This window comes from Engystomops pustulosus, unplaced genomic scaffold, assembly GCF_040894005.1.
Source record: "Engystomops pustulosus unplaced genomic scaffold, aEngPut4.maternal MAT_SCAFFOLD_71, whole genome shotgun sequence".
Taxonomy (NCBI): Eukaryota; Metazoa; Chordata; class Amphibia; order Anura; family Leptodactylidae; genus Engystomops; species Engystomops pustulosus.
Genome location: NW_027284968.1, coordinates 1 through 72,089, shown reverse-complemented (window position 1 = coordinate 72,089; position 72,089 = coordinate 1). Strand labels below are relative to the sequence as shown.

Below are 72,089 nucleotides of genomic sequence, written 5' to 3'. Positions count from 1 at the left end.
GGTGTCTGTGTATGAGATGCCTGGGTGTCAGCATGTATCAGCGTCTGTGTATGAGTTGTCTGGGTGTCAGTGTCTATGTATGAGATGTCTGGGTGTCAGCATGTATCGGTGTCTGTGTATGAGATGTCTGGGTGTCAGCATGTATCAGTGTCTGTGTATGAGATGTCTGGGTGTCAGCATGTATCAGTGTCTGTGTATGAGATGTCTGGGTGTCAGTGTCTGTGTATGAGATGTCTGGGTGTCAGCATGTATCGGTGTCTGTGTATGAGATGTATGGGTGTCAGCATGTATCAGTGTCTGTGTATGAGATGTCTGGGTGTCAGTGTCTGTGTATGAGATGTCTGGGTGTCAGCATGTATCGGTGTCTGTGTATGAGATGTCTGGGTGTCAGCATGTATCAGTGTCTGTGTATGAGTTGTCTGGGTTTCAGCATGTATCGGTGTCTGTGTATGAGATGTCTGGGTGTCAGCATGTATCAGTGTCTGTGTATGAGATGTCTGGGTGTCAGCATGTATCGGTGTCTGTGTATGAGATGTCTGGGTGTCAGTGTCTGTGTATGAGATGTCTGGGTGTCAGCATGTATCGGTGTCTGTGTATGAGATGTCTGGGTGTCAGTGTCTGTGTATGAGATGTCTGGGTGTCAGTGTCTATGTATGAGATGTCTGGGTGTCAGCATGTATCAGTGTCTGTGTATGAGATGTCTGGGTGTCAGCATGTATCAGTGTCTGTGTATGAGATGTCTGGGTGTCAGCATGTTTCGGTGTCTGTGTATGAAATGTCTGGGTGTCAGCATGTATCAGTGTCTGTGTATGAGATGTCTGGGTGTCAGCATGTATCAGTGTCTCTGTATGAGATGTCTGGGTGTCAGCATGTATCAGTGTCTGTGTATGAGATGTCTGGGTGTCAGCATGTATCAGTGTCTGTGTATGAGATGTCTGGGTGTCAGCATGTATCGGTGTCTGTGTATGAGATGTCTGGGTGTCAGCATGTATCAGTGTCTGTGTATGAGATGTCTGGGTGTCAGCGTGTATCATTGTCTGTGTATGAGATGTCTGGGTGTCAGCATGTATCAGTGTCTGTATGAGATGTCTGGGTGTCAGCATGTATCAGTGTCTGTGTATGAAATGTCTGGGTGTCAGCATGTATCAGTGTCTGTGTATGAGATGTCTGGGTGTCAGCATGTCTGGGTGTCAGCATGTATCAGTGTCTGTGTATGAGATGTCTGGGTGTCAGCATGTATCAGTGTCTGTGTATGAGATGTCTGGGTGTCAGCATGTATCGGTGTCTATGTATGAGATGTCTGGGTGTCAGCATGTATCGGTGTCTGTTTATGAGATGTCTGGGTGTCAGCATGTATCAGTGTCTGTGTATGAGATGTCTGGGTGTCAGCATGTATCAGCGTCTGTGTATGAGATGTAGTGTGTCAGCATGTATCAGTGTCTGTGTATGAAATGTCTGGGTGTCAGCATGTATCAGTGTCTGTGTATGAGATGTCTGGGTGTCAGCATGTATCGGTGTCTGTGTATGAGATGTCTGGGTGTCAGTGTCTGTGTATGAGATGTCTGGGTGTCAGCATGTATCAGTGTCTGTGTATGAGATGTCTGGATGTATCGGTGTCTGTGTATGAGATGTCTGGGTGTCAGTGTCTGTGTATGAGATGTCTGGGTGTCAGTGTCTATGTATGAGATGTCTGGGTGTCAGCGTCTATGTATGAGATGTCTGGGTGTCAGCATGTATCAGTGTCTGTGTATGAGATGTCTGGGTGTCAGTGTCTGTGTATGAGATGTCTGGGTGTCAGCATGTATCGGTGTCTGTGTATGAGATGTCTGGGTGTCAGCATGTATCAGTGTCTGTGTATGAGATGTCTGGGTGTCAGCATGTATCAGTGTCTGTGTATGAGATGTCTGGGTGTCAGCATGTATCAGTGTCTGTGTATGAGATGTCTGGGTGTCAGTGTCTGTGTATGAGATGTCTGGGTGTCAGTGTCTGTGTATGAGATGTCTGGGTGTCAGTGTCTGTGTATGAGATGTCTGGGTGTCAGCATGTATCAGTGTCTGTGTATGAGATGTCTGGGTGTCAGCATGTATCAGTGTCTGTGTATGAGATGTCTGGGTGTCAGTGTCTGTGTATGAGATGTCTGGGTGTCAGCATGTATCAGTGTCTGTGTATGAGATGTCTGGGTGTCAGTGTCTGTGTATGAGATGTCTGGGTGTCAGCATGTATCAGTGTCTGTGTATGAGATGTCTGGGTGTCAGCATGTATCGGTGTCTGTGTATGAGATGTATGGGTGTCAGCATGTATCAGTGTCTGTGTATGAGATGTCTGGGTGTCAGTGTCTGTGTATGAGATGTCTGGGTGTCAGCATGTATCGGTGTCTGTGTATGAGATGTCTGGGTGTCAGCATGTATCAGTGTCTGTGTATGAGATGTCTGGGTGTCAGCATGTATCAGTGTCTGTGTATGAGATGTCTGGGTGTCAGCATGTATCAGTGTCTATGTATGAGATGTCTGGGTGTCAGCATGTATCAGTGTCTATGTATGAGATGTCTGGGTGTCAGCATATATCAGTGTCTGTGTATGAGATGTCTGGGTGTCAGTGTCTGTGTATGAGACGTCTGGGTGTCAGTGTCTATGTATGAGATGTCTGGGTGTCAGCATGTATCAGTGTCTGTGTATAAGATGTCTGGGTGTCAGCATGTATCAGTGTCTGTGTATGAGATGTCTGGGTGTCAGCATGTATCGGTGTCTGTGTATGAGATGTCTGGGTGTCAGCATGTATCAGGGTCTGTGTATGAGTTGTCAGGGTGTCAGCATGTATCAGTGTCTGTGTATGAGATGTCTGGGTGTCAGCATGTATCAGTGTCTGTGTATGAGATGTCTGGGTGTCAGCATGTATCAGTGTCTGTGTATGAGATGTCTGGGTGTCAGCATGTATTAGTGTCTGTGTATGAGATGTCTGGGTGTCAGCATGTATCAGTGTCTATGTATGAGATGTCTGGGTGTCAGCATGTATCAGTGTCTGTGTATGAGATGTCTGGGTGTCAGTGTCTGTGTATGAGATGTCTGGGTGTCAGTGTCTGTGTATGAGATGTCTGGGTGTCAGCATGTATCGGTGTCTGTGTATGAGATGTCTGGGTGTCAGCATGTATCAGTGTCTGTGTATGAGATGTCTGGGTGTCAGCATGTATCAGTGTCTATGTATGAGATGTCTGGGTGTTAGCATGTATCGGTGTCTGTGTATGAGATGTCTGGGTGTCAGCATGTATCAGTGTCTGTGTATGAGATGTCTGGGTGTCAGCATGTATCGGTGTCTGTGTATGAGATGTCTGGGTGTCAGTGTCTGTGTATGAGATGTCTGGGTGTCAGCATGTATCAGTGTCTGTGTATGAGATGTCTGGGTGTCAGCATGTATCAGTGTCTGTGTATGAGATGTCTGGGTGTCAGCATGTATCAGTGTCTGTGTATGAGATGTATGGGTGTCAGCATGTATCGGTGTCTGTGTATGAGATGTCTGGGTGTCAGCATGTATCAGTGTCTGTGTATGAGATGTCTGGGTGTCAGCATGTATCAGTGTCTGTGTATGAGATGTCTGGGTGTCAGCATGTATCAGTGTCTGTGTATGAGATGTCTGGGTGTCAGCATGTATCAGTGTCTGTGTATGAGATGTCTGGGTGTCAGCATGTATCAGTGTCTGTGTATGAGATGTCTGGGTGTCAGCATGTATTAGTGTCTGTGTATGAGATGTCTGGGTGTCAGCATGTATCGGTGTCTGTGTATGAGATGTCTGGGTGTCAGCATGTATCAGTGTCTGTGTATGAAATGTCTGGGTGTCAGCATGTATCAGTGTCTGTGTATGAGATGTCTGGGTGTCAGCATGTATCAGTGTCTGTGTATGAGATGTCTGGGTGTCAGCATGTATCAGTGTCTGTGTATGAGATGTCTGGGTGTCAGCATGTATCAGTGTCTGTGTATGAGATGTCTGGGTGTCAGCATGTATCGGTGTCTGTGTATGAGATGTCTGGGTGTCAGTGTCTGTGTATGAGATGTCTGGGTGTCAGCATGTATCAGTGTCTGTGTATGAGATGTCTGGGTGTCAGCATGTATCAGTGTCTGTGTATGAGATGTCTGGGTGTCAGCATGTATCGGTGTCTGTGTATGAGATGTCTGGGTGTCAGCATGTATCGGTGTCTGTGTATGAGATGTCTGGGTGTCAGTGTCTATGTATGAGATGTCTGGGTGTCAGCATGTATCAGTGTCTGTGTATGAGATGTCTGGGTGTCAGTGTCTGTGTATGAGATGTCTGGGTGTCAGCGTGTATCAGTGTCTGTGTATGAGATGTCTGGGTGTCAGCATGTATCAGTGTCTGTGTATGAGATGTCTGGGTGTCAGCATGTATCGGTGTCTGTGTATGAGATGTCTGGGTGTCAGTGTCTATGTATGAGATGTCTGGGTGTCAGCATGTATCAGTGTCTGTGTATGAGATGTCTGGGTGTCAGTGTCTGTGTATGAGATGTCTGGGTGTCAGCGTGTATCAGTGTCTGTGTATGAGATGTCTGGGTGTCAGCATGTATCAGTGTCTGTGTATGAGATGTCTGGGTGTCAGCATGTATCAGTGTCTGTGTATGAGATGTCTGGGTGTCAGCATGTATCAGTGTCTGTGTATGAGATGTCTGGGTGTCAGCATGTATCGGTGTCTGTGTATGAGATGTCTGGGTGTCAGCATGTATCAGTGTCTGTGTATGAGATGCCTGGGTGTCAGCATGTATCAGTGTCTGTGTATGAGATGTCTGGGTGTCAGCATGTATCAGTGTCTGTGTATGAGATGTCTGGGTGTCAGCATGTATCAGTGTCTGTGTATGAGATGTCTGGGTGTCAGCATGTATCGGTGTCTGTGTATGAGATGTCTGGGTATCAGCATGTATCAGTGTCTGTGTATGAGATGCCTGGGTGTCAGCATGTATCAGCGTCTCTGTATGAGTTGTCTGGGTGTCAGTGTCTATGTATGAGATGTCTGGGTGTCAGCATGTATCAGCGTCTCTGTATGAGTTGTCTGGGTGTCAGTGTCTATGTATGAGATGCCTGGGTGTCTGCATGTATCAGCGTCTCTGTATGAGTTGTCTGGGTGTCAGTGTCTGTGTATGAGATGTCTGGGTGTCAGCATGTATCGGTGTCTGTGTATGAGATGTCTGGGTGTCAGCATGTATCGGTGTCTGTGTATGAGATGTCTGGGTGTCAGCATGTATCAGTGTCTGTGTATGAGATGTCTGGGTGTCAGCATGTATCGGTGTCTGTGTATGAGTTGTCTGGGTGTCAGCATGTATCAGTGTCTGTGTATGAGATGTCTGGGTGTCAGCATGTATCGGTGTCTGTGTATGAGATGTCTGGGTGTCAGCATGTATCAGTGTCTGTGTATGAGATGTCTGGGTGTCAGCATGTATCAGTGTCTGTGTATAAGATGTCTGGGTGTCAGCATGTATCAGTGTCTATGTATGAGATGTCTGGGTGTCAGCATGTATCAGTGTCTGTGTATGAGATGTCTGGGTGTCAGTGTCTATGTATGAGATGTCTGGGTGTCAGCATGTATCGGTGTCTGTGTATGAGATGTCTGGGTGTCAGCATGTATCAGTGTCTGTGTATGAGATGTCTGGGTGTCAGCATGTATCGGTGTCTGTGTATGAGATGTCTGGGTGTCAGTGTCTGTGTATGAGATGTCTGGGTGTCAGCATGTATCAGTGTCTGTGTATGAGATGTCTGGGTGTCAGCATGTATCAGTGTCTGTGTATGAGATGTCTGGGTGTCAGCATGTATCAGTGTCTGTGTATGAGATGTCTGGGTGTCAGCATGTATCAGTGTCTGTGTATGAGATGTCTGGGTGTCAGCATGTATCAGTGTCTGTGTATGAGATGTCTGGGTGTCAGCATGTATCAGTGTCTGTGTATGAGATGTCTGGGTGTCAGCATGTATCGGTTTCTGTGTATGAGATGTCTGGGTGTCAGTGTCTGTGTATGAGATGTCTGGGTGTCAGCATGTATCAGTGTCTGTGTATGAGATGTCTGGGTGTCAGCATGTATCGGTGTCTGTGTATGAGATGTCTGGGTGTCAGTGTCTGTGTATGAGATGTCTGGGTGTCAGCATGTATCAGTGTCTGTGTATGAGATGTCTGGGTGTCAGCATGTATCAGTGTCTGTGTATGAGATGTCTGGGTGTCAGCATGTATCAGTGTCTGTGTATGAGATGTCTGGGTGTCAGCATGTATCGGTGTCTGTGTATGAGATGTCTGGGTGTCAGCATGTATCAGTGTCTGTGTATGAGATGTCTGGGTGTCAGCATGTATCAGTGTCTGTGTATGAGATGTCTGGGTGTCAGCATGTATCGGTTTCTGTGTATGAGATGTCTGGGTGTCAGTGTCTGTGTATGAGATGTCTGGGTGTCAGCATGTATCAGTGTCTGTGTATGAGATGTCTGGGTGTCAGCATGTATCGGTGTCTGTGTATGAGATGTCTGGGTGTCAGTGTCTGTGTATGAGATGTCTGGGTGTCAGCATGTATCAGTGTCTGTGTATGAGATGTCTGGGTGTCAGCATGTATCGGTGTCTGTGTATGAGATGTCTGGGTGTCAGTGTCTGTGTATGAGATGTCTGGGTGTCAGCATGTATCAGTGTCTGTGTATGAGATGTCTGGGTGTCAGCATGTATCGGTGTCTGTGTATGAGATGTCTGGGTGTCAGTGTCTGTGTATGAGATGTCTGGGTGTCAGCATGTATCAGTGTCTGTGTATGAGATGTCTGGGTGTCAGCATGTATCGGTGTCTGTGTATGAGATGTCTGGGTGTCAGCATGTATCAGTGTCTGTGTATGAGATGTCTGGGTGTCAGCATGTATCAGTGTCTGTGTATGAGATGTCTGGGTGTCAGCATGTATCGGTGTCTGTGTATGAGATGTCTGGGTGTCAGCATGTATCGGCGTCTGTGTATGAGATGCCTGGGTGTCAGCATGTATCAGCGTCTGTGTATGAGTTGTCTGGGTGTCAGTGTCTATGTATGAGATGTCTGGGTGTCAGCATGTATCAGCGTCTGTGTATGAGTTGTCTGGGTGTCAGTGTCTGTGTATGAGATGTCTGGGTGTCAGCATGTATCAGTGTCTGTGTATGAGATGTCTGGGTGTCAGCATGTATCAGTGTCTGTGTATGAGATGTCTGGGTGTCAGTGTCTGTGTATGAGATGTCTGGGTGTCAGTGTCTGTATGAGATGTCTGGGTGTCAGCGTCTATGTATGAGATGTCTGGGTGTCAGCATGTATCAGTGTCTGTGTATGAGATGTCTGGGTGTCAGCATGTATCGGTGTCTGTGTATGAGATGTCTGGGTGTCAGCATGTATCAGTGTCTGTGTATGAGATGTCTGGGTGTCAGCATGTATCGGTGTCTGTATGAGATGTCTGGGTGTCAGTGTCTATGTATGTGATGTCTGGGTGTCAGCATGTATCGGTGTCTGTGTATGAGATGTCTGGGTGTCAGCATGTATCGGTGTCTGTGTATGAGATGTCTTGGTGTCAGCATGTATCGGTGTCTGTGTATGAGATGTCTGGGTGTCAGCATGTATAGTGTCTGTGTATGAGATGTCTGGGTGTCAGCATGTATCAGTGTCTGTGTATGAGATGTCTGGGTGTCAGCATGTATCAGTGTCTGTGTATGAGATGTCTGGGTGTCAGCATGTATCAGTGTCTATGTATGAGATGTCTGGGTGTCAGCATGTATCGGTGTCTGTGTATGAGATGTCTGGGTGTCAGCATGTATCAGTGTCTGTGTATGAGATGTCTGGGTGTCAGCATGTATCAGTGTCTGTGTATGAGATGTCTGGGTGTCAGTGTCTGTGTATGAGATGTCTGGGTGTCAGCATGTATCAGTGTCTGTGTATGAGATGTCTGGGTGTCAGCATGTATCAGTGTCTGTGTATGAGATGTCTGGGTGTCAGCATGTATCAGTGTCTGTGTATGAGATGTCTGGGTGTCAGCATGTATCAGTGTCTGTGTATGAGATGTCTGGGTGTCAGCATGTATCAGTGTCTGTGTATGAGATGTCTGGGTGTCAGTGTCTGTGTATGAGATGTCTGGGTGTCAGTGTCTGTGTATGAGATGTCTGGGTGTCAGTGTCTGTGTATGAGATGTCTGGGTGTCAGCATGTATCGTTGTCTGTGTATGAGATGTCTGGGTGTCAGCATGTATCAGTGTCTGTGTATGAGATGTCTGGGTGTCAGCATGTATCGGTGTCTGTGTATGAGATGTCTGGGTGTCAGTGTCTGTGTATGAGATGTCTGGGTGTCAGCATGTATCGGTGTCTGTGTATGAGATGTCTGGGTGTCAGTGTCTGTGTATGAGATGTCTGGGTGTCAGCATGTATCGGTGTCTGTGTATGAGATGTCTGGGTGTCAGCATGTATCGGTGTCTGTGTATGAGATGTCTGGGTGTCAGCATGTATCGGTGTCTGTGTATGAGATGTCTGGGTGTCAGAATGTATCGGTGTCTGTGTATGAGATGTCTGGGTGTCAGCATGTATCGGTGTCTGTGTATGAGATGTCTGGGTGTCAGCATGTATCGGTGTCTGTGTATGAGATGTCTGGGTGTCAGCATGTATCGGTGTCTGTGTATGAGATGTCTGGGTGTCAGCATGTATCAGTGTCTGTGTATGAGATGTCTGGGTGTCAGCATGTATCAGTGTCTGTGTATGAGATGTCTGGGTGTCAGCATGTATCGGTGTCTGTGTATGAGATGTCTGGGTGTCAGCATGTATCGGTGTCTGTGTATGAGATGCCTGGGTGTCAGCATGTATCAGCGTCTGTGTATGAGTTGTCTGGGTGTCAGTGTCTATGTATGAGATGTCTGGGTGTCAGCATGTATCGGTGTCTGTGTATGAGATGTCTGGGTGTCAGCATGTATCAGTGTCTGTGTATGAGATGTCTGGGTGTCAGCATGTATCAGTGTCTGTGTATGAGATGTCTGGGTGTCAGTGTCTGTGTATGAGATGTCTGGGTGTCAGCATGTATCGGTGTCTGTGTATGAGATGTCTGGGTGTCAGCATGTATCAGTGTCTGTGTATGAGATGTCTGGGTGTCAGTGTCTGTGTATGAGATGTCTGGGTGTCAGCATGTATCGGTGTCTGTGTATGAGATGTCTGGGTGTCAGCATATATCGGTGTCTGTGTATGAGATGTCTGGGTGTCAGTGTCTGTGTATGAGATGTCTGGGTGTCAGCATGTATCAGTGTCTGTGTATGAGATGTCTGGGTGTCAGCATGTATCAGTGTCTGTGTATGAGATGTCTGGGTGTCAGCATGTATCAGTGTCTGTGTATGAGATGTCTGGGTGTCAGCATGTATCAGTGTCTGTGTATGAGATGTCTGGGTGTCAGTGTCTGTGTATGAGATGTCTGGGTGTCAGCATGTATCAGTGTCTGTGTATGAGATGTCTGGGTGTCAGCATGTATAGGTGTCTGTGTATGAGATGTCTGGGTGTCCGCATGTATAGGTGTCTATGTATGAGATGTCTGGGTGTCAGTGTCTATGTATGAGATGTCTGGGTGTCAGCATGTATCGGTGTCTGTGTATGAGATGTCTGGGTGTCAGCATGTATCAGTGTCTGTGTATGAGATGTCTGGGTGTCAGCATGTATTAGTGTCTGTGTATGAGATGTCTGGGTGTCAGCATGTATAGGTGTCTGTGTATGAGATGTCTGGGTGTCCGCATGTATAGGTGTCTGTGTATGAGATGTCTGGGTGTCAGCATGTATCGGTGTCTGTGTATGAGATGTCTGGGTGTCAGCATGTATCAGTGTCTGTGTATGAGATGTCTGGGTGTCAGCATGTATCAGTGTCTGTGTATGAGATGTCTGGGTGTCAGCATGTATCAGTGTCTGTGTATGAGATGTCTGGGTGTCAGCATGTATCAGTGTCTATGTATGAGATGTCTGGGTGTCAGCATGTATCAGTGTCTGTGTATGAGATGTCTGGGTGTCAGCATGTATCAGTGTCTGTGTATGAGATGTCTGGGTGTCAGCATGTATCAGTGTCTATGTATGAGATGTCTGGGTGTCAGCATGTATCAGTGTCTGTGTATGAGATGTCTGGGTGTCAGTGTCTATGTATGAGATGTCTGGGTGTCAGTGTCTGTGTATGAGATGTCTGGGTGTCGGTGTCTGTGTATGAGATGTCTGGGTGTCAGCATGTATCGGTGTCTGTGTATGAGATGTCTGGGTGTCAGCATGTATCAGTGTCTGTGTATGAGATGTCTGGGTGTCAGCATGTATCAGTGTCTGTGTATGAGATGTCTGGGTGTCAGCATGTATCAGTGTCTGTGTATGAGATGTCTGGGTGTCAGCATGTATCAGTGTCTATGTATGAGATGTCTGGGTGTCAGCATGTATCAGTGTCTGTGTATGAGATGTCTGGGTGTCAGCATGTATCAGTGTCTGTGTATGAGATGTCTGGGTGTCAGCATGTATCAGTGTCTATGTATGAGATGTCTGGGTGTCCGCATGTATAGGTGTCTATGTATGAGAAGTCTTGAGGTTTCTGCTTGGGTCTCTGTCGCTCCCGTCTGGACGGTCTGTAAAGCCCCTTTCACACTTGCGTTTTTGACACACAGAACTTGCGCTGCTCTCTGACTCATTGTAATGAATGGTTTTTTTTAGACTTGCATTTTATATCATGCGAACATGTACGTTTTTTTAATGCACGCTTAGATCTGCCTAATTAAAAGGCTGTTAATGAATGCATTAACACTTTTGTTTACATAATACAACCATTAACAGCTGTTTAATTAGGCAAATCGCTGGCATCATAAAGGAGGAGATAATGACGACAGAGACTTTTCATTAGGTGCCTGCGCGCTTCAGCGGGAGATGCCTCTACAATGTAGACATGAGGGGCCGGGCGTTCCCTAATGCTTGAAATTGTAATAATTAGTATGATCTCCTTCTAGTCATGTAATGGACGTGCAGAGGAGAAATGATTCACTGGAGGACGTGTCACGTGGACACAAAGCGGTGGCACACGTACATTCTCCACGTCCAGTGTGTAGCTTGTACATGTTCTCCTTGTATCGCTGCCTGGATGGAGAGAAGAGAACTTCAGGGTCCTGTTACTGGAATATGAAGGGGATGAAGGTCACTCGTGTCCACGCCACAGGCAATGATCTCCACAACATGACATCTCCGATCTGCAAGGGCTGGGGAACAACAAGAACCATTAGTGCCCCACCTGGAGGACGACTCCTTGACCTCTGTAGGGACAGGAAGCCCCTCCCCCGTGTCCACGCAGGGATACAACCAGATTTATTAAGCACCTTTTAAGAACAATTATTATTTAACATGGGGCGTCATGGGGGACTATTTATGAATTAATAGGGAGTAAAAATTTCTCGTTTTCCGTTGCATCCCCCATGACTGCTCCACCTGGAGAGATACCGGGACTCCTCTACCCAAAGAGAGTTCTTTATCACCACGAGTCCAATCTGTAGTGTTTTACAAATGTTACTGTGGCCAATAGACGCGCCGCTCCCTTCTGCCCGTGCTGGACTGAGCTCTAGCAGATTCTGACACCTTCCGCTCCGCTCCATAGGCATTGGATATTATGGTTTTGATCCATCTGGCAATGGTCATTTTTGGAGCTTTTCTCCCTTTGTTTAGACCCTGAAATTGTAGGAACAGGTTGGTGTCCTTTCTCCAGCCTTTGTTTGGTCCAAATATTCAAAGAACGTTCTCAAACTAAAAATGCCCAGCGGTCTCTGCTGCAGATCTTGGGTCCTGGTAATAGGATCTTTTGGTTCTGATGGAATTCAGAGACGATTTTAGAAACTAAATTTGGATTTAAGGTTGACACAAAGTTATCTTGAAAGAGTCTGAAGCAGGGCCTGTATTTCTGTAATAGATTCTAGAGGCTCACATGGACTGTCGGTAAGGAATACTCGGGCCAGGCCCCATGGCATCTCGCACTGCTAAGCCTATTTATCCATTTGTGCTCTGTCAGAGAAACATTAAAGAACAAACTGAGTGCAGATCTCTGGCCTTTGCGGGCGTTGGTCTTAGATACTGGCCTTTGCGGGCGTCGGTCTTAGATACTGGGCTTTGCGGGCGTTGGTCTTAGATACTGGCCTTTGCGGGCGTTGGTCTTAGATACTGGGCTTTGCGGGCGTCGGTCTTAGATACTGGCCTTTGCGGGCGTCGGTCTTAGATACTGGGCTTTGCGGGCGTCGGTCTTAGATACTGGGCTTTGCGGGCGTCGGTCTTAGATACTGGGCTTTGCGGGCGTCGGTCTTAGATACTGGGCTTTGCGGGCGTCGGTCTTAGATACTGGGCTTTGCGGGCGTCGGTCTTAGATACTGGGCTTTGCGGGCGTCGGTCTTAGATACTGGGCTTTGCGGGCGTCGGTCTTAGATACTGGCCTTTGCGGGCGTCGGTCTTAGATACTGGCCTTTGCGGGCGTCGGTCTTAGATACTGGCCTTTGCGGGCGTCGGTCTTAGATACTGGGCTTTGCGGGCGTCGGTCTTAGATACTGGGCTTTGCGGGCGTCGGTCTTAGATACTGGGCTTTGCGGGCGTCGGTCTTAGATACTGGGCTTTGCGGGCGTCGGTCTTAGATACTGGCCTTTGCGGGCGTCGGTCTTAGATACTGGGCTTTGCGGGCGTCGGTCTTAGATACTGGCCTTTGCGGGCGTCGGTCTTAGATACTGGGCTTTGCGGGCGTCGGTCTTAGATACTGGGCTTTGCGGGCGTCGGTCTTAGATACTGGGCTTTGCGGGCGTCGGTCTTAGATACTGGGCTTTGCGGGCGTCGGTCTTAGATACTGGGCTTTGCGGGCGTCGGTCTTAGATACTGGGCTTTGCGGGCGTCGGTCTTAGATACTGGGCTTTGCGGGCGTCGGTCTTAGATACTGGGCTTTGCGGGCGTCGGTCTTAGATACTGGGCTTTGCGGGCGTCGGTCTTAGATACTGGGCTTTGCGGGCGTCGGTCTTAGATACTGGGCTTTGCGGGCGTCGGTCTTAGATACTGGGCTTTGCGGGCGTCGGTCTTAGATACTGGGCTTTGCGGGCGTCGGTCTTAGATACTGGGCTTTGCGGGCGTCGGTCTTAGATACTGGGCTTTGCGGGCGTCGGTCTTAGATACTGGGCTTTGCGGGCGTCGGTCTTAGATACTGGGCTTTGCGGGCGTCGGTCTTAGATACTGGGCTTTGCGGGCGTCGGTCTTAGATACTGGGCTTTGCGGGCGTCGGTCTTAGATACTGGGCTTTGCGGGCGTCGGTCTTAGATACTGGGCTTTGCGGGCGTCGGTCTTAGATACTGGGCTTTGCGGGCGTCGGTCTTAGATACTGGGCTTTGCGGGCGTCGGTCTTAGATACTGGGCTTTGCGGGCGTCGGTCTTAGATACTGGGCTTTGCGGGCGTCGGTCTTAGATACTGGGCTTTGCGGGCGTCGGTCTTAGATACTGGGCTTTGCGGGCGTCGGTCTTAGATACTGGGCTTTGCGGGCGTCGGTCTTAGATACTGGGCTTTGCGGGCGTCGGTCTTAGATACTGGGCTTTGCGGGCGTCGGTCTTAGATACTGGGCTTTGCGGGCGTCGGTCTTAGATACTGGGCTTTGCGGGCGTCGGTCTTAGATACTGGGCTTTGCGGGCGTCGGTCTTAGATACTGGGCTTTGCGGGCGTCGGTCTTAGATACTGGGCTTTGCGGGCGTCGGTCTTAGATACTGGGCTTTGCGGGCGTCGGTCTTAGATACTGGGCTTTGCGGGCGTCGGTCTTAGATACTGGGCTTTGCGGGCGTCGGTCTTAGATACTGGGCTTTGCGGGCGTCGGTCTTAGATACTGGGCTTTGCGGGCGTCGGTCTTAGATACTGGGCTTTGCGGGCGTCGGTCTTAGATACTGGGCTTTGCGGGCGTCGGTCTTAGATACTGGGCTTTGCGGGCGTCGGTCTTAGATACTGGGCTTTGCGGGCGTCGGTCTTAGATACTGGGCTTTGCGGGCGTCGGTCTTAGATACTGGGCTTTGCGGGCGTCGGTCTTAGATACTGGGCTTTGCGGGCGTCGGTCTTAGATACTGGGCTTTGCGGGCGTCGGTCTTAGATACTGGGCTTTGCGGGCGTCGGTCTTAGATACTGGGCTTTGCGGGCGTTGGTCTTAGATACTGGGCTTTGCGGGCGTTGGTCTTAGATACTGGGCTTTGCGGGCGTTGGTCTTAGATCCTGGGCGGAGATACTAAATGGCTTTTTTAGCTCCATTTATAAGATGGAGAGAAAGAACTTGTGACGTGGTGGTGCCAGTGCGGGTCATGCATCCTGTAATATACTAGACATGATCCAATCTAAGCTCAATAGCATCAATGTGTACAAGGCTCCTGCTCCAGAGGGTTACACCCCAGAGGTCTTAACCTGTTAACGCTCAGCGGCTGATATATCGGACACTGAGCTGATGCCGGTTCAGCTCAAGATCTGAGCCGAACCGGCATCGGGAAACACGGGTGCCGGCTGTAACATATAGCCAGCACCCCTGTGCAACACACATGATCGGATTGGGCTCCGATCGCGGGTGTTTAACCAGTTAAGTGCCACTGTCAGCGCAACTGCGGCATCTGACATGCCTTCCGGGGGTCTTTCCCCCACGATCACCCCCCACCCCCCAAACCGTTTTTGGGGGGGCGCCGATCATTGCTATGGCATCTCTGGGGTCCGATCAGTACCCCCAGAGATCCAGAGATGCCTGCAGGCCTTACCGGTAAGATGGCGTCTGTGACGTGTGCATGTGCATAGGCTGACACTGCTAATACCCTGCCCCATGGTGGAAGTAGTCAAAAAGTAAAAAAAAAAGTTTTTTAATAAAAAAAATAAAGTAATAAATCACTAAGAAAGCCCATAAGCCCCATAACATATAAAGAGACATAGACCTTTTTTAGCGTTATAAATCATAACACAAACCCCACATATATAGTATCACCGCGTCCGTAACAATCCGTAGAATAAAACTAAATAATTATTGAACCCGCCCGATCAACGCCGCTAAAAAAAACTGTTAAAAACCCACCCAAAATTATGATTTTTACCTATTGAATCCCACAAAACATGCAATAAAAAGTGTTTAAAAAAAAAAACATATGTACTCCAGAATGATGTTGGTGCAAAGTACAACATGCCCCGCAAAAAAAAACAAGCTATCAACCAGCTCCGTAGCCAAAAAAATAAAAACGTTCTGCCACTTGGAAGACGACGATGCAAAAATGATAAGATTTTTTCCCACATTAGGGTTTTATTTGGCAAATTTAGTAAAACGTAAGAAAAAATATTCATGTCTGGTATCCCCGTAATCGTATCGACCCATAGAATAAAGATAACAGGATTATTAGGCTAAACGCTGAACACGAAGGAAAAAATCCAGTACAGAATTCATTATTTTTTACTCCTGACCTCAAAAAAAAATTCTAAATTTTCAACAGTAGGAGATACCATCCCCAAAATGGTAACACTGGAAAAAGCTTCTCATCCCGCAAAAGAAATGTCGTCACATGGCCCAAATAACAAAAAAGCGAAAATTTTATAGTCTACAAAAGGGGCCAATGAGGAAACTAAAATCCTGGCAGCTGCAGATCTCTCCTTCCATCCTGAGCCTCACTGTGCCCCCATAACACAAGTCACGGCCACATGTGGGGGGGTCTCTGCACTCGGGAGAAGTAACGGCCACATGTGGGGGGGGGGGGGGTCTCTGCACTCGGGAGAAGTAACGGCCACATGTGGGGTGGTCTCTGTACTCGGGAGAAGTAACGGCCACATGTGGGGGGGGGGGGTCTCTGCACTCGGGAGAAGTAACGGCCACATGTGGGGTGGTCTCTGTACTCGGGAGAAGTAACGTCCACATGTGGGGGGGTCTCTGCACTCGGGAGAAGTAACGGCCACATGTGGGGGGGTCTCTGCACTCGGGAGAAGTAACGGCCACATGTGGGGGGTCTCTGCACTCGGGAGAAGTAACGGCCACATGTGGGGGGGTCTCTGCACTCGGGAGAAGTAACGGCCACATGTGGGGGGGTCTCTGTACTCGGGAGAAGTAACGGCCACATGTGGGGGGGGGGGGGTCTCTGCACTCGGGAGAAGTAACGGCCACATGTGGGGTGGTCTCTGTACTCGGGAGAAGTAACGTCCACATGTGGGGGGTCTCTGCACTCGGGAGAAGTAACGGGCACATGTGGGGGGTCTCTGCACTCGGGAGAAGTAACGGCCACATGTGGGGGTCTCTGCACTCGGGAGAAGTAACGGCCACATGTGGGGGGGTCTCTGCACTCGGGAGAAGTAACGGCCACATGTGGGGGGTCTCTGCACTCGGGAGAAGTAACGGCCACATGTGGGGGGTGGTCTCTGTACTCGGGAGAAGTTACGGCCACATGTGGGGGGGGGGGGGGTCTCTGCACTCGGGAGAAGTAACGGCCACATGTGGGGGGTGGTCTCTGTACTCGGGAGAAGTTACGTCCACATGTGGGGGGGGGTGTCTCTGCACTCGGGAGAAGTAACGGCCACATTTTTTTTTAAAAAAAACAAAACATCATTTTTTATTTTTTTTGTAAATAAACGCAAAACTTATCAGCTGACATTTACCACTAAAATGAAGTACAACATGTCAGGAGAAAACAAACAAACAGTCTCAGAATCGTTTTGATAAGTAACAGAGTTCAAAAGTTCATAACCTTATAAAGCGGCGCAAGTCAGAATCCAAAAAATGGGGCTGAGCCTTAAGCTACAAAATGGCCGCGTCCTATAGGGGTTAAAGAACTCGGTTCTGTTATTGCTGTACCGCTGTCTAAAATCTTCAGGGATTCTCTAATGTCTGGTGTGGTGCCAAGTGACTGGCGCAAGGCAAATGTGCTGCCAATATATAAAAAGGGCTCTAGAACTTCGCCAGGCAATTACAGACCTGTAAGCTTAACTTCCATTGTGGGGAAAATACTGAAAATACTGGGGTTACCAAGAGACTACACACAGGAGGATGTGACATCACATGGTATAACAAGTGACAGCCATCGAGGGGTTACTAGGGATAGATGTTGTCAGACTAACCTGATCTGCTTTTATGAGGAGGTGAGCAGATGCCTAGATGGAGGAGCAGTTGTGGATATTGGGGATCATTTACCAAGGGCCCGAATCGAGTTTTCCCAACGTGTTACCCGAAGGTTTCCGTTTTTCCGTAGATTTTCCCTGAATTGCCCCGGGTTTTTGGTGCACGTGATCGGATTGTTGCGCATCGGTGCTGGCGTGCACGCGACGGAAATCGGGGGTGTTGCCGTACGAACTCAGACGAACTTCAGCGCAGCAGCGACACTTGGACATCGGGGAAACTGGAAGTGGACATCGGGGGAACTGCCTTAGTGAATCGCCGGAAGACCCGAATCCTCCACAGAGAACGCACCGCTGGTAAAATCAGAGCACAGCGGGGACAGCAGAGAGCTCTGGAGCAGGGGACAGCAGAGAGCTCAGGAGCAGGGGACAGCAGAGAGCTCAGGAGCAGGGGACAGCGGGGACAGCAGAGAGCTCAGGAGCAGGGGACAGCGGGGACAGCAGAGAGCTCAGGAGCAGAGCACAGCAGAGAGCTCAGGAGCAGAGCACAGCAGAGAGCTCAGGAGCAGAGCACAGCAGAGAGCTCAGGAGCAGAGCACAGCAGAGAGCTCAGGAGCAGAGCACAGCAGAGAGCTCAGGAGCAGAGCACAGCAGAGAGCTCAGGAGCAGAGCACAGCAGAGAGCTCAGGAGCAGAGCACAGCAGAGAGCTCAGGAGCAGAGCACAGCAGAGCGCTCAGGAGCAGAGCACAGCAGAGAGCTCAGGAGCAGAGCACAGCAGAGAGCTCAGGAGCAGAGCACAGCAGAGAGCTCAGGAGCAGAGCACAGCAGAGAGCTCAGGAGCAGAGCACAGCAGAGAGCTCAGGAGCAGAGCACAGCAGAGAGCTTCAAGAAGGGTCTAGATGCCTTTTTACACCTACACAACATTGATGGTTATGTTATATAGAATTGTTTCCCCTAAATCCCTTCCTCATCCGATCCCTTCCCTTCCTTGGTTGAACTTGATGGACAAGTGTCTTTTTTTCAACTGTTTAAACTATGAGGATTTCTTAAATCCTACCCTAACAGTGGCGCTAATGAATGCTGGAGTATGGTGCATGCTTCCCCCTCCCTCGCTATGCTACATCTATGTCAGGTGTGATGTCTGCATCATTGTATACAGACCTTCTGCCACTATTCGTTCAGGAGAGCTCGGCGCAGCCTCTGGGTTTTTAGAATATTAAAATAAATAATGTTTTCAGAACCACCGGCCAACCCCAGCTGACCGCACTAGAGCTCGGTGTACTGCCGTCATAGGGGAACCAAGACCTACCCAAAAAATAAAATGTAGACACAAGTGAAGCAATCAGTTCAAAGTTTATTCTACACCCAATATGGGTGACACCAGTAACTGATGACACCCCACAGCACGAGGAGGACATCAGAGGAAAGAGAGGAAAAGGGAAGACTGCCCAAGGCACCGCGTGCACAGAGAACTTCTCAGGAAGAAGAACGGCACAAACATCAGAAAATCCGCCTGGTTCGTTCTGCGATTTCTGTCGCGCAGGGGGTGGAGCTTTGTCAATGCCAAAACCATGACCCGCAGCAGATCTTTTACTGTCATGAGAGAAATGAGGGCCTAGTTTCCATATTGAACAAGGTCTTCAAGAAGCTTGGAAAGCCGCTGCTTATCCTGAGCTCTGCCACACAACTGCAGAAGAGTGTGCGCCCTCTTGTGAGGTGGGTGAGGACCCCCCAGGAGGTACAAGCAACAGTCCCTTCTGAGCTGGACACACTCATGCATCTCCGCAAAGCTATAGACCCAAGGAAGACTCTCCAGGTCCAACAGACAATCTCGCACCGTACTTTCCAGCAAACTCTGTAAACCAGGCAACAGAAACCTTCCAGCAGCAGCCAGTGTCAGTGCCAAGGGAGACTGGGCCAGCTCTTCCCCCGACACAGTCCTTAGGCCCCGCAAAGTGGGACACAGGGACTCCTGGGAGCAGCCATGAAGGTAGTGGAGCAGCGGCAGGAAGGCACAGGCCGGAACCTCCCGCACATGGACCTCATGTTGCTGGGACTCGGCATAAGCACCTAGCAGCATGGCCCGAAACACATCACATCTCCCAGTAATCATATCTTTGTTACCCGTTACACGATCTCCTCCATCCAAAACAAAGACCAGATCGCCCCGACCCTGAGAAAGGAGATCTACATAAAAACACTTGGAGGAGGTCAATGCAGGGGATGTGTTTGGGACAGAGTAATCCTTAGGGGCTAATAAAGAGGATAGACATTCGGCAGTATGGAAGACATAATCCGGATCCATAGACTGGATCAACGTTTCCAAAACCAACTGAAGAGCCGATCCCAGCATCTGCTTCCAGTGAGGAGAGGGTTTCCTACAAGAGGAGAGAGAAGGGTTAGAGGGAAACCATCAAGTGATCATTTTATCTTCTATCCTCTATAAAAGTGCCAGGCAACCCAGCGCCAAGCTCAGCAGTATCCAAAGGATGGAGCAGGACACAGGCTCATCTCACCCGAGGAGAGGAGGACAATAATACTTAGTACTTGGTCTCATGGTATCTTAGTACTTGGTATACTTAGTACTTGGTCTCATGGTAACATATCTGTACAACATCAGCTGTAGACATTGGGCGTCCTGGTGCGTCCCCTACTGGTCATTGACTGTAATGATACCAAGCATTGGGACTTCAACTCTAACCTTAAAAGGAAATTACCATTTGATTCTATGCATTAAGAACCAAACCTTGAGAATGCTGTAGCTACACTGATGCAGAAAAGGTGAATTAGGACTCACTGGTAATTCTGTATCCATCAAGTCCACCATGACAGCCCACTTGGAGGATGCCCCTTGTCCTCTGTAGGGACAGGAAGAAGAGGTTAAAGGCCTTCCAGGAGCGACTACCAAATAACTACACCAGAGGAAGATGCAACACATTTATTAAGGATGTTCAAATTCACATACATAACTTATATATACATATATACACTTTACGGTGGACTAGATGGAAACAGAATTAACTGTGAGTCCTAATTCACTATACCCAGGACATCCCCCATGACGGCCCACTTGGATATCTACAAAATGAGTAGAATATTAGGGTGGGACCACAGCTTGGAGGATTTTCCTTTCACAGGTCTTATTTGCTAGGCAGTAGTGTTTAACGAAGGTAGATGGTGAGGTCCATGTAGCTGCCTTGCAGCGCCTCTTTACACGAGCCACGTCTGCCTCTTGGGCTGAGAAGAGTGCGCCTTTAAATTAGGAGGAACTTGTTTCCCCTGCTTCATACAAAAAGTGGCAATAGCTGTTCTTAGCCACCTCGCTATGGGTCTTGGATGCCTTCTTCCCTTTATTCTTCTCCTGGAATTGAATAAACAAGTAATGGTCTATACGCATGTAAGTAAGCCATAACTGTACGTCTTATATCCAGCATATGCCAACTTGATGGTCTGCTCGAAGAAGGATTTTCACAAAAGAACGCGAGGGCGATTTCCAGGTCCTTGTGGAACTTGGATACCACTTTAGGGGTGAAGCTTGGATCTAGGGTGAGAATGCTCCCCTCGGCAAGAATCCGCATGTAGGGTTCTCTAATAGATAAAGCCTGAAGTTCCCCCAACCTTCTAGCTGAAGTAACCGATTGTCGCTGGTGCTCCTGTAACCCACATCCCGGGTTGAAGGCGCACCCGTGCCCTTCTGTTGCCCCAGACCTCCTCCCCCTTCCCCAGATCACTCACCGCGCCTTGATCCAGAGCTAACTCCACGGTACGGCGCAAGTGGTCTCGCATCCTAGGACGCGCATGTTGGCTTCCTAAAATCTAAAGGGCCAGCGTGCCAATAATTGGCTCTGGCTGACCGCCCGTACTTCTTAAATTCTAGCCCCTTCCTGTGTCCCCTGCCAGATCTTTGTGCCTCACAGCCCTAGAGAAAGCTTGTCTATGCCCTGTGTTGGTATTCCGAATTCCCGCGGTGACCCCGATTTCGTTATAGACTCTGATCCCATGCTGCCTGTCCTGACCTACTGCTACATCCCCGACTCCGATCCTGTGCTGCCTGTCTCGACCTCCTGCCTGTCCCTGACCACGAGTTGGCTTACGTTTCTGTCCTTCGCATTGGCAGCCGCCACCACAGGTGAAGCGGCGCCTGTGGAACGACCTGGTGGTACCATGCCGCAGCAAGGCCATCCTGCTATGCAACAGGCTCTGGTGAAAACCAAGTTCCACTTAGACTCCGGTCCTAGGTGTCGGCTTACGTCATCGTCCACAGTGGTACAGAGGATCCACTACCAGATGAGCGCTTTTTACAGTTAAGATTTAATACTAAGGATTCAAATGGAGACCTGTAAAGAGCGTCTAGTACTAGTGTGAGATCCCAGGTTGGTAGCCACTCGAGGATCTGGAGGTCTGATCCTGCAGGCGGCTGAGATTAACCCTTTGAACCACCTGTGATTCGCTAGGGGGAAGGTCAAAAAAGGCTCCAAGAGCCTGTACTTACAGGGTGCTTGTGGATAACCCGAGTTCTAGACCCGCCTCCAGGGGAAGTCTAAAATCTGAAAAATATTTGGGTTAGACTCAGAGGGGGTATGGTCTTTGCAAAAAAAATAAAAATAATAAAACCTTTTCCATATCTTATGGTATATGTCAGAGGTAACTATTTTCCTGCTTTAGGTGAGTGGCTGATATGGAAAGGATGTTTTCCTCTGGCCAGGAGATTATTGTGCGAGTTAGAGCGGAGAGGACTGTTAACCTTGCTCCCCGGTCTTCTCAGGTAGGATACAGCCATAGGGTTGTCCGATAGAACGTGGAGGTGATGGTTTACCAGGAGATGGGCATTTGATCTGAGCTCTTCCTATACTGCCCTCAGTTCTTGGTAATTTGATGGTTTCTTTGACTGGGATGGCGTCCAGGATCCTTTGGTGAAGTCAGTAGGGAAGACTGCTCCCTATCCCACACAGCTTGCATCGGTTGGGATTGTGATATAAGTGAAGCAGTGACAAGGAACTCCTCTCTTTAGGTTCTCCGAGCTGAGCCACCATTGAAGGTCCCTTACTGAGGACGGAGATCCAAATATCTATGGTGCACATATAGAAAGCTGTGTGAATAAGTTGAGCAGTGGATTTCATGCGAAACTTCCTGTAGGCGATATAGTTGTTTAGAAGCTTCAAGTTTATGATTAGGCGATTGGAGCCATTGGGCTTGTTAAAAACCTAGACAGGAGAGCATCTAAATCTTCAATCTGAAACAGGTGACAAGAATCTGATCTGACCCGAATCCTGGCAATGATCCTGTGTCTGCTACGGAGCCGGAGGGAGATTCTGAATCACAGAGAAGAATTTATGACCACTTTTTCCTCAATAAAGGAGTTGAATTCGCCCATGAGAGACGTCTTTTCTTCACATACAATTTTCAGCACATGGTTTACAAATCGGTTTCTTATACGAGTCCGGCACGTTAGACCTTCTAGCAGGAGTTTTACTCTTCTCTGGTTTATCAGACTTGCTGGCTTTCTCAGGATTTTCCCTTTTATCTTCTTCACCTTGCCCCTTTGATCTTTTTCCAGGGGGGGGTAAAGAAGATGCCAGATTAGAACCCCAATGAAAATCAAGCTGCTCAGAGCTGCTCACCTCAATTATGCCCTGCTGGAGCATAAGCCGAGAATAAGTCATCACTGTGTTGTCCCCGACAGGCTGAAGTAATCAATAATTGCACCATCCCCCAGCTGCCGTGTAGGAGTCATCCAGCTCAGGTTGATTAGTCCTGTCTGGATATTTCAGGAAGATCCGTGTGTAATGTGTTTATGTATGGCAGCCAGGGCAAAACCACTCAGTTCAGGGATTAAACAAGATATGTTTCTGCATCAGTGTCGCTACAGCATTCTCGAGGTATGTTTGCTTCACAATGCATAAAAACAAAATGGTAGATTTTCTTTTAGAAGCCTTTAAATGGATTATCACCTAAAACAATGCCTTAAACTGCTTCGTGTAAAGGAGCAAGCTCCTGGCTTTTTCCATTTCATTGGAATAGTTGATCCCAATCGCATGACCCCAAAAATGTAATTAACATAATGGACAAGACCAAAAAATAGAAAATTGTGGAGCAATACTTTGTAAATGCAGAGTTGGTGGAGCTCATTAATATGAGACTTTTAGAAGGCTTAATAAAACCAGAAACACCCCAATACAAAATGTCGGAACTTTACCTGTAAATAAAGGGCAAGCAGAGGGCACACTGCCGTCTCTCATTTTGGGATCCAGAAATCAACATGTGGGTTATTATACCAACACCATATGGCGACTCGGCCTGAATACGCAGGTTCCGGAGGAGCGCATGGCCTGCAAAGACAGAAACCGTGAGCTGTAAGGCACCCCAAGGCGCCTGCTACCTGTGTGTCACCTAAAGGGTTACAACCATAGACGCGGGAGAGGGTGGACATGCTCACCAATGTCTGGGTTTTTCCCTTTATAATTACAGAAGGGATTTGTCTAATAAAGCTCCAATATTTTACCCAAGTGGAGCCCGCGTTCACCCTCTTTCTAGTCTTACCCAGTTCCTTCGCCCTCTCCGGGTGCTGGATCCGGCGGCCTGCGTCTCCATCACTTAGAAGCAGTCGCATTCTCAGGGTGCAGATACCTCCTGTTTTTATGAAGGCTTCCAAACAAGAGGGGTCACAGGTCAGTCGCTGTAGAAGTCTGGCAGCTCGACTTGAAGGTTGTGGATGGCAAGCAACATAAGTCAAAAGACCCCCCAAAACCGGGGAACAGACCAAACAAGAGCTAGAATCAGGTAACTGCGAAAAACGAGACAAGAGAAACAGAACTGGAAACTCTGGACGCAAAACTTCAGATAGAGGAGTCCTGGGCCCCAGTGGCCGCTTTACTTGCACTGGGGACTGACATAACACAGGAGATAAAGGTGGGGGGTGACGCCGATCCACCAACTCCTTCTCTGGTCCAGGGAGTTTAAGAGGTTTCTCCTTGGAAGAGGTGCTGGGAGCATTAGACAAAGTCCTAGAGTCTCCATTCTCTCTCTCTAGAAACCAATCAGGCAGAAGCTCATCGAAACTGCTGATGTAACCCTCAGACAGAAGCCAAGACCTGCAAGAGACAAGAACCTCATGTAAGCAAAGGGATTAAGATACACAGGGTCACTGCAAGCCCACATTCACAACCAGTTTTTGGATACATTTCTGTATTGTGAGAAGCTTCACACTTTATTGATGAACATTTTCAAATACAAAAAAAAAAAAAAATAACCTAATATCCAAATATGCAGCGTGTGTACACGGCCACAAGGAATCATTGAAGGCTTACTGAGGATTAAACCACACACATTTACAAGTTCTATGGAGACAGCGTCACCTCCTGGGCGTTTTCTATGAAAGAGCAGCTAAGCCAATGTCAGATGTCATTTATAGGTCAGGAGACACAGAAGTTTACCAGTTACACCGCTTCCACACACAAAACACAGCCCTTACTTCAGACTCTCCTCCGATGTCCCTTCTTGTTCTTTCTTCTTCTTGGTCTCTGGTGGAAAATCAAAAGAAGCAGATCCCCGATCCTCCTCTTCATCCTCCAGCTCTCGAGCAGAGCAGGATTCTCGGTGTTCCCCTGCAGCCCACACTCCATCCTCTAATCTTCTGGCCAGAAGAGGAGCAAGTCCACCAGAGCCAAGCACGCCGAGGGCAGTGGTGTCATGGCAGAAGTGTAGAAACGCTGTGGTTATCTTGTGGTGGACAGAGCGATAGCAGGAGTTACGCAGCAGATCTAGTAGTAGCTCCAATCCACCCATTTCTCTTACTCTACGACGATTAAGGGCTTCCCGGCAGCACAGACAAAGTGATCTCACCAGAGGAACGCAGCGAGAAGGGGCCTCCATTAGCAACTTGACTTCTGCTACAAGGAGTTCAATGGCACCAGCATTGCCCAGCATGGGCCGCAAGGCGCCCTGATTACATAGATTAGAGAGGGTTCCTAGAGCAGCCTGGCGCACGGTGCTCTTCACTTCCCCATTGGTGAGTGTTACCAGGGTGGGCACAGCAAGGCTCAGCTGCTCTGCACAATCCAGAGAACAGCCTCGGCTCAGCTCACATACGGCACGGACCGCCGCACAAACCAAGTCAGGGTCAGCAGATGTCAGCATGGCGATGCAGGGTGCCAGACCCCCCTGGTGACAAATAGATGCCCTGTGTGCCGGAGAATCCCCCAGGATACGGAGAGCACGTAGACAGCTCTGCAGACAGCTGCCATCTTCTGTACTTTGTAAAATGTGCACCAAAGTAGAGACGGCACCTATAGAAAAGCAAACGAGAAATATGAAGAGGCGGCAAAAACTGGGAAGACAACAGACAAGACAATACTCGGTCCTATCAGTAATGACTGTAGGGGGCGCACCGGCGAGTCCCCGCTATATACTAACCCTGCACAATTCCCGGCAGTGACTGTAGGGGGCGCACCGGCGAGTCCCAGCTATATACTAACCCTGCACAATTCCCGGCAGTGACTGTAGGGGGCGCACCGGCGAGTCCCAGCTATATACTAACCCTGCACAATTCCCGGCAGTGACTGTAGGGGGCGCACCGGCGAGTCCCCGCTATATACTAACCCTGCACAATTCCCGGCAGTGACTGTAGGGGGCGCACCGGCGAGTCCCAGCTATATACTAACCCTGCACAATTCCCGGCAGTGACTGTAGGGGGCGCACCGGCGAGTCCCCTCTATATACTAACCCTGCACAATTCCCGGCAGTGACTGTAGGGGGCGCACCGGCGAGTCCCCGCTATATACTAACCCTGCACAATTCCCGGCAGTGACTGTAGGGGGCGCACCGGCGAGTCCCCGCTATATACTAACCCTGCACAATTCCCGGCAGTGACTGTAGGGGGCGCACCGGCGAGTCCCAGCTATATACTAACCCTGCACAATTCCCGGCAGTGACTGTAGGGGGCGCACCGGCGAGTCCCAGCTATATACTAACCCTGCACAATTCCCGGCAGTGACTGTAGGGGGCGCACCGGCGAGTCCCAGCTATATACTAACCCTGCACAATTCCCGGCAGTGACTGTAGGGGGCGCACCGGCGAGTCCCCGCTATATACTAACCCTGCACAATTCCCGGCAGTGACTGTAGGGGGCGCACCGGCGAGTCCCAGCTATATACTAACCCTGCACAATTCCCGGCAGTGACTGTAGGGGGCGCACCGGCGAGTCCCCGCTATATACTAACCCTGCACAATTCCCGGCAGTGACTGTAGGGGGCGCACCGGCGAGTCCCCGCTATATACTAACCCTGCACAATTCCCGGCAGTGACTGTAGGGGGCGCACCGGCGAGTCCCCGCTATATACTAACCCTGCACAATTCCCAGCAGTGACTGTAGGGGGCGCACCGGCGAGTCCCCTCTATATACTAACCCTGCACAATTCCCGGCAGTGACTGTAGGGGGCGCACCGGCGAGTCCCAGCTATATACTAACCCTGCACAATTCCCGGCAGCGTCTGTAAGGGGCGCACCGGCGAGTCCCAGCTATATACTAACCCTGCACAATTCCCGGCAGCGTCTGTAAGGGGCGCACCGGCGAGTCCCCTCTATATACTAACCCTGCACAATTCCCGGCAGTGACTGTAGGGGGCGCACCGGCGAGTCCCAGCTATATACTAACCCTGCACAATTCCCCGCAGTGACTGTGGGGGGCGCACCGGCGAGTCCCAGCTATATACTAACCCTGCACAATTCCCGGCAGTGACTGTAGGGGGCGCACAGGCGAGTCCCAGCTATATACTAACCCTGCACAATTCCCGGCAGTGACTGTAGGGGGCGCACCGGCGAGTCCCCTCTATATACTAACCCTGCACAATTCCCGGCAGTGACTGTAGGGGGCGCACCGGCGAGTCCCAGCTATATACTAACCCTGCACAATTCCCGGCAGTGACTGTAGGGGGCGCACTTCAAGGATGCTGTAACCATAATCAAAGGATTCCAGAAAGCTCAATATAAGGAGAGAGACAAGAAGAAAAAAGGAAGTGATGCTGATGACCACCACTTCAATGGACAGTGATTCAGATGAAGAACCGGTCCCTGCTCCTATTATGGTACAGCAAGCCCCTACAGGACCACCTATGCCTGTCAACTACTACCCTCAGCCACCAGTACCCCATGCATCTCATCCGTGGCAGACACCACAACAGCAAGGACCCTTTGGATTCAACAACCAGAGACCTCTCCCTACCTGCTGGATTTGTGGAAGACAAGGCCATGTCAAAAGAGACTGCAGGTCCAGACCCAGAGATGACTACAGACCGCGCCAAAGTGGACCTAGATCTGATGACTATAGAGGGTCCCAGAATAGACCCAGACCTGATGACTATAGAGGATCACATGATGAACCCAGGTACCAGGACCAAAGATATCAAGAACCAAGACCACAGGATTGTATTGGCATTACTGGCACCACTGCCGAGTCTCCCCTCACTGTTCCTGTCCCCATTGGACCTTTCCCTGATGTCATGGCTCGCTTCCTGGTGTCAGATACCTGCCCGGTCAACCTCTTGGGGGCAGACCTTCTCCAATGTCTCAGAGCTTCTATCAATTATACCCCCCAAGGTCTTCAACTTGAATTACATGACCCCAGGTCAGAAGAGGGAACTATGGACAGATGTGTATTTAAAGCTCTCCCTCTGATGCTTCAGCAAATTCATCAACCTGATCCCCTCTATGGAGTCCCGGACCGGGTCTCAGCCCAACTCCCTTCCTCACTCTGGTCAACTGGACCTGATGACGTAGGACTTCTACCAGTCCCTCCAGTGATGGTATATCTAAAAGAGGGGGCTCAGCCCCCAAGGATACCTCAGTATCCTCTGAAGATGGCTCAAGAACAAGGCCTCTCCACCCAAATTCAGGCCCTTGTCAAGCAAGGTGTTTTGATCTACTGTACCTCTTCCTGCAACACCCCATTATTTCCTGTCCAGAAGACGACCCCCAAGGGATCACCACCCAAGTACAGGTTAGTCCAGGACCTCAGAGCAATCAATGCAGCTACTGTATTGGAAACTCCGGTGGTACCCAACCCCAACACTTTGCTGGCCAGCATTCCACCCTCTGCAAAGGTTTTCACGGTCATCGATCTTGCTAATGCCTTCTTCAGTGTACCCTTACACCTGAAGTGCCGTTATCTGTTTGCCTTTACCTCCTGTGGAAGCCAACTCACTTGGACAAGGTGCCCACGGGGTGCCCAGAACAGCCCTAACCAATTTACTCAGGCTATAAAGACTGTCTTGTCTCCCTGGATTGCTGAGCATTCTCAAGTTACTCTCCTACAGTATGTGGATGATCTTCTCCTCTGTGCTGACTCCAAACCACTGCTGGAGCAAGAGTCATTGTCTCTCCTACTGTACCTCTCTACAGCCAACTGCAAAGTTTCCAAGGATAAAGTTCAATGGTGTCACGCAAAGGTCATTTTCCTTGGACATTGTGTCTCTCAAGGGGCCAGACACCTCACAGAAGACAGGAAATCGGCCATTGCCAAATTACCATTTCCTTCCACCATTAACCAACTCCAGTCTCTCTTGGGACTCATCACCTACTGCAGACAATGGATTCCGGATGCATCCAGGCTTATGCAACCCTTGTATGACTGTTTAAAGTCAGGAGGACCACAAGGTGCTTCACCTCTGGTCCTCCCACATCTACAAGACTGTCACCACCAACTGAAGATGGCCATTTCCAGAGTGCCTGCTCTGGAACTTCCAGACTATACCCATCCCTTCAACCTGTTTGTTTCTGAAAGTGAAGGACATGCAACTGGTGTCCTGGCGCAACAGCATGCTGGGAGACAACGTCCTATTGGTTACTACTCTTGCCGTCTGGACCCTGTGGCCAGAACATCTCCTACTTTTTTTTTTTTAAAGCAGTTCATGCCGCCCATGCACTCCTAGACAAGACTGCTGACATCGTCCTGGGACATGACCTCATCATTCAAGCCTCACATGATCTGGCGGCAGTCCTTTCTCAGACCCAACCCAGACATCTGGCCCACCAGAGACACCTCAGACTTCAGTGTTCTTTACTTCTGCCTTCCCATATCACCTTCAAACGTTGTTCAGTCATCAATCCAGCCACTCTCCTTCCACATTCCAGGGGGGAAGAAGCTGACCCAGGAGTTGCTCCAGAAGTTGAAGATCCTCATGACTGTTTACAAGTTCTTCTTGATGATACCTCAACGCCTCCAGGGGTAACTACCCAGGAATTACCCCATCCTGACCTTGAACTTTGGACAGACGGCTCCAGGTTTGCAGACCAGTCTGGAAGGTACCATACAGATTATGTGGTAACCACTGAAACACAGGTGGTGAAAGCGGAAGCCATACCAGCCTCCATGTCAGCTCAAGAAGCCGAACTGATAGCCCTCAAGGAAGCCTGTACTTTGGCCAAAGGGAAGACTGAACATCAGGACTGACTCAAGGTATGCCCATGGCATTGCCCATGATTTTGGAATAATCTGGAAGAACAGAGGCTTCATCACAGCCGCAGGTACCCCAGTGAAGCATGCAGACCTCATCAAGAGCCTGATGGAAGCTCTACAACTGCCTACCAAGGTGGCAGTGATCAAGGTAAAAGCTCACGGAAAAGTGAACTCTAAAGCAGCCAGAGGAAACTACCTGGCTGACTGCACAGCCAAAGAAGCTGCCATGGGGAATGTGTCATCCGAGTGGCTGGAAAGGATCCCGAAGGAAAAACAAGAGATGACCTACCCTTGTATGGTGGCCACTAGAGCCCAGAAGAAGAAAGAAGAAGAAGAGAAGATTATTTCTCCTACCCTTGCTCAGCTACAAGAGGAACAAAAGATGGCCCCAGAAGAAGAGCATAAAGCATGGAAAACATGGGGTGCTGCTTATAAGAATGGACTCTGGACAATGCAAGGACTTGTCTGTCTCCCTAGAAAGCTGTACCCCGCCATTGCTGCCTGGGCTCATGGGGTAACGCACAGAGGAAAGAACCAAGAAGGCTATGGCTATGCCAAGAAGATGTATTTTGCTCCAGGATTATCTACAGCTGTGAATGCCTACATTAAGGCCTGTTCCATTTGTGCTACCTGCAACCCAGCTCCCACGACCAAAGTGCCCTACCAGCACCTGGCCAAGCCAGACTACCCTTTCCAAAGGATCCAAGTTGACCACATTCAGCTTCCCAAGTCAGGAAGATATGAATATGCCTTAGTAGCTGTGGACATGTTCTCAGGATGGCCAGAAGCCTACCCAGTTGTCAACATGACTGCCAAGCTCACAGCCAAGAAACTGATTACTGAAATTGCCTGTAGATTTGGAGTACCTCAGGTAATAGAAAGTGACCAAGGACCAGCCTTCACCGGACAAATCTACACAGAACTATAGCAGATGCTAGGAGCTAACATCGGACTCCACACGCCGTATCATCCTCAAAGCTCCGGGAAAGTTGAAAGGATGAATGGGACTTTGAAGAACAAACTGCTCAAGATGACACAAGAAAACCCTAAGGAATGGCCAGAACTCTTGCCCATTGCTCTGTACCATGTCAGACACACCCCTCAAGCCAAACACGGTCTTACTCCCTATGAGATTCTGTTTGGGACACCACCTAAGTTGTCAGAAGTTAGGGAGCAGCAGTTAGCTGAGGGGATGGATAAAGTTGTTAAGTTTGTTGTCCGTCTGTCTAAAAGAACTGTCTAACACACATTCTGCAGTCTCTGCTTCTATCCCTGAATCCACAGGTGACACGGTCCACGACTTCCAACCGGGTGACAAGGTATATGTAAAGAAGTACATCCGGAAGAACTGTCTAGACCCAAGTTTTGACGGTCCATACACTGTGATTCTTGTCACCCCCACTGCAGTTAAACTTGAAGGGAAAACCACCTGGACGCACGCCTCCCACTGCAGAAGAGACCCGGCCTCACCATGAGGAAACATATCCTTTCTGTATACATGATGTTCTTTAGCTCGTGCCACATTGGTTCAGGATTAACCACATTATGGGTTAATATGCCCCAAAATAAACCACGATCGCCCAATCCCCCATCCATGGAGCTAATTTAGGGTAAGATGGGAGGGCTCCATGAGTGTAAGTTAGTGTAGTGCAAGCGGGAGGTGAGGTCTTGCTGAAAGGGCAGGCCTTGCCCGAAGTTTGTGAAGAATCCCCACCCCGAACTATCCCCACTCATGGACAACCTCGAAGGTACGTTAGAGGAAAAATTTAGTATTTAGGGAGGATTGTGAAGGGGAATATTTGTATATGAGCCTATAGTTTTATATTTTTTATACTTTTATATAGCTGGCAAATACTAAAGTTTTTCCTCCTCAGCAATATGCTCAGATATGTTACTTAAGATGGCGCCGGCATCCACACAGCCAACACCCTATATCCAGGAAAAGAACAACATTCCTGATTCCAAGAAGGCTTCATCCCTCATATCGAAACTCAATGCCCAGGACATTATCTGCCCAGATACTGGAACTGACCAACCAGGGCACATCGGATGCTAGACACATATGCTTAACCCTTCCCCATTATGATGCTGCATGACACATAACCACACCTTTCTCTCTTTTGTATAAAAGCTACAAACACGGAAATAAAATCAATCTTGCTGTCATGAAAGCTAGAGTGAAGAGCTTGCTTAAGATTAAAACCTGAATAATCTTATCTCAGGTTTTAATCTTGAAATCGTGCACACTTGCTCTATCTAATTTGGAGGTGACTGACTGGACCGGTTAATTGTCGATTACGACCCTGACACTAACCCTGCACAATTCCCCGCAGTGACTGTGGGGGGCGCACCGGCGAGTCCCAGCTATATACTAACCCTGCACAATTCCCGGCAGTGACTGTAGGGGGCGCACCGGCGAGTCCCCTCTATATACTAACCCTGCACAATTCCCGGCAGTGACTGTAGGGGGCGCACCGGCGAGTCCCAGCTATATACTAACCCTGCACAATTCCCGGCAGTGACTGTAGGGGGCGCACCGGCGAGTCCCAGCTATATACTAACCCTGCACAATTCCCGGCAGTGACTGTAGGGGGCGCACCGGCGAGTCCCCGCTATATACTAACCCTGCACAATTCCCGGCAGTGACTGTAGGGGGCGCACCGGCGAGTCCCAGCTATATACTAACCCTGCACAATTCCCGGCAGTGACTGTAGGGGGCGCACCGGCGAGTCCCCTCTATATACTAACCCTGCACAATTCCCGGCAGTGACTGTAGGGGGCGCACCAGCGAGTCCCAGCTATATACTAACCCTGCACAATTCCCGGCAGTGACTGTAGGGGGCGCACCGGCGAGTCCCCGCTATATACTAACCCTGCACAATTCCCGGCAGTGACTGTAGGGGGCGCACCGGCGAGTCCCAGCTATATACTAACCCTGCACAATTCCCGGCAGTGACTGTAGGGGGCGCACCGGCGAGTCCCCTCTATATACTAACCCTGCACAATTCCCGGCAGTGACTGTAGGGGGCGCACCAGCGAGTCCCAGCTATATACTAACCCTGCACAATTCCCGGCAGTGACTGTAGGGGGCGCACCGGCGAGTCCCCGCTATATACTAACCCTGCACAATTCCCGGCAGTGACTGTAGGGGGCGCACCGGCGAGTCCCCTCTATATACTAACCCTGCACAATTCCCGGCAGTGACTGTAGGGGGCGCACCAGCGAGTCCCAGCTATATACTAACCCTGCACAATTCCCGGCAGTGACTGTAGGGGGCGCACCGGCGAGTCCCCGCTATATACTAACCCTGCACAATTCCCGGCAGTGACTGTAGGGGGCGCCCCGGCGAGTCCCAGCTATATACTAACCCTGCACAATTCCCGGCAGTGACTGTAGGGGGCGCACCGGCGAGTCCCCTCTATATACTAACCCTGCACAATTCCCGGCAGTGACTGTAGGGGGCGCACCGGCGAGTCCCCGCTATACACTAACCCTGCACAATTCCCGGCAGTGACTGTAGGGGGCGCACCGTCGAGTCCCAGCTATATACTAACCCTGCACAATTCCCAGCAGTGACTGTAGGGGGCCCACCGGCGAGTCCCCGCTATATACTAACCCTGCACAATTCCCGGCAGTGACTGTAGGGGGCGCACCGGCGAGTCCCCGCTATATACTAACCCTGCACAATTCCCGGCAGTGACTGTAGGGGGCGCACAGGCGAGTCCCCGCTATATACTAACCCTGCACAATTCCCGGCAGTGACTGTAGGGGGCGCACCGGCGCATGATGAGGCGCCATTACCCCCCCAAAATAACTGCCATGTGTTAAGATACGCTTGGCAATTATTCCGTGTAGTGTGCAGGCTGAGCGGCCCGGCGCGCACTGCATAGGAGGGGAATGGCAGCACGTGATCGCATCGTGCACGGGACCGCTCAGCAGGATGCAGCGATCTCTGGGATCTATAAGCGCCGGCCCCGGGGGAGACATGTGAGCTGCGAAGCCTCTGCTCCTTGTCCTCCTGCTACAATTCTCTCTGCCCGCAGCAACGGCCAGCAGTTATGTGATCCCGGGTGAGCCGCGGCCGGGGTACACTGGACTCTATGTGTATTTGAGTGTGTGCTGTGCCAGTGTGTCCGTGTGGGCCGTACCAGTGTGGGCCGTGCTTTGCGTGCTCTGCGAGTGTGTGCTTTGCGTTAGTGCGACCTCTGTCTGCAGTAATGCCGGGGTATCTCATACAGCCTCTGGATAGGACACTGAGCACTGACCCCTCACCCCGGACCCCTCTGCAGCAATGCCGGGGGCTCTCATGCAACCTCTGGATAGGACACTGAGCACCGACCCCTCACCCCTGACCCCTCTGCAGCAATGCCGGGGGCTCTCATACAGCCTCTGGATAGGACACTGAGCACTGACAGGCTGACCCCTCACCCCAGTATAGCTGCAGTTCAGTGTCAGGGGGTTGGAATAGCCTGTAAATCCTCACAGAATTCTATGCCACGAGGAGCCGTGTTGTAACTGAACTGCCCCCATTCACACAAGACCATGTAACCCCCAACCAGTCACATGACAGCAGGGGGAAGTAGTCACTTTACTAGCCAGTGGTTTAGACATAAAAGGGAACCTGACCTCATTCTCACTGAAGCCACATTGTAGAAGCCCATGACACCTGCAGCGCACATCTGCCGCTCTGCTTTCTCCAAGCATTTGCATTGCACAAACAACATGTGACTTGTCTGTGCTGCAGACTCCTCAGCCCCCACCTTTGTGCTCCTGTACAGCTCCTTCCTCCTGCTCCTTCACAGGGGTCACAACCTGGAAAGGACCCATGGTATCATACTACAACAGTATCTACAGCCTTCATCAACCCAAAACGAGTCACTCACCTGACTCATGGATGATCAGATTATTTTGTGGGTCCAAAGCCAAGTTCCCAAGAGCGCGGGCGACTCTGTTCCATATGGAATCGACACAAACAGACTGCAGGATGCAAACTGCAACAGAAAAACCGAAATAAAGATGCAGCAACAAACATCATGGAGAAGTAGAGCTACAGTCACCCCTAATCTACAACCACAGCCTCACATCATGGAGAAGTAGTACTACAGTCACCCCTAATCTACAACCACAGCCTCACATCATGGAGAAGTAGTGCTACAGTCACCACCACAACCACAGCCTCACATCATGGAGAAGTAGTACTACAGTCACCCCTAATCTACAACCACAGCATCACATCATGGAGAAGTAGTACTACAGTCACCCCTAATCTACAACCACAGCCTCACATCATGGAGAAGTAGTACTACAGTCACCCCTAATCTACAACCACAGCCTCACATCATGGAGAAGTAGTGCTACAGTCACCACCACAACCACAGCCTCACATCATGGAGAAGTAGTGCTACAGTCACCCCTAATCTACAACCACAGCATCACATCATGGAGAAGTAGTACTACAGTCACCACCACAACCACAGCCTCACATCATGGAGAAGTAGTGCTAGAGTCACCCCTAATCTACAACCGCAGCCTCACATCATGGAGAAGTAGTGCTACAGTCACCCCTAATCTACAACCACAGCCTCACATCATGGAGAAGTAGTGCTACAGTCACCCCTAATCTACAACCACAGCATCACATCATGGAGAAGTAGTACTACAGTCACCCCTAATCTACAACCACAGCCTCACATCATGGAGAAGTAGTACTACAGTCACCCCTAATCTACAACCACAGCCTCACATCATGGAGAAGTAGTGCTACAGTCACCACCACAACCACAGCCTCACATCATGGAGAAGTAGTGCTACAGTCACCCCTAATCTACAACCACAGCATCACATCATGGAGAAGTAGTACTACAGTCACCCCTAATCTACAACCACAGCCTCACATCATGGAGAAGTAGTGCTACAGTCACCCCTAATCTACAACCACAGCCTCACATCATGGAGAAGTAGTACTACAGTCACCCCTAATCTACAACCACAGCCTCACATCATGGAGAAGTAGTACTACAGTCACCCCTAATCTACAACCACAGCCTCACATCATGGAGAAGTAGTACTACAGTCACCCCTACAACCACAGCCTCACATCATGGAGAAGTAGTACTACAGTCACCCCTAATCTACAACCACAGCCTCACATCATGGAGAAGTAGTACTACAGTCACCACCACAACCACAGCCTCACATCATGGAGAAGTAGTACTACAGTCACCCCTAATCTACAACCACAGCCTCACATCATGGAGAAGTAGTACTACAGTCACCGCTAATCTACAACCGTGGCCTCACATCATGGAGGAGTAGTGCTACAGTCACCCCTACAACCACAGCCTCACATCATGGAGAAGTAGTGCTACAGTCACCCCTACAACCACAGCCTCACATCATGGAGAAGTAGTGCTACAGTCACCCCTAATCTACAACCACAGCCTCACATCATGGAGAAGTAGTGCTACAGTCACCCCTAATCTACAACCACAGCCTCACATCATGGAGAAGTAGTACTACAGTCACCCCTAATCTACAACCACAGCCTCACATCATGGAGAAGTAGTACTACAGTCACCCCTAATCTATAACCACAGCCTCACATCATGGAGAAGTAGTGCTACAGTCACCCCTAATCTACAACCACAGCCTCACATCATGGAGAAGTAGTGCTACAGTCACCCCTAATCTACAACCACAGCCTCACATCATGGAGAAGTAGCACTACAGTCACCCCTAATCTACAACCACAGCCTCACATCATGGAGAAGTGGTGCTACAGTCACCCCTAATCTACAACCACAGCCTCACATCATGGAGAAGTAGTACTACAGTCACCCCTAATCTACAACCACAGCCTCACATCATGGAGAAGTAGTCCTACAGTCACCCCTAATCTACAACCACAGCCTCACATCATGGAGAAGTAGTGCTACAGTCACCCCTAATCTACAACCACAGCCTCACATCATGGAGAAGTAGTGCTACAGTCACCCCTAATCTACAACCACAGCCTCACATCATGGAGAAGTAGTACTACAGTCACCCCTAATCTACAACCACAGCCTCACATCATGGAGAAGTAGTACTACAGTCACCACCACAACCACAGCCTCACATCATGGAGGAGTAGTACTACAGTCACCCCTAATCTACAACCACAGCCTCACATCATGGAGAAGTAGTACTACAGTCACCCCTAATCTACAACCACAGCCTCACATCATGGAGAAGTAGTGCTACAGTCACCACCACAACCACAGCCTCACATCATGGAGAAGTAGTGCTACAGTCACCCCTAATCTACAACCACAGCATCACATCATGGAGAAGTAGTACTACAGTCACCCCTAATCTACAACCACAACCTCACATCATGGAGAAGTAGTGCTACAGTCACCCCTAATCTACAACCACAGCCTCACATCATGGAGAAGTAGTACTACAGTCACCCCTAATCTACAACCACAGCCTCACATCATGGAGAAGTAGTGCTACAGTCACCCCTAATCTACAACCACAGCATCACATCATGGAGAAGTAGTACTACAGTCACCCCTAATCTACAACCACAGCCTCACATCATGGAGAAGTAGTGCTACAGTCACCCCTAATCTACAACCACAGCCTCACATCATGGAGAAGTAGTACTACAGTCACCCCTAATATACAACCGCAGCCTCACATCATGGAGAAGTAGTGCTACAGTCACCCCTAATCTACAACCACAGCCTCACATCATGGAGAAGTAGTACTACAGTCACCCCTAATCTACAACCACAGCCTCACATCATGGAGAAGTAGTACTACAGTCACCCCTAATCTACAACCACAGCCTCACATCATGGAGAAGTAGTACTACAGTCACCCCTAATCTACAACCACAGCCTCACATCATGGAGAAGTAGTACTACAGTCACCCCTAATCTACAACCACAGCCTCACATCATGGAGAAGTAGTACTACAGTCACCCCTAATCTACAACCACAGCCTCACATCATGGAGAAGTAGTACTACAGTCACCCCTACAACCACAGCCTCACATCATGGAGAAGTAGTACTACAGTCACCCCTAATCTACAACCACAGCCTCACATCATGGAGAAGTAGTACTACAGTCACCACCACAACCACAGCCTCACATCATGGAGAAGTAGTGCTACAGTCACCCCTACAACCACAGCCTCACATCATGGAGAAGTAGTGCTACAGTCACCCCTAATCTACAACCACAGCCTCACATCATGGAGAAGTAGTGCTACAGTCACCCCTAATCTACAACCACAGCCTCACATCATGGAGAAGTAGTGCTACAGTCACCCCTAATCTACAACCACAGCCTCACATCATGGAGAAGTAGTACTACAGTCACCCCTAATCTACAACCACAGCCTCACATCATGGAGAAGTAGTACTACAGTCACCCCTAATCTATAACCACAGCCTCACATCATGGAGAAGTAGTACTACAGTCACCCCTAATCTACAACCACAGCCTCACATCATGGAGAAGTGGTACTACAGTCACCCCTAATCTACAACCACAGCCTCACATCATGGAGAAGTAGTACTACAGTCACCCCTAATCTACAACCACAGCCTCACATCATGGAGAAGTAGTGCTACAGTCACCACCACAACCACAGCCTCACATCATGGAGAAGTAGTGCTACAGTCACCCCTAATCTACAACCACAGCATCACATCATGGAGAAGTAGTACTACAGTCACCCCTAATCTACAACCACAGCCTCACATCATGGAGAAGTAGTGCTACAGTCACCCCTAATCTACAACCACAGCCTCACATCATGGAGAAGTAGTACTACAGTCACCCCTAATCTACAACCACAGCCTCACATCATGGAGAAGTAGTACTACAGTCACCCCTAATCTACAACCACAGCCTCACATCATGGAGAAGTAGTACTACAGTCACCCCTAATCTACAACCACAGCCTCACATCATGGAGAAGTAGTGCTACAGTCACCCCTAATCTACAAAAACAGCCTCACATCATGGAGAAGTAGTGCTACAGTCACCCCTAATATACAACCGCAGCCTCACATCATGGAGAAGTAGTACTACAGTCACCCCTAATCTACAACCACAGCCTCACATCATGGAAAAGTAGTGCTACAGTCACCCCTAATCTACAACCACAGCCTCACATCATGGAGAAGTAGTGCTACAGTCACCCCTAATCTACAACCACAGCCTCACATCATGGAGAAGTAGCACTACAGTCACCCCTAATCTACAACCACAGCCTCACATCATGGAGAAGTAGTACTACAGTCACCCCTAATCTACAACCACAGCCTCACATCATGGAGAAGTAGTGCTACAGTCACCCCTAATCTACAACCACAGCCTCACATCATGGAGAAGTAGTACTACAGTCACCCCTAATATACAACCGCAGCCTCACATCATGGAGAAGTAGTACTACAGTCACCCCTAATCTGCAACCACAGCCTCACATCATGGAGAAGTAGTGCTACAGTCACCCCCAATCTACAACCACAGCCTCACATCATGGAGAAGTAGTACTACAGTCACCCCTAATCTACAACCACAGCCTCACATCATGGAGAAGTAGTACTACAGTCACCACCACAACCACAGCCTCACATCATGGAGAAGTAGTACTACAGTCACCCCTAATCTACAACCACAGCCTCACATCATGGAGAAGTAGTACTACAGTCACCCCTAATCTACAACCACAGCCTCACATCATGGAGAAGTAGTGCTACAGTCACCCCTAATCTACAACCACAGCCTCACATCATGGAAAAGTAGTACTACAGTCACCCCTTATCTACAACCACAGCCTCACATCATGGAGAAGTAGTACTACAGTCACCCCTAATCTACAACCACAGCCTCACATCATGGAGAAGTAGTACTACAGTCACCGCTAATCTACAACCGTGGCCTCACATCATGGAGAAGTAGTACTACAGTCACCCCTAATCTACAACCACAGCCTCACATCATGGAGAAGTAGTACTACAGTCACCCCTAATCTACAACCACAGCCTCACATCATGGAGAAGTAGTACTACAGTCACCCCTAATCTACAACCACAGCCTCACATCATGGAGAAGTAGTACTACAGTCACCCCTAATCTACAACCGCAGCCTCACATCATGGAGAAGTAGTACTACAGTCACCCCTAATCTACAACCACAGCCTCACATCATGGAGAAGTAGTACTACAGTCACCACCACAACCACAGCCTCACATCATGGAGAAGTAGTGCTACAGTCACCCCTAATCTACAACCACAGCCTCACATCATGGAGAAGTAGTACTACAGTCACCCCTAATATACAACCGCAGCCTCACATCATGGAGAAGTAGTACTACAGTCACCCCTAATCTGCAACCACAGCCTCACATCATGGAGAAGTAGTGCTACAGTCACCCCCAATCTACAACCACAGCCTCACATCATGGAGAAGTAGTACTACAGTCACCCCTAATCTACAACCACAGCCTCACATCATGGAGAAGTAGTACTACAGTCACCACCACAACCACAGCCTCACATCATGGAGAAGTAGTACTACAGTCACCCCTAATCTACAACCACAGCCTCACATCATGGAGAAGTAGTACTACAGTCACCCCTAATCTACAACCACAGCCTCACATCATGGAGAAGTAGTGCTACAGTCACCCCTAATCTACAACCACAGCCTCACATCATGGAAAAGTAGTACTACAGTCACCCCTTATCTACAACCACAGCCTCACATCATGGAGAAGTAGTACTACAGTCACCCCTAATCTACAACCACAGCCTCACATCATGGAGAAGTAGTACTACAGTCACCGCTAATCTACAACCGTGGCCTCACATCATGGAGAAGTAGTACTACAGTCACCCCTAATCTACAACCGTGGCCTCACATCATGGAGAAGTAGTACTACAGTCACCGCTAATCTACAACCGTGGCCTCACATCATGGAGAAGTAGTACTACAGTCACCCCTAATCTACAACCACAGCCTCACATCATGGAGAAGTAGTACTACAGTCACCCCTAATCTACAACCACTGCCTCACATCATGGAGAAGTAGTACTACAGTCACCCCTAATCTACAACCACAGCCTCACATCATGGAGAAGTAGTACTACAGTCACCCCTAATCTACAACCGCAGCCTCACATCATGGAGAAGTAGTACTACAGTCACCCCTAATCTACAACCACAGCCTCACATCATGGAGAAGTAGTACTACAGTCACCACCACAACCACAGCCTCACATCATGGAGAAGTAGTGCTACAGTCACCCCTAATCTACAACCACAGCCTCACATCATGGAGAAGTAGTACTACAGTCACCCCTAATATACAACCGCAGCCTCACATCATGGAGAAGTAGTACTACAGTCACCCCTAATCTGCAACCACAGCCTCACATCATGGAGAAGTAGTGCTACAGTCACCCCCAATCTACAACCACAGCCTCACATCATGGAGAAGTAGTACTACAGTCACCACCACAACCACAGCCTCACATCATGGAGAAGTAGTACTACAGTCACCCCTACAACCACAGCCTCACATCATGGAGAAGTAGTACTACAGTCACCCCTACAACCACAGCCTCACATCATGGAGAAGTAGTGCTACAGTCACCCCTAATCTACAACCACTGCCTCACATCATGGAGAAGTAGTACTACAGTCACCCCTAATCTACAACCACAGCCTCACATCATGGAGAAGTAGTACTACAGTCACCCCTACAACCACAGCCTCACATCATGGAGAAGTAGTACTACAGTCACCCCTAATCTACAACCACAGCCTCACATCATGGAGAAGTAGTACTACAGTCACCCCTAATCTACAACCACAGCCTCACATCATGGAGAAGTAGTACTACAGTCACCCCTAATCTACAACCACAGCCTCACATCATGGAGAAGTAGTACTACAGTCACCCCTACAACCACAGCCTCACATCATGGAGAAGTAGTGCTACAGTCACCCCTAATCTACAACCACAGCCTCACATCATGGAAAAGTAGTACTACAGTCACCCCTAATCTACAACCACAGCCTCACATCATGGAGAAGTAGTACTACAGTCACCCCTAATCTACAACCACAGCCTCACATCATGGAAAAGTAGTACTACAGTCACCGCTAATCTACAACCGTGGCCTCACATCATGGAGGAGTAGTACTACAGTCACCCCTAATATACAACCGCAGCCTCACATCATGGAGAAGTAGTACTACAGTCACCCCTAATCTACAACCACAGCCTCACATCATGGAGAAGTAGTACTACAGTCACCCCTAATCTACAACCACAGCCTCACATCATGGAGAAGTAGTACTACAGTCACCCCTAATCTACAACCACAGCCTCACATCATGGAGAAGTAGTACTACAGTCACCCCTAATCTACAACCACAGCCTCACATCATGGAGAAGTAGTACTACAGTCACCCCTAATATACAACCGCAGCCTCACATCATGGAGAAGTAGTACTACAGTCACCCCTAATATACAACCGCAGCCTCACATCATGGAGAAGTAGTACTACAGTCACCCCTAATCTACAACCACAGCCTCACATCATGGAGAAGTAGTACTACAGTCACCCCTACAACCACAGCCTCACATCATGGAGAAGTAGTACTACAGTCACCCCTAATCTGCAACCACAGCCTCACATCATGGAGAAGTAGTGCTACAGTCACCCCCAATCTACAACCACAGCCTCACATCATGGAGAAGTAGTACTACAGTCACCCCTAATCTACAACCACAGCCTCACATCATGGAGAAGTAGTACTACAGTCACCACCACAACCACAGCCTCACATCATGGAGAAGTAGTACTACAGTCACCCCTAATCTACAACCACAGCCTCACATCATGGAGAAGTAGTACTACAGTCACCGCTAATCTACAACCGTGGCCTCACATCATGGAGGAGTAGTACTACAGTCACCCCTAATATACAACCGCAGCCTCACATCATGGAGAAGTAGTACTACAGTCACCCCTAATCTACAACCACAGCCTCACATCATGGAGAAGTAGTACTACAGTCACCCCTAATCTACAACCACAGCCTCACATCATGGAGAAGTAGTACTACAGTCACCCCTAATCTACAACCACAGCCTCACATCATGGAGAAGTAGTACTACAGTCACCCCTAATCTACAACCACAGCCTCACATCATGGAGAAGTAGTACTACAGTCACCCCTAATCTACAACCACAGCCTCACATCATGGAGAAGTAGTACTACAGTCACCCCTAATCTACAACCACAGCCTCACATCATGGAGAAGTAGTACTACAGTCACCCCTACAACCACAGCCTCACATCATGGAGAAGTAGTGCTACAGTCACCCCTAATCTACAACCACAGCCTCACATCATGGAGAAGTAGTACTACAGTCACCCCTAATCTACAACCACAGCCTCACATCATGGAAAAGTAGTACTACAGTCACCCCTAATCTACAACCACAGCCTCACATCATGGAGAAGTAGTACTACAGTCACCCCTAATCTACAACCACAGCCTCACATCATGGAAAAGTAGTACTACAGTCACCGCTAATCTACAACCGTGGCCTCACATCATGGAGGAGTAGTACTAAAGTCACCCCTAATATACAACCGCAGCCTCACATCATGGAGAAGTAGTACTACAGTCACCCCTAATCTACAACCACAGCCTCACATCATGGAGAAGTAGTACTACAGTCACCCCTAATCTACAACCACAGCCTCACATCATGGAGAAGTAGTACTACAGTCACCCCTAATCTACAACCACAGCCTCACATCATGGAGAAGTAGTGCTACAGTCACCCCTAATCTACAACCACAGCCTCACATCATGGAAAAGTAGTACTACAGTCACCCCTAATCTACAACCACAGCCTCACATCATGGAGAAGTAGTGCTACAGTCACCCCTAATCTACAACCACAGCCTCACATCATGGAGAAGTAGTACTACAGTCACCCCTAATATACAACCGCAGCCTCACATCATGGAGAAGTAGTGCAACAGTCACCCCTACAACCACTGCCTCACATCATGGAGAAGTAGTGCTACAGTCACCCCTAATCTACAACCACAGCCTCACATCATGGAGAAGTAGTGCTACAGTCACCACCACAGCCTCACATCATGGAGAAGTAGTGCTACAGTCACCCCTAATCTACAACCACAGCCTCACATCATGGAGAAGTAGTACTACAGTCACCCCTAATCTACAACCACAGCCTCACATCATGGAGAAGTAGTGCTACAGTCACCCCTAATCTACAACCACAGCCTCACATCATGGAGAAGTAGTGCTACAGTCACCCCTAATCTACAACCACAGCCTCACATCATGGAGAAGTAGTGCTACAGTCACCCCTAATCTACAACCACAGCCTCACATCATGGAGAAGTAGTGCTACAGTCACCCCTACAACCACTGCCTCACATCATGGAGAAGTAGTACTACAGTCACCCCTAATCTACAACCACAGCCTCACATCATGAAGAAGTAGTACTACAGTCACCCCTAATCTACAACCACAGCCTCACATCATGGAGAAGTAGTACTACAGTCACCCCTAATCTACAACCACAGCCTCACATCATGGAGAAGTAGTGCTACAGTCACCCCTAATCTACAACCACAGCCTCACATCATGGAGAAGTAGTGCTACAGTCACCACCACAGCCTCACATCATGGAGAAGTAGTGCTACAGTCACCCCTAATCTACAACCACAGCCTCACATCATGGAGAAGTAGTGCTACAGTCACCTCTACAACCACTGCCTCACATCATGGAGAAGTAGTACTACAGTCACCCCTAATCTACAACCACAGCCTCACATCATGAAGAAGTAGTACTACAGTCACCCCTAATCTACAACCACAGCCTCACATCATGGAGAAGTAGTGCTACAGTCACCCCTAATCTACAACCACAGCCTCACATCATGGAGAAGTAGTGCTACAGTCACCCCTAATCTACAACCACAGCCTCACATCATGGAGAAGTAGTACTACAGTCACCCCTAATCTACAACCACAGCCTCACATCATGGAGAAGTAGTGCTACAGTCACCCCTAATCTACAACCACAGCCTCACATCATGGAGAAGTAGTACTACAGTCACCCCTAATCTACAACCACAGCCTCACATCATGGAGAAGTAGTGCTACAGTCACCCCTAATCTACAACCACAGCCTCACATCATGGAGAAGTAGTACTACAGTCACCTCTACAACCACAGCCTCACATCATGGAGAAGTAGTGCTACAGTCACCCCTAATCTACAACCACAGCCTCACATCATGGAGAAGTAGTGCTACAGTCACCCCTACAACCACAGCCTCACATCATGGAGAAGTAGTACTACAGTCACCCCTAATCTACAACCACAGCCTCACATCATGGAGAAGTAGTACTACAGTCACCCCTAATCTACAACCACAGCCTCACATCATGGAGAAGTAGTGCTACAGTCACCCCTAATCTACAACCACAGCCTCACATCATGGAGAAGTAGTGCTACAGTCACCCCTAATCTACAACCACAGCCTCACATCATGGAGAAGTAGTACTACAGTCACCCCTAATCTACAACCACAGCCTCACATCATGGAGAAGTAGTACTACAGTCACCCCTAATCTACAACCACAGCCTCACATCATGGAGAAGTAGTGCTACAGTCACCTCTACAACCACAGCCTCACATCATGGAGAAGTAGTACTACAGTCACCCCTAATCTACAACCACAGCCTCACATCATGGAGAAGTAGTACTACAGTCACCCCTAATCTACAACCACAACCTCACATCATGGAGAAGTAGTGCTACAGTCACCCCTAATCTACAACCACAGCCTCACATCATGGAGAAGTAGTGCTACAGTCACCCCTAATCTACAACCACAGCCTCACATCATGGAGAAGTAGTACTACAGTCACCCCTAATATACAACCACAGCCTCACATCATGGAGAAGTAGTGCTACAGTCACCACCACAACCACAGCCTCACATCATGGAGAAGTAGTGCTACAGTCACCCCTAATCTACAACCACGGCCTCACATCATGGAGAAGTAGTACTACAGTCACCCCTAATCTACAACCACAGCCTCACATCATGGAGAAGTAGTGCTACAGTCACCCCTAATCTACAACCACAGCCTCACATCATGGAGAAGTAGTACTACAGTCACCCCTAATCTACAACCACAGCCTCACATCATGGAGAAGTAGTGCTACAGTCACCCCTAATCTACAACCACAGCCTCACATCATGGAGAAGTAGTGCTAGAGTCACCCCTAATCTACAACCACAGCCTCACATCATGGAGAAGCAGTACTACAGTCACCCCTAATCTACAACCACAGCCTCACATCATGGAGAAGTAGTGCTACAGTCACCCCTAATCTACAACCACAGCCTCACATCATGGAGAAGTAGTGCTAGAGTCACCCCTAATCTACAACCACAGCCTCACATCATGGAGAAGTAGTACTACAGTCACCCCTACAACCACAGCCTCACATCATGGAGAAGTAGTACTACAGTCACCCCTAATCTACAACCACAGCCTCACATCATGGAGAAGTAGTACTACAGTCACCCCTACAACCACAGCCTCACATCATGGAGAAGTAGTACTACAGTCACCCCTAATCTACAACCACAGCCTCACATCATGGAGAAGTAGTACTACAGTCACCCCTAATCTACAACCACAGCCTCACATCATGGAGAAGTAGTGCTACAGTCACCACTAATCTACAACCACAGCCTCACATCATGGAGAAGTAGTACTACAGTCACCCCTACAACCACAGCCTCACATCATGGAGAAGTAGTACTACAGTCACCCCTAATCTACAACCACAGCCTCACATCATGGAGAAGTAGTGCTACAGTCACCCCTAATCTACAACCACAACCTCACATCATGGAGAAGTAGTGCTACAGTCACCTGTACAACCACTGCCTCACATCATGGAGAAGTAGTACTACAGTCACCCCTAATCTACAACCACAGCCTCACATCATGGAGAAGTAGTACTACAGTCACCCCTAATCTACAACCACAGCCTCACATCATGGAGAAGTAGTGCTACAGTCACCCCTAATCTACAACCGTGGCCTCACATCATGGAGAAGTAGTACTACAGTCACCCCTAATCTACAACCACAGCCTCACATCATGGAGAAGTAGTGCTACAGTCACCCCTAATCTACAACCACAGCCTCACATCATGGAGAAGTAGTACTACAGTCACCCCTAATCTACAACCACAGCCTCACATCATGGAGAAGTAGTGCTACAGTCACCCCTAATCTACAACCACAGCCTCACATCATGGAGAAGTAGTACTACAGTCACCCCTAATCTACAACCACAGCCTCACATCATGGAGAAGTAGTGCTACAGTCACCCCTAATCTACAACCACAGCCTCACATCATGGAAAAGTAGTACTACAGTCACCCCTTATCTACAACCACAGCCTCACATCATGGAGAAGTAGTACTACAGTCACCCCTAATCTACAACCACAGCCTCACATCATGGAGAAGTAGTACTACAGTCACCGCTAATCTACAACCGTGGCCTCACATCATGGAGAAGTAGTACTACAGTCACCCCTAATCTACAACCACAGCCTCACATCATGGAGAAGTAGTACTACAGTCACCGCTAATCTACAACCGTGGCCTCACATCATGGAGAAGTAGTACTACAGTCACCCCTAATCTACAACCACAGCCTCACATCATGGAGAAGTAGTACTACAGTCACCCCTAATCTACAACCACTGCCTCACATCATGGAGAAGTAGTACTACAGTCACCCCTAATCTACAACCACAGCCTCACATCATGGAGAAGTAGTACTACAGTCACCCCTAATCTACAACCGCAGCCTCACATCATGGAGAAGTAGTACTACAGTCACCCCTAATCTACAACCACAGCCTCACATCATGGAGAAGTAGTACTACAGTCACCACCACAACCACAGCCTCACATCATGGAGAAGTAGTGCTACAGTCACCCCTAATCTACAACCACAGCCTCACATCATGGAGAAGTAGTACTACAGTCACCCCTAATATACAACCGCAGCCTCACATCATGGAGAAGTAGTACTACAGTCACCCCTAATCTGCAACCACAGCCTCACATCATGGAGAAGTAGTGCTACAGTCACCCCCAATCTACAACCACAGCCTCACATCATGGAGAAGTAGTACTACAGTCACCACCACAACCACAGCCTCACATCATGGAGAAGTAGTACTACAGTCACCCCTACAACCACAGCCTCACATCATGGAGAAGTAGTACTACAGTCACCCCTACAACCACAGCCTCACATCATGGAGAAGTAGTGCTACAGTCACCCCTAATCTACAACCACTGCCTCACATCATGGAGAAGTAGTACTACAGTCACCACCACAACCACAGCCTCACATCATGGAGAAGTAGTACTACAGTCACCCCTAATCTACAACCACAGCCTCACATCATGGAGAAGTAGTACTACAGTCACCCCTACAACCACAGCCTCACATCATGGAGAAGTAGTACTACAGTCACCCCTAATCTACAACCACAGCCTCACATCATGGAGAAGTAGTACTACAGTCACCCCTAATCTACAACCACAGCCTCACATCATGGAGAAGTAGTACTACAGTCACCCCTAATCTACAACCACAGCCTCACATCATGGAGAAGTAGTACTACAGTCACCCCTACAACCACAGCCTCACATCATGGAGAAGTAGTGCTACAGTCACCCCTAATCTACAACCACAGCCTCACATCATGGAGAAGTAGTGCTACAGTCACCCCTAATCTACAACCACAGCCTCACATCATGGAAAAGTAGTACTACAGTCACCCCTAATCTACAACCACAGCCTCACATCATGGAGAAGTAGTACTACAGTCACCCCTAATCTACAACCACAGCCTCACATCATGGAAAAGTAGTACTACAGTCACCGCTAATCTACAACCGTGGCCTCACATCATGGAGGAGTAGTACTACAGTCACCCCTAATATACAACCGCAGCCTCACATCATGGAGAAGTAGTACTACAGTCACCCCTAATCTACAACCACAGCCTCACATCATGGAGAAGTAGTACTACAGTCACCCCTAATCTACAACCACAGCCTCACATCATGGAGAAGTAGTACTACAGTCACCCCTAATCTACAACCACAGCCTCACATCATGGAGAAGTAGTACTACAGTCACCCCTAATCTACAACCACAGCCTCACATCATGGAGAAGTAGTACTACAGTCACCCCTAATATACAACCGCAGCCTCACATCATGGAGAAGTAGTACTACAGTCACCCCTAATATACAACCGCAGCCTCACATCATGGAGAAGTAGTACTACAGTCACCCCTAATCTACAACCACAGCCTCACATCATGGAGAAGTAGTACTACAGTCACCCCTACAACCACAGCCTCACATCATGGAGAAGTAGTACTACAGTCACCCCTAATCTGCAACCACAGCCTCACATCATGGAGAAGTAGTGCTACAGTCACCCCCAATCTACAACCACAGCCTCACATCATGGAGAAGTAGTACTACAGTCACCCCTAATCTACAACCACAGCCTCACATCATGGAGAAGTAGTACTACAGTCACCACCACAACCACAGCCTCACATCATGGAGAAGTAGTACTACAGTCACCCCTAATCTACAACCACAGCCTCACATCATGGAGAAGTAGTACTACAGTCACCGCTAATCTACAACCGTGGCCTCACATCATGGAGGAGTAGTACTACAGTCACCCCTAATATACAACCGCAGCCTCACATCATGGAGAAGTAGTACTACAGTCACCCCTAATCTACAACCACAGCCTCACATCATGGAGAAGTAGTACTACAGTCACCCCTAATCTACAACCACAGCCTCACATCATGGAGAAGTAGTACTACAGTCACCCCTAATCTACAACCACAGCCTCACATCATGGAGAAGTAGTACTACAGTCACCCCTAATCTACAACCACAGCCTCACATCATGGAGAAGTAGTACTACAGTCACCCCTAATCTACAACCACAGCCTCACATCATGGAGAAGTAGTACTACAGTCACCCCTAATCTACAACCACAGCCTCACATCATGGAGAAGTAGTACTACAGTCACCCCTACAACCACAGCCTCACATCATGGAGAAGTAGTGCTACAGTCACCCCTAATCTACAACCACAGCCTCACATCATGGAGAAGTAGTACTACAGTCACCCCTAATCTACAACCACAGCCTCACATCATGGAGAAGTAGTACTACAGTCACCCCTAATCTACAACCACAGCCTCACATCATGGAAAAGTAGTACTACAGTCACCGCTAATCTACAACCGTGGCCTCACATCATGGAGGAGTAGTACTAAAGTCACCCCTAATATACAACCGCAGCCTCACATCATGGAGAAGTAGTACTACAGTCACCCCTAATCTACAACCACAGCCTCACATCATGGAGAAGTAGTACTACAGTCACCCCTAATCTACAACCACAGCCTCACATCATGGAGAAGTAGTACTACAGTCACCCCTAATCTACAACCACAGCCTCACATCATGGAGAAGTAGTGCTACAGTCACCCCTAATCTACAACCACAGCCTCACATCATGGAAAAGTAGTACTACAGTCACCCCTAATCTACAACCACAGCCTCACATCATGGAGAAGTAGTGCTACAGTCACCCCTAATCTACAACCACAGCCTCACATCATGGAGAAGTAGTACTACAGTCACCCCTAATATACAACCGCAGCCTCACATCATGGAGAAGTAGTGCAACAGTCACCCCTACAACCACTGCCTCACATCATGGAGAAGTAGTGCTACAGTCACCCCTAATCTACAACCACAGCCTCACATCATGGAGAAGTAGTGCTACAGTCACCACCACAGCCTCACATCATGGAGAAGTAGTGCTACAGTCACCCCTAATCTACAACCACAGCCTCACATCATGGAGAAGTAGTACTACAGTCACCCCTAATCTACAACCACAGCCTCACATCATGGAGAAGTAGTACTACAGTCACCTCTACAACCACTGCCTCACATCATGGAGAAGTAGTACTACAGTCACCCCTAATCTACAACCACAGCCTCACATCATGAAGAAGTAGTACTACAGTCACCCCTAATCTACAACCACAGCCTCACATCATGGAGAAGTAGTACTACAGTCACCCCTAATCTACAACCACAGCCTCACATCATGGAGAAGTAGTGCTACAGTCACCCCTAATCTACAACCACAGCCTCACATCATGGAGAAGTAGTACTACAGTCACCCCTAATCTACAACCACAGCCTCACATCATGGAGAAGTAGTGCTACAGTCACCTCTACAACCACTGCCTCACATCATGGAGAAGTAGTACTACAGTCACCCCTAATCTACAACCACAGCCTCACATCATGAAGAAGTAGTACTACAGTCACCCCTAATCTACAACCACAGCCTCACATCATGGAGAAGTAGTACTACAGTCACCCCTAATCTACAACCACAGCCTCACATCATGGAGAAGTAGTGCTACAGTCACCCCTAATCTACAACCACAGCCTCACATCATGGAGAAGTAGTGCTACAGTCACCACCACAGCCTCACATCATGGAGAAGTAGTGCTACAGTCACCCCTAATCTACAACCACAGCCTCACATCATGGAGAAGTAGTGCTACAGTCACCTCTACAACCACTGCCTCACATCATGGAGAAGTAGTACTACAGTCACCCCTAATCTACAACCACAGCCTCACATCATGAAGAAGTAGTACTACAGTCACCCCTAATCTACAACCACAGCCTCACATCATGGAGAAGTAGTGCTACAGTCACCCCTAATCTACAACCACAGCCTCACATCATGGAGAAGTAGTGCTACAGTCACCCCTAATCTACAACCACAGCCTCACATCATGGAGAAGTAGTACTACAGTCACCCCTAATCTACAACCACAGCCTCACATCATGGAGAAGTAGTGCTACAGTCACCCCTAATCTACAACCACAGCCTCACATCATGGAGAAGTAGTACTACAGTCACCCCTAATCTACAACCACAGCCTCACATCATGGAGAAGTAGTGCTACAGTCACCCCTAATCTACAACCACAGCCTCACATCATGGAGAAGTAGTGCTACAGTCACCCCTAATCTACAACCACAGCCTCACATCATGGAGAAGTAGTACTACAGTCACCCCTAATCTACAACCACAGCCTCACATCATGGAGAAGTAGTACTACAGTCACCCCTAATCTACAACCACAGCCTCACATCATGGAGAAGTAGTGCTACAGTCACCTCTACAACCACAGCCTCACATCATGGAGAAGTAGTACTACAGTCACCCCTAATCTACAACCACAGCCTCACATCATGGAGAAGTAGTACTACAGTCACCCCTAATCTACAACCACAACCTCACATCATGGAGAAGTAGTGCTACAGTCACCCCTAATCTACAACCACAGCCTCACATCATGGAGAAGTAGTGCTACAGTCACCCCTAATCTACAACCACAGCCTCACATCATGGAGAAGTAGTACTACAGTCACCCCTAATATACAACCACAGCCTCACATCATGGAGAAGTAGTGCTACAGTCACCACCACAACCACAGCCTCACATCATGGAGAAGTAGTGCTACAGTCACCCCTAATCTACAACCACGGCCTCACATCATGGAGAAGTAGTACTACAGTCACCCCTAATCTACAACCACAGCCTCACATCATGGAGAAGTAGTGCTACAGTCACCCCTAATCTACAACCACAGCCTCACATCATGGAGAAGTAGTACTACAGTCACCCCTAATCTACAACCACAGCCTCACATCATGGAGAAGTAGTGCTACAGTCACCCCTAATCTACAACCACAGCCTCACATCATGGAGAAGTAGTGCTAGAGTCACCCCTAATCTACAACCACAGCCTCACATCATGGAGAAGCAGTACTACAGTCACCCCTAATCTACAACCACAGCCTCACATCATGGAGAAGTAGTGCTACAGTCACCCCTAATCTACAACCACAGCCTCACATCATGGAGAAGTAGTGCTAGAGTCACCCCTAATCTACAACCACAGCCTCACATCATGGAGAAGTAGTACTACAGTCACCCCTACAACCACAGCCTCACATCATGGAGAAGTAGTACTACAGTCACCCCTAATCTACAACCACAGCCTCACATCATGGAGAAGTAGTACTACAGTCACCCCTACAACCACAGCCTCACATCATGGAGAAGTAGTACTACAGTCACCCCTAATCTACAACCACAGCCTCACATCATGGAGAAGTAGTACTACAGTCACCCCTAATCTACAACCACAGCCTCACATCATGGAGAAGTAGTGCTACAGTCACCACTAATCTACAACCACAGCCTCACATCATGGAGAAGTAGTACTACAGTCACCCCTACAACCACAGCCTCACATCATGGAGAAGTAGTACTACAGTCACCCCTAATCTACAACCACAGCCTCACATCATGGAGAAGTAGTGCTACAGTCACCCCTAATCTACAACCACAACCTCACATCATGGAGAAGTAGTGCTACAGTCACCTCTACAACCACTGCCTCACATCATGGAGAAGTAGTACTACAGTCACCCCTAATCTACAACCACAGCCTCACATCATGGAGAAGTAGTACTACAGTCACCCCTAATCTACAACCACAGCCTCACATCATGGAGAAGTAGTGCTACAGTCACCCCTAATCTACAACCGTGGCCTCACATCATGGAGAAGTAGTACTACAGTCACCCCTAATCTACAACCACAGCCTCACATCATGGAGAAGTAGTGCTACAGTCACCCCTAATCTACAACCACAGCCTCACATCATGGAGAAGTAGTACTACAGTCACCCCTAATCTACAACCACAGCCTCACATCATGGAGAAGTAGTGCTACAGTCACCCCTAATCTACAACCACAGCCTCACATCATGGAGAAGTAGTACTACAGTCACCCCTAATCTACAACCACAGCCTCACATCATGGAGAAGTAGTGCTACAGTCACCCCTAATCTACAACCGTGGCCTCACATCATGGAGAAGTAGTACTACAGTCACCCCTAATCTACAACCACAGCCTCACATCATGGAGAAGTAGTACTACAGTCACCCCTAATCTACAACCACAGCCTCACATCATGGAGAAGTAGTACTACAGTCACCCCTAATATACAACCGCAGCCTCACATCATGGAGAAGTAGTACTACAGTCACCCCTAATCTACAACCACAGCCTCACATCATGGAGAAGTAGTGCTACAGTCACCCCTAATCTACAACCACAGCCTCACATCATGGAGAAGTAGTGCTACAGTCACCCCTAATCTACAACCACAGCCTCACATCATGGAGAAGTAGTACTACAGTCACCCCTAATCTACAACCACAGCCTCACATCATGGAGAAGTAGTGCTACAGTCACCCCTAATCTACAACCACAGCCTCACATCATGGAGAAGTAGCACTACAGTCACCCCTAATCTACAACCACAGCCTCACATCATGGAGAAGTAGTACTACAGTCACCCCTAATCTACAACCACTGCCTCACATCATGGAGAAGTAGTACTACAGTCACCCCTAATCTACAACCACAGCCTCACATCATGGAGAAGTAGTACTACAGTCACCCCTAATCTACAACCACAGCCTCACATCATGGAGAAGTAGTACTACAGTCACCCCTAATCTACAACCACAGCCTCACATCATGGAGAAGTAGTACTACAGTCACCCCTAATATACAACCGCAGCCTCACATCATGGAGAAGTAGTACTACAGTCACCCCTAATCTACAACCACAGCCTCACATCATGGAGAAGTAGTACTACAGTCACCTCTACAACCACAGCCTCACATCATGGAGAAGTAGTACTACAGTCACCCCTAATCTACAACCACAGCCTCACATCATGGAGAAGTAGTACTACAGTCACCCCTAATCAACAACCACAGCCTCACATCATGGAGAAGTAGTGCTACAGTCACCCCTAATCTACAACCACAGCCTCACATCATGGAGAAGTAGTACTACAGTCACCCCTAATCTACAACCACAGCCTCACATCATGGAGAAGTAGTGCTACAGTCACCCCTAATCTACAACCACAGCCTCACATCATGGAGAAGTAGTACTACAGTCACCCCTAATCTACAACCACAGCCTCACATCATGGAGAAGTAGTACTACAGTCACCCCTAATCTACAACCACAGCCTCACATCATGGAAAAGTAGTACTACAGTCACCCCTAATCTACAACCACAGCCTCACATCATGGAGAAGTAGTGCTACAGTCACCCCTAATCTACAACCACTGCCTCACATCATGGAGAAGTAGTACTACAGTCACCCCTAATCTACAACCACAGCCTCACATCATGGAGAAGTAGTGCTACAGTCACCCCTAATCTACAACCACAGCCTCACATCATGGAGAAGTAGTACTACAGTCACCCCTAATCTACAACCACAGCCTCACATCATGGAGAAGTAGTACTACAGTCATCCCTAATCTACAACCACAGCCTCACATCATGGAGAAGCAGTACTACAGTCACCCCTAATCTACAACCACAGCCTCACATCATGGAGAAGTAGTGCTACAGTCACCCCTAATCTACAACCACAGCCTCACATCATGGAGAAGTAGTGCTAGAGTCACCCCTAATCTACAACCACAGCCTCACATCATGGAGAAGTAGTGCTACAGTCACCCCTAATCTACAACCACAGCCTCACATCATGGAGAAGTAGTACTACAGTCACCCCTAATCTACAACCACAGCCTCACATCATGGAGAAGTAGTACTACAGTCACCCCTACAACCACAGCCTCACATCATGGAGAAGTAGTACTACAGTCACCCCTAATCTACAACCACAGCCTCACATCATGGAGAAGTAGTACTACAGTCACCCCTAATCTACAACCACAGCCTCACATCATGGAGAAGTAGTGCTAGAGTCACCCCTAATCTACAACCACAGCCTCACATCATGGAGAAGTAGTACTACAGTCACCCCTACAACCACAGCCTCACATCATGGAGAAGTAGTACTACAGTCACCCCTAATCTACAACCACAGCCTCACATCATGGAGAAGTAGTGCTACAGTCACCCCTAATCTACAACCACAACCTCACATCATGGAGAAGTAGTGCTACAGTCACCTCTACAACCACTGCCTCACATCATGGAGAAGTAGTACTACAGTCACCCCTAATCTACAACCACAGCCTCACATCATGGAAAAGTAGTACTACAGTCACCCCTAATCTACAACCACAGCCTCACATCATGGAGAAGTAGTGCTACAGTCACCCCTAATCTACAACCACTGCCTCACATCATGGAGAAGTAGTACTACAGTCACCCCTAATCTACAACCACAGCCTCACATCATGGAGAAGTAGTGCTACAGTCACCCCTAATCTACAACCACTGCCTCACATCATGGAGAAGTAGTACTACAGTCACCCCTAATCTACAACCACAGCCTCACATCATGGAGAAGTAGTACTACAGTCATCCCTAATCTACAACCACAGCCTCACATCATGGAGAAGTAGTACTACAGTCACCTCTACAACCACAGCCTCACATCATGGAAAAGTAGTGCTACAGTCACCCCTAATCTACAACCACAGCCTCACATCATGGAGAAGTAGTACTACAGTCACCCCTAATCTACAACCACAGCCTCACATCATGGAGAAGTAGTACTACAGTCACCCCTAATCTACAACCACAGCCTCACATCATGGAGAAGTAGTACTACAGTCACCCCTAATCTACAACCACAGCCTCACATCATGGAGAAGTAGTACTACAGTCACCCCTAATCTACAACCACAGCCTCACATCATGGAGAAGTAGTGCTACAGTCACCCCTAATCTACAACCACAGCCTCACATCATGGAGAAGTAGTACTACAGTCACCTCTACAACCACAGCCTCACATCATGGAGAAGTAGTGCTACAGTCACCCCTAATCTACAACCACAGCCTCACATCATGGAGAAGTAGTACTACAGTCACCCCTAATCTACAACCACAGCCTCACATCATGGAGAAGTAGTACTACAGTCACCCCTAATCTACAACCACAGCCTCACATCATGGAGAAGTAGTACTACAGTCACCCCTACAACCACAGCCTCACATCATGGAGAAGTAGTACTACAGTCACCCCTAATCTACAACCACAGCCTCACATCATGGAGAAGTAGTACTACAGTCACCGCTAATCTACAACCACAGCCTCACATCATGGAGAAGTAGTACTACAGTCACCCCTAATCTACAACCACAGCCTCACATCATGGAGAAGTAGTGCTACAGTCACCCCTTATCTACAACCACAGCCTCACATCATGGAGAAGCAGTACTACAGTCACCCCTAATCTACAACCACAGCCTCACATCATGGAGAAGTAGTGCTACAGTCACCCCTAATCTACAACCACAGCCTCACATCATGGAGAAGTAGTGCTACAGTCACCCCTAATCTACAACAACAGCCTCACATCATGGAGAAGTAGTACTACAGTCACCCCTAATCTACAACCACAGCCTCACATCATGGAGAAGTAGTACTACAGTCACCCCTAATCTACAACCACAGCCTCACATCATGGAGAAGTAGTACTACAGTCACCCCTAATCTACAACCACAGCCTCACATCATGGAGAAGTAGTGCTACAGTCACCCCTAATCTACAACCACAGCCTCACATCATGGAGAAGTAGTACTACAGTCACCCCTAATCTACAACCACAGCCTCACATCATGGAGAAGTAGTACTACAGTCACCCCTAATATACAACCACAGCCTCACATCATGGAAAAGTAGTGCTACAGTCACCCCTAATCTACAACCACAGCCTCACATCATGGAGAAGTAGTGCTACAGTCACCTCTACAACCACAGCCTCACATCATGGAGAAGTAGTACTACAGTCACCCCTAATCTACAACCACAGCCTCACATCATGGAGAAGTAGTGCTACAGTCACCCCTAATCTACAACCACAGCCTCACATCATGGAGAAGTAGTACTACAGTCACCCCTAATCTACAACCACGGCCTCACATCATGGAGAAGTAGTACTACAGTCACCCCTAATCTACAACCACAGCCGCACATCATGGAGAAGTAGTACTACAGTCACCCCTAATCTACAACCACAGCCTCACATCATGGAGAAGTAGTACTACAGTCACCTCTACAACCACAGCCTCACATCATGGAGAAGTAGTACTACAGTCACCCCTAATCTACAACCACAGCCTCACATCATGGAGAAGTAGTGCTACAGTCACCCCTAATCTACAACCACAGCCTCACATCATGGAGAAGTAGTACTACAGTCACCCCTAATCTACAACCACGGCCTCACATCATGGAGAAGTAGTACTACAGTCACCCCTAATCTACAACCACAGCCGCACATCATGGAGAAGTAGTACTACAGTCACCCCTAATCTACAACCACAGCCTCACATCATGGAGAAGTAGTGCTACAGTCACCCCTAATCTACAACCACAGCCTCACATCATGGAGAAGTAGTACTACAGTCACCCCTAATCTACAACCACAGCCTCACATCATGGAGAAGTAGTGCTACAGTCACCCCTAATCTACAACCACAGCCTCACATCATGGAGAAGTAGTACTACAGTCACCACCACAACCACAGCCTCACATCATGGAGAAGTAGTACTACAGTCACCCCTAATCTACAACCGCATCCTCACATCATGGAGAAGTAGTGCTACAGTCACCCCTAATCTACAACCACAGCCTCACATCATGGAGAAGTAGTACTACAGTCACCCCTAATCTGCAACCACAGCCTCACATCATGGAGAAGTAGTACTACAGTCACCCCTAATCTACAACCACAGCCTCACATCATGGAGAAGTAGTGCTACAGTCACCCCTAATCTACAACCACAGCCTCACATCATGGAGAAGTAGTGCTACAGTCACCCCTAATCTACAACCACAGCCTCACATCATGGAGAAGTAGTACTACAGTCACCCCTAATCTACAACCACAGCCTCACATCATGGAGAAGTAGTACTACAGTCACCCCTAATCTACAACCGCATCCTCACATCATGGAGAAGTAGTGCTACAGTCACCCCTAATCTACAACCACAGCCTCACATCATGGAGAAGTAGTACTACAGTCACCCCTAATCTACAACCACAGCCTCACATCATGGAGAAGTAGTACTACAGTCACCCCTAATCTACAACCACAGCCTCACATCATGGAGAAGTAGTACTACAGTCACCCCTAATCTACAACCACAGCCTCACATCATGGAGAAGTAGTACTACAGTCACCCCTAATCTACAACCACAGCCTCACATCATGGAGAAGTAGTACTACAGTCACCCCTAGGAAACCAGTACTCAATCAGCAGCTAACAATGGGAAATATAAAAAAAACAACTTACCCAATGCAGGGATCCCACCGAGCTGCCGCACCTGGAAAGCAGGGAGAGAGACAATAAGACCCTCACACCAACCCTAATGTCTGCATCCAACTGTACAAGGAGGGCAATTCTTCCCCCCCCCCCCCCCCACCAACTGCATCAGAAGGACATTCCGCCCCCCATCAGAAGGACATTCCGCACTTACATGCACCAGGAAGAAGTAGGTGAACTCCGGGAACCTGAGCGGGGAAGTGACACATGCAGGATATCGGGGGCACGATCTTAGTGACTCCCCGCACAGTGCATTATACACGGACAATGCACTTACATGTACCAGGAAGAAGAAGGTGAACTCTGGGGACCTGAGCAGGGAAGCGACACATGCAGGATATCGGGCGCAGGATCTTAGTGACTCCCCGCACAGCGCAATATACACGGACAATGCACTTACATGCACCAGGAAGAAGAAGGTGAACTCCGGGGACCTGAGCGGGGAAGCCACACATGCAGGATATCAGGTGCACGATCTTAGTGACTCCCCGCACAGCGCATTATACACGGACAATGCACTTACATGCACCAGGAAGAAGAAGGTGAACTCCGGGGACCTGAGCGGGGAAGCGACACATGCAGGATATCGGGTGCAGGATCTTAGTGACTCCCCGCACAGCATATTATACACGGACAATGCACTTACATGCACCAGGAAGAAGAAGGTGAACTCCGGGGACCTGAGCGGGGAAGCGACACATGCAGGATATCGGGCGCACGATCTTAGTGACTCCCCGCACAGCGCATTATACACGGACAATGCATTTACATGCACCAGGAAGAAGAAGGTGAACTCCAGGGACCTGAGCGGGGAAGCGACACATGCAGGATATCGGGTGCCGGTTCTTAGTGACTCCCCGCACAGCGCATTATACACGGACAATGCACTTACATGCACCAGGAAGAAGAAGGTGAACTCCAGGGACCTGAGCGGGGAAGCGACACATGCAGGATATCGGGTGCAGGATCTTAGTGACTCCCCGCACAGCACATTATACACGGACAATGCACTTACATGCACCAGGAAGAAGAAGGTGAACTCCAGGGACCTGAGCGGGGAAGCGACACATGCAGGATATCGGGTGCACGATCTTAGTGACTCCCCGCACATTATACATGGACAATGCACTTACATGCACCAGGAAGAAGAAGGTGAACTCCAGGGACCTGAGCGGGGAAGCGACACATGCAGGATATCGGGGGCAGGATCTTAGTGACTCCCCGCACAGCGCATTATACACGGACAATGCACTTACATGCACCAGGAAGAAGAAGGTGAACTCCTGGGACCTGAGCGGGGAAGCGACACATGCAGGATATCGGGCTCACAATCTTAGTGACTCCCCGCACAGTGCATTATACACGGACAATGCACTTACATGCACCAGGAAGAAGGTGAACTCCGGGGACCTGAGCGGGGAAGAGATACATGCAGGATATCGGGTGCAGGATCTTAGTGACTCCCCACACAGCGCATTATACACGGACAATGCACTTACATGCACCAGGAAGAAGAAGGTGAACTCCAGGGACCTGAGCGGGGAAGCGACACATGCAGGATATCGGGCGCAGGATCCTAGTGACTACCCGCACAGCGCATTATACACGGACAATGCACTTACATGCACCAGGAAGAAGGTGAACTCCTGGGACCTGAGCGGGGAAGCCACACATGCAGGATATCGGGTGCAGGATCTTAGTGACTCCCCGCACAGCGCATTATACACGGACAATGCACTTACATGCACCAGGAAGAAGAAGGTGAACTCCGGGGACCTGAGCGGGGAAGCGACACATGCAGGATATCGGGCGCAGGATCTTAGTGACTCCCCGCACAGCGCATTATACACGGACAATGCACTTACATGCACCAGGAAGAAGGTGAACTCCGGGGACCTGAGCGGGGAAGAGATACATGCAGGATATCGGGTGCAGGATCTTAGTGACTCCCCACACAGCACATTATACACGGACAATGCACTTACATGCACCAGGAAGAAGAAGGTGAACTCCGGGGACCTGAGCGGGGAAGCGACACATGCAGGATATCGGGCGCGGGATCTTAGTGACTCCCCGCACAGCACATTATACACGGACAATGCACTTACATGCACCAGGAAGAAGAAGGTGAACTCCGGGGACCTGAGCGGGGAAGCGACACATGCAGGATATCGGGTGCAGGATCTTAGTGACTCCCCGCACAGCGCATTATACACGGACAATGCACTTACATGCACCAGGAAGAAGAAGGTGAACTCCAGGGACCTGAGCGGGGAAGAGATACATGCAGGATATCGGGTGCATGATCTTAGTGACTCCCGCACAGCGCATTATACACGGACAATGCACTTACATGCACCAGGAAGAAGGTGAACTCCGGGGACCTGAGCGGGGAAGTGACACATGCAGGATATCGGGGGCAGGATCTTAGTGACTCCCCACACAGCACATTATACACGGACAATGCACTTACATGCACCAGGAAGAAGGTGAACCCCGGAGACCTGAGCGGGGAAGAGATACATGCAGGATATCGGGTGCAGGATCTTAGTGACTCCCCGCACAGCGCATTATACACGGACAATGCACTTACATGCACCAGGAAGAAGAAGGTGAACTCCGGGGACCTGAGCGGGGAAGTGACACATGCAGGATATCGGGGGCAGGATCTTAGTGACTCCCCACACAGCACATTATACACGGACAATGCACTTACATGCACCAGGAAGAAGAAGGAGAACTCCGGGGACCTGAGCGGGGAAGCGACACATGCAGGATATCGGGTGCAGGATCTTAGTGACTCCCCGCACAGCGCATTATACACAGACAATGCACTTACATGCACCAGGAAGAAGAAGGTGAACTCCTGGGACCTGAGCGGGGAAGCGACACATGCAGGATATCGGGCGCACGATCTTAGTGACTCCCCGCACAGCACATTATACACGGACAATGCACTTACATGCACCAGGAAGAAGGTGAACCCCGGAGACCTGAGCGGGGAAGAGATACATGCAGGATATCGGGTGCAGGATCTTAGTGACTCCCCGCACAGCACATTATACACGGACAATGCACTTACATGCACCAGGAAGAAGAAGGTGAACTCCAGGGACCTGAGCGGGGAAGAGATACATGCAGGATATCGGGTGCATGATCTTAGTGACTCCCTGCACAGCGCATGATACACGGACAATGCACTTACATGCACCAGGAAGAAGAAGGTGAACTCCAGGGACCTGAGCGGGGAAGCGACACATGTAGGATATCGGGCGCAGGATCTTAGTGACTCCCCGCACAGCGCATTATACTCGGACAATGCACTTACATGCTCCAGGAAGAAGAATGTGAACTCCGGGGACCTGAGCGGGGAAGCGACACATGCAGGATATCGGGTGCAGGATCTTAGTGACTCCCGCACAGCGCATTATACACGGACAATGCACTTACATGCACCAGGAAGAAGGTGAACTCCGGGGACCTGAGCGGGGAAGAGATACATGCAGGATATCGGGTGCATGATCTTAGTGACTCCCTGCACAGCGCATGATACACGGACAATGCACTTACATGCACCAGGAAGAAGAAGGTGAACTCCAGGGACCTGAGCAGGAAAGTGACACATGCAGGATATCGGGTGCAGGATCTTAGTGACTCCCCGCACAGCGCATTATACACGGACAATGCACTTACATGCTCCAGGAAGAAGAATGTGAACTCCGGGGACCTGAGCGGGGAAGCGACACATGCAGGATATCGGGTGCAGGATCTTAGTAACTCCCCGCACAGCGCATTATACACGGACAATGCACTTACATGCACCAGGAAGAAGAAGGTGAACTCCGGGGACCTGAGCGGGGAAGTGACACATGCAGGATATCGGGCGCAGGATCTTAGTGACTCCCTGCACAGCACATTATACACGGACAATGCACTTACATGCACCAGGAAGAAGAAGGTGAACTCCAGGGACCTGAGCGGGGAAGTGACACATGCAGGATATCGGGTGCACGATCTTAGTGACTCCCCGCACAGCACATTATACACGGACAATGCACTTACATGCACCAGGAAGAAGAAGGTGAACTCCGGGGACCTGAGCGGGGAAGCGACACATGCAGGATATCGGGGGCAGGATCTTAGTGACTCCCCGCACAGCACATTATACACGGACAATGCACTTACATGCACCAGGAAGAAGAAGGTGAACTCCAGGGACCTGAGCGGGGAAGTGACACATGCAGGATATCGGGTGTACGATCTTAGTGACTCCCCGCACAGCGCATTATACACGGACAATGCACTTACATGCACCAGGAAGAAGAAGGTGAACTCCGGGGACCTGAGCGGGGAAGCGACACATGCAGGATATCGGGGGCAGGATCTTAGTGACTCCCCGCACAGCACATTATACACGGACAATGCACTTACATGCACCAGGAAGAAGAAGGTGAACTCCGGGGACCTGAGCGGGGAAGTGACACATGCAGGATATCGGGTGCAGGATCTTAGTGACTCCCCACACAGCGCATTATACACGGACAATGCACTTACATGCACCAGGAAGAGGAAGGTGAACTCCAGGGACCTGAGCGGGGAAGCGACACATGCAGGATATCGGACGCAGGATCTTAGTGACTCCCCGCACAGCACATTATACACAGACAATGCACTTACATGCATCAGGAAGAAGAAGGTGAACTCCGGGGACCTGAGCGGGGAAGCGACACATGCAGGATATCGGGCGCAGGATCTTAGTGACTCCCCGCACAGCGCATTATACACAGACAATGCACTTACATGCACCAGGAAGAAGAAGGTGAACTCCGGGGACCTGAGCGGGGAAACGACACATGCAGGATATCGGGCGCAGGATCTTAGTGACTCCCCGCACAGCGCATTATACACGGACAATGCACTTACATGCACCAGGAAGAAGAAGGTGAACTCCGGGGACCTGAGCGGGGAAGTGACACATGCAGGATATCGGGTGTACGATCTTAGTGACTCCCCGCACAGCGCATTATACACGGACAATGCACTTACATGCACCAGGAAGAAGAAGGTGAACTCCGGGGACCTGAGCGGGGAAGTGACACATGCAGGATATCAGGGCAGGATCTTAGTGACTCCCCGCACAGCGCATTATACACGGACAATGCACTTACATGCACCAGGAAGAAGAAGGTGAACTCCGGGGACCTGAGCGGGGAAGCGACACATGCAGGATATCGGGTGCAGGATCTTAGTGACTCCCCGCACAGCGCATTATACACGGACAATGCACTTACATGCACCAGGAAGAAGGTGAACTCCGGGGACCTGAGCGGGGAAGAGATACATGCAGGATATCGGGCGCAGGATCTTAGTGACTCCCCGCACAGCGCATTATACACAGACAATGCACTTACATGCACCAGGAAGAAGAAGGTGAACTCCGGGGACCTGAGCGGGGAAACGACACATGCAGGATATCGGGCGCAGGATCTTAGTGACTTCCCGCACAGCGCATTATACACGGACAATGCACTTACATGCACCAGGAAGAAGGTGAACCCCGGAGACCTGAGCGGGGAAGTGACACATGCAGGATATCGGGTGTACGATCTTAGTGACTCCCCGCACAGCGCATTATACACGGACAATGCACTTACATGCACCAGGAAGAAGAAGGTGAACTCCGGGGACCTGAGCGGGGAAGTGACACATGCAGGATATCAGGGCAGGATCTTAGTGACTCCCCGCACAGCACATTATACACGGACAATGCACTTACATGCACCAGGAAGAAGAAGGTGAACTCCGGGGACCTGAGCGGGGAAGTGACACATGCAGGATATCGGGCGCAGGATCTTAGTGACTCCCCGCACAGCGCATTATACACGGACAATGCACTTACATGCACCAGGAAGAAGAAGGTGAACTCCGGGGACCTGAGCGGGGAAGCGACACATGCAGGATATCGGGTGCAGGATCTTAGTGACTCCCCGCACAGCGCATTATACACGGACAATGCACTTACATGCACCAGGAAGAAGGTGAACTCCGGGGACCTGAGCGGGGAAGAGATACATGCAGGATATCGGGTGCAGGATCTTAGTGACTCCCCGCACAGCGCATTATACACGGACAATGCACTTACATGCACCAGGAAGAAGGTGAACTCCGGGGACCTGAGCGGGGAAGAGACACATGCAGGATATCGGGCGCACGATCTTAGTGACTCCCCGCACAGCACATTATACACGGACAATGCACTTACATGCACCAGGAAGAAGAAGGTGAACTCCGGGGACCTGAGCAGGGAAGCGACACATGCAGGATATCGGGTGCAGGATCTTAGTGACTCCCCACACAGCATATTATACACGGACAATGCACTTTATGTGACCTCCAGTGACCCAATGTTCCCCAATTGTGTCCGCATAGAGAGGCCCCACCCACACCCTGGGATTTTGCACTTGAGGGGGTTGAGATGTGAGAATTCTAGACTTGGAAAGATTCTTCAAATTTCCCACAACAGTTTGTTATCCCATGCAGAGCAACTTCTGTAAAGAGTTTGCATGTTCTCTCTGTGGGTTTCCTCCGGTTTCCTCCCACACTCCATACATACTGGTAGGTGATTAGATTTTGAGCCCCATGTGGACAGGACTGTGGTGACAGCTCTGTGCGGCACCACGGTATCTGTGTACGCTATACAAAGGAATTGTTATCATTATCTGATGAAAGCTGAGCTCTGATTGGTTGTATAAGCATCACCCCGCCCCAAATCAGCATGGGCGGTGCCTCAAGTGACGCACCAATAGGCGAATAAAAACGAGTCGTGGTCGTGTCTCACCTGGGCGCGGCTTCCCGCCTCCGTGCAGCTATTGGCCAGCAGACTAAGCGCGAGCTCCATGTTCCGCCGAGAGTTTCCGAGCGCTGCGGCCCGCGCGGGATCCGTGATGAGAGAGAGGAGGAGCGCAAGTCCGCCCCGCCTCCGGAACACACCGGCACCGCCCGCACGGGAAACATGGCGGCTCCGCAACTCACTGAGAGCACTCCCGAGAGCTGCCGGATCCGCCGCCGACAGCCGAGACAGACAGGAAGTAAGTGACGAGGACATGGGTGCGCACACCGGAACCGAGCCAGCCTAGGCATTCAACGCGCGCAGGCGCGCATCCAGCCATCGGAGCAAAGCATGCCGGGAGTTGTGGTCTCTACAAGCCGGAAATAAGAAACTCTGTGTGACGTGGATTAATGTTATTGGGCCCAAGAAAGTGTCCTCCAATCAGCTTCCTGCTGTGCGCGTGTTGTACGTGCTGCGTCATTGCATGACGTCATCCTGTAGTTTTACGTAGATACCGCCCCCAGTGCTCACCCCCGGTATATACACAGATACTGCCCCTAGTGCTCACCCCCGGTATATACACAGATACTGCTCCTAGTGCTCACCCCCGGTATATACACAGATACTGCCCCTAGTGCTCACCCCCGGTATATACACAGATACTGCCCCTAGTGCTCACCCCCCGGTATATACACAGATACTGCCCCTAGTGCTCACCCCCCGGTATATACACAGATACTGCTCCTAGTGCTCACCCCCCGGTATATACACAGATACTGCCCCTAGTGCTCACCCCCGGTATATACACAGATACTGCCCCTAGTGCTCACCCCCCGGTATATACACAGATACTGCCCCTAGTGCTCACCCCCGGTATATACACAGATACTGCCCCTAGTGCTCACCCCCCGGTATATACACAGATACTGCCCCTAGTGCTCACCCCCCGGTATATACACAGATACTGCTCCTAGTGCTCACCCCCCGGTATATACACAGATACTGCCCCTAGTGCTCACCCCCGGTATATACACAGATACTGCCCCTAGTGCTCACCCCCCGGTATATACACAGATACTGCCCCTAGTGCTCACCCCCCGGTATATACACAGATACTGCTCCTAGTGCTCACCCCCGGTATATACACAGATACTGCCCCTAGTGCTCACCCCCCGGTATATACACAGATACTGCCCCTAGTGCTCACCCCCCGGTATATACACAGATACTGCCCCTAGTGCTCACCCCCGGTATATACACAGATACTGCCCCTAGTGCTCACCCCCGGTATATACACAGATACTGCCCCTAGTGCTCACCCCCGGTATATACACAGATACTGCCCCTAGTGCTCACCCCCGGTATATACACAGATACTGCTCCTAGTGCTCACCCCCCGGTATATACACAGATACTGCTCCTAGTGCTCACCCCCCGGTATATACACAGATACTGCTCCTAGTGCTCACCCCCGGTATATACACAGATACTGCCCCTAGTGCTCACCCCCGGTATATACACAGATACTGCCCCTAGTGCTCACCCCCGGTATATACACAGATACTGCCCCTAGTGCTCACCCCCCGGTATATACACAGATACTGCTCCTAGTGCTCACCCCCCGGTATATACACAGATACTGCCCCTAGTGCTCACCCCCCGGTATATACACAGATACTGCCCCTAGTGCTCACCCCCCGGTATATACACAGATACTGCCCCTAGTGCTCACCCCCCGGTATATACACAGATACTGCTCCTAGTGCTCACCCCCGGTATATACACAGATACTGCCCCTAGTGCTCACCCCCCGGTATATACACAGATACTGCCCCTAGTGCTCACCCCCCGGTATATACACAGATACTGCTCCTAGTGCTCACCCCCGGTATATACACAGATACTGCTCCTAGTGCTCACCCCCGGTATATACACAGATACTGCCCCTAGTGCTCACCCCCCGGTATATACACAGATACTGCTCCTAGTGCTCACCCCCGGTATATACACAGATACTGCTCCTAGTGCTCACCCCCGGTATATACACAGATACTGCCCCTAGTGCTCACCCCCCGGTATATACACAGATACTGCTCCTAGTGCTCACCCCCGGTATATACACAGATACTGCTCCTAGTGCTCACCCCCGGTATATACATAGATACTGCTCCTAGTGCTCACCCCCCGGTATATACACAGATACTGCCCCTAGTGCTCACCCCCGGTATATACACAGATACTGCCCCTAGTGCTCACCCCCGGTATATACACAGATACTGCCCCTAGTGCTCACCCCCGGTATATACACAGATACTGCCCCTAGTGCTCACCCCCGGTATATACACAGATACTGCCCCTAGTGCTCACCCCCGGTATATACACAGATACTGCCCCTAGTGCTCACCCCCGGTATATACACAGATACTGCCCCTAGTGCTCACCCCCGGTATATACACAGATACTGCCCCTAGTGCTCACCCCCGGTATATACACAGATACTGCCCCTAGTGCTCACCCCCCGGTATATACACAGATACTGCTCCTAGTGCTCACCCCCGGTATATACACAGATACTGCCCCTAGTGCTCACCCCCGGTATATACACAGATACTGCTCCTAGTGCTCACCCCCCGGTATATACACAGATACTGCTCCTAGTGCTCACCCCCGGTATATACACAGATACTGCTCCTAGTGCTCACCCCCCGGTATATACACAGATACTGCCCCTAGTGCTCACCCCCCGGTATATACACAGATACTGCCCCTAGTGCTCACCCCGGTATATACACAGATACTGCCCCTAGTGCTCACCCCCGGTATATACACAGATACTGCCCCTAGTGCTCACCCCGGTATATACACAGATACTGCCCCTAGTGCTCACCCCCGGTATATACACAGATACTGCCCCTAGTGCTCACCCCCGGTATATACACAGATACTGCCCCTAGTGCTCACCCCCCGGTATATACACAGATACTGCCCCTAGTGCTCACCCCCCGGTATATACACAGATACTGCCCCTAGTGCTCACCCCCCGGTATATACACAGATACTGCCCCTAGTGCTCACCCCGGTATATACACAGATACTGCCCCTAGTGCTCACCCCCCGGTATATACACAGATACTGCCCCTAGTGCTCACCCCCCGGTATATACACAGATACTGCCCCTAGTGCTCACCCCCGGTATATACACAGATACTGCCCCTAGTGCTCACCCCCGGTATATACACAGATACTGCCCCTAGTGCTCACCCCCCGGTATATACACAGATACTGCCCCTAGTGCTCACCCCCCGGTATATACACAGATACTGCCCCTAGTGCTCACCCCCCGGTATATACACAGATACTGCTCCTAGTGCTCACCCCCCGGTATATACACAGATACTGCTCCTAGTGCTCACCCCCGGTATATACACAGATACTGCCCCTAGTGCTCACCCCCGGTATATACACAGATACTGCCCCTAGTGCTCACCCCCGGTATATACACAGATACTGCCCCTAGTGCTCACCCCCGGTATATACACAGATACTGCCCCTAGTGCTCACCCCCGGTATATACACAGATACTGCTCCTAGTGCTCACCCCGGTATATACACAGATACTGCCCCTAGTGCTCACCCCCGGTATATACACAGATACTGCCCCTAGTGCTCACCCCCGGTATATACACAGATACTGCCCCTAGTGCTCACCCCCGGTATATACACAGATACTGCCCCTAGTGCTCACCCCCCGGTATATACACAGATACTGCTCCTAGTGCTCACCCCCGGTATATACACAGATACTGCCCCTAGTGCTCACCCCCGGTATATACACAGATACTGCCCCTAGTGCTCACCCCCCGGTATATACACAGATACTGCCCCTAGTGCTCACCCCCGGTATATACACAGATACTGCTCCTAGTGCTCACCCCCGGTATATACACAGATACTGCCCCTAGTGCTCACCCCCGGTATATACACAGATACTGCCCCTAGTGCTCACCCCCGGTATATACACAGATACTGCCCCTAGTGCTCACCCCCGGTATATACACAGATACTGCTCCTAGTGCTCACCCCCGGTATATACACAGATACTGCTCCTAGTGCTCACCCCCCGGTATATACACAGATACTGCCCCTAGTGCTCACCCCCCGGTATATACACAGATACTGCCCCTAGTGCTCACCCCCGGTATATACACAGATACTGCCCCTAGTGCTCACCCCCGGTATATACACAGATACTGCCCCTAGTGCTCACCCCCCGGTATATACACAGATACTGCTCCTAGTGCTCACCCCCGGTATATACACAGATACTGCCCCTAGTGCTCACCCCCGGTATATACACAGATACTGCCCCTAGTGCTCACCCCCGGTATATACACAGATACTGCTCCTAGTGCTCACCCCCCGGTATATACACAGATACTGCCCCTAGTGCTCACCCCCGGTATATACACAGATACTGCCCCTAGTGCTCACCCCCGGTATATACACAGATACTGCCCTAGTGCTCACCCCCGGTATATACACAGATACTGCCCCTAGTGCTCACCCCCGGTATATACACAGATACTGCCCCTAGTGCTCACCCCCGGTATATACACAGATACTGCTCCTAGTGCTCACCCCCGGTATATACACAGATACTGCCCCTAGTGCTCACCCCCGGTATATACACAGATACTGCTCCTAGTGCTCACCCCCGGTATATACACAGATACTGCCCCTAGTGCTCACCCCCGGTATATACATAGATACTGCTCCTAGTGCTCACCCCCCGGTATATACACAGATACTGCCCCTAGTACTCACCCCCGGTATATACACAGATACTGCTCCTAGTGCTCACCCCCCGGTATATACACAGATACTGCCCCTAGTGCTCACCCCCGGTATATACACAGATACTGCCCCTAGTGCTCACCCCCGGTATATACACAGATACTGCCCCTAGTGCTCACCCCCGGTATATACACAGATACTGCCCCTAGTGCTCACCCCCGGTATATACACAGATACTGCCCCTAGTGCTCACCCCCCGGTATATACACAGATACTGCCCCTAGTGCTCACCCCCGGTATATACACAGATACTGCCCCTAGTGCTCACCCCCGGTATATACACAGATACTGCCCCTAGTGCTCACCCCCGGTATATACACAGATACTGCCCCTAGTGCTCACCCCCCGGTATATACACAGATACTGCTCCTAGTGCTCACCCCCGGTATATACACAGATACTGCCCCTAGTGCTCACCCCCCGGTATATACACAGATACTGCCCCTAGTGCTCACCCCCCGGTATATACACAGATACTGCCCCTAGTGCTCACCCCCCGGTATATACACAGATACTGCCCCTAGTGCTCACCCCCGGTATATACACAGATACTGCCCCTAGTGCTCACCCCCGGTATATACACAGATACTGCTCCTAGTGCTCACCCCCGGTATATACACAGATACTGCCCTAGTGCTCACCCCCGGTATATACACAGATACTGCCCCTAGTGCTCACCCCCCGGTATATACACAGATACTGCCCCTAGTGCTCACCCCCCGGTATATACACAGATACTGCTCCTAGTGCTCACCCCCGGTATATACACAGATACTGCCCCTAGTGCTCACCCCCCGGTATATACACAGATACTGCCCCTAGTACTCACCCCCGGTATATACACAGATACTGCCCCTAGTGCTCACCCCCGGTATATACACAGATACTGCCCCTAGTGCTCACCCCCGGTATATACACAGATACTGCTCCTAGTGCTCACCCCCGGTATATACACAGATACTGCCCCTAGTGCTCACCCCCCGGTATATACACAGATACTGCTCCTAGTGCTCACCCCCGGTATATACACAGATACTGCCCCTAGTGCTCACCCCCCGGTATATACACAGATACTGCTCCTAGTGCTCACCCCCGGTATATACACAGATACTGCCCCTAGTGCTCACCCCCCGGTATATACACAGATACTGCCCCTAGTGCTCACCCCCGGTATATACACAGATACTGCCCCTAGTGCTCACCCCCCGG

The 72,089-nt window shown here is 49.6% G+C and overlaps 1 protein-coding gene across 1 annotated transcript; it reads right to left on the bottom strand.

Moving 5' to 3' along the window:
- Positions 1 to 18,403: 18,403 nt before the first annotated feature.
- ARMC5 (armadillo repeat containing 5) lies at positions 18,404 to 66,396 on the bottom strand. The gene is made up of 7 exons (XM_072131519.1): positions 66,036 to 66,396; positions 59,168 to 59,198; positions 34,404 to 34,511; positions 24,541 to 25,354; positions 23,610 to 24,160; positions 23,266 to 23,398; positions 18,404 to 19,447 (listed from the first exon to the last, which is right to left on the bottom strand). Exons 1-7 carry the CDS (start codon positions 66,300 to 66,302, stop codon positions 18,685 to 18,687), a joined length of 2,667 nt encoding a protein of 888 aa, XP_071987620.1. The 5' UTR covers positions 66,303 to 66,396; the 3' UTR covers positions 18,404 to 18,684.
- Between the last annotated feature and the right edge of the window lie 5,693 nt (positions 66,397 to 72,089).

Coding starts and splice junctions, on each gene's coding strand:
- ARMC5 (XM_072131519.1), bottom strand. CDS start 66,302: ATGTCCTCGTCACTTACTTCCTGTCTGTCTCGGCTGTCGGCGGCGGAT. Junction 34,512..59,167: donor CGGTGGGATCCCTGCATTGG/GTAAGTTGTTTT, acceptor TTTCTGTTGCAG/TTTGCATCCTGCAGTCTGTT. Junction 19,448..23,265: donor TGCTTGCCCTTTATTTACAG/GTAAAGTTCCGA, acceptor CTCCTCTTGTAG/GAAACCCTCTCCTCACTGGA.